Source organism: Chenopodium quinoa, unplaced genomic scaffold, assembly GCF_001683475.1.
Source record: "Chenopodium quinoa cultivar QQ74 unplaced genomic scaffold, ASM168347v1, whole genome shotgun sequence".
NCBI classification, from domain to species: domain Eukaryota; kingdom Viridiplantae; phylum Streptophyta; class Magnoliopsida; order Caryophyllales; family Amaranthaceae; genus Chenopodium; species Chenopodium quinoa.
In genome coordinates, this window is record NW_018744367.1 from 9,129,324 (window position 1) to 9,201,412 (window position 72,089).

The 72,089-nt window shown below is 36.9% G+C and overlaps 3 protein-coding genes across 3 annotated transcripts; 1 reads left to right on the top strand and 2 right to left on the bottom strand.

The window, feature by feature from the left end:
• Positions 1-7,797: 7,797 nt before the first annotated feature.
• Positions 7,798-10,384, bottom strand: LOC110696787 (aquaporin TIP1-3-like). Its single transcript, XM_021874128.1, has 3 exons — positions 10,189-10,384; positions 9,333-9,583; positions 7,798-8,608 (listed from the first exon to the last, which is right to left on the bottom strand). Exons 1-3 carry the CDS (start codon positions 10,319-10,321, stop codon positions 8,231-8,233), a joined length of 762 nt encoding a protein of 253 aa, XP_021729820.1. The 5' UTR covers positions 10,322-10,384; the 3' UTR covers positions 7,798-8,230.
• A 6,536-nt stretch (positions 10,385-16,920) lies between these two features.
• LOC110696647 (photosynthetic NDH subunit of lumenal location 1, chloroplastic-like) lies at positions 16,921-19,391 on the top strand. The gene is made up of 8 exons (XM_021874001.1): positions 16,921-17,116; positions 17,274-17,364; positions 17,986-18,069; positions 18,175-18,248; positions 18,357-18,479; positions 18,577-18,648; positions 18,727-18,823; positions 19,052-19,391. The coding sequence occupies exons 1-8, from the start codon at positions 17,063-17,065 to the stop codon at positions 19,153-19,155; spliced, it is 699 nt and encodes a 232-aa protein (XP_021729693.1). The 5' UTR covers positions 16,921-17,062; the 3' UTR covers positions 19,156-19,391.
• Positions 19,392-19,498: 107 nt separating this feature from the next.
• On the bottom strand, positions 19,499-34,765 carry LOC110696646 (ABC transporter B family member 6-like). Its single transcript, XM_021873999.1, has 11 exons — positions 33,956-34,765; positions 29,705-29,759; positions 29,430-29,605; positions 29,139-29,339; positions 25,158-25,417; positions 24,759-25,069; positions 24,423-24,643; positions 23,934-24,274; positions 22,934-23,733; positions 22,578-22,819; positions 19,499-21,297 (listed from the first exon to the last, which is right to left on the bottom strand). Exons 1-11 carry the CDS (start codon positions 34,337-34,339, stop codon positions 20,068-20,070), a joined length of 4,221 nt encoding a protein of 1,406 aa, XP_021729691.1. The 5' UTR covers positions 34,340-34,765; the 3' UTR covers positions 19,499-20,067.
• Between the last annotated feature and the right edge of the window lie 37,324 nt (positions 34,766-72,089).

Genomic DNA, 72,089 nt, shown 5'->3' on the forward strand with positions numbered 1-72,089 from the left:
TTCTTGCCGCCTGGTACTCGGATTGGAAAGGAAGAGTGTATGAAAGAATTTTGAAAACTGATGGGAAAAACTCCACTCATCCCTATTACGACGGAAAACGAAGCATGCATGGTCATAATATACGATCATAAACAATATAGTGCATTACTCGAAGACAACGTGTGTGCAATGACTCAACATGTGTGATTAGGTGATTTTATTAAGACTCGTGGTATGATCGCATGGCTAGACATGAAGACGTTGTGAAAAACAAAGGACCCAATGACTAAATAGCACGGAAGACTAAAAGACAAACTAACCTGATTAATTTTGTCCAATTTTAATGTTTATGATATTTACTAGGTGAAAATGGTCCATTGGCAATCGTTATTCATAAATAAGATCAACAAGAATCAAATCAAAAAACACATGTTAAGGTTAGCACAAAAAATCACAAGAAACTAGGAAGAGGACTAGAATTCTAGAAGAGTTATGACTCATGGGTATAAAAAAAAATCTATGATCCTATGTTATACAAGTTGACATGGATTAAAGGACTTGGCTAAGACTAGCTTGACACGAAAAAAAAATTAAAAAAAAAAGTTGACGCTAAAAAGACACCTAAACTGGACAGGTTGTAGTAAATCAGTTATAACTTTTTATCTGTGACTCTGATTGGGACAAAACTAACGCCAAATGAAAGATAAAACTCGAGGCTACAGATCCATTGGTTACACGACACGTAACTCTTTCTAGAACTCCGGTTATGAACAAAACAAGTTGACTCTTGTGCAGGATACGAGAATAAAAATCCGGGTTGACTCAAATTTAAAAAAAAAATCTATGACTCGACTCTAAAAAAAAGATAAAAAGGGTTTGATAAGAGAAGAAAAAAAATTAATTAAAAAAAAGTCAATAAAAAAATGCACATATAAGCACATCATCAAGCATGATGCAATGAAGTTCGCAACCTAAAGTCAAGTTCTATGTTCGATTATGGTCAAGCTTATTTGGGTGTCAAAGGGTACCATGGTTAAGAGTTTGGACGCGTTAGCAAGGCAGCCTCCCTTGAGGGTGTATGCCAACGGGCGGCTCCGCGAGTTCGTGATGAAATCGAACTCGACTCCATGGTTTGGGTGGATTTAAAAAACTCGGATGAACCCTTATTGTCATGAACATTTTCGGGTTGATAGAGCATAAATCCCCCGGGCTAGCCACATACGTAGAACACGTACTATTGTGGCAAAATAGGTAACCTAAAAAGTATATGCATATGTAACAATGCCAATTAAATCGCAGGAATACAATTCAAGAATCTTTCAAGTCTCATCTACTCATCTCAATTAAATACCGATCACTCAAATCGATAAGTAACCAAGAATCCTCCCCAGTGGAGTCGCCACATTGTAGGCGTCGTTTGAAGTGCGCCTACGTAAAGAATGCGGTGAATATGCTTGGCACTCATAGGAAGTGGGAATTGACATATACGATTAGGGACAAGGAAAGTAGGGGGTCGCCAACAAGTTTTTGAGGAACTTGTAAACCGTTCACGGATCATAAAAAGGCAACCACGATAAAAGGACAACGAAGACAACAACGATTGACCCGTGAAGGTTACACCCCATTCATAATCCATGAGTTTACTAACTCCATATGATTCGGAACCACGAAAGGAGGATCGGGGATGATGGTACGAAGTGAGTCATGGAGTCACATTCGCCCGTATTGGCCTCTACTCGATTCTTATAGTGAAAAATGATTCCTGCGGTCTCAAAGGCATACAAAAGAAATATTCAATTCGCTCCAAACTATTATTATGCTAAATTAGTTTAATATTAATGCAACACATAATTCTAAAATATTTGTGATCACTTGATTTAACAACAAGATTAAAAATGAACCTAAATCAGTCGTCCAAATTATCTTATTAGGCGTGATTTTCAATTACATATTCCCTTTAAACATGCAATGTGGTGATCATAAAAATAATAGAATAACATCAATATTGGAAGAAATTTAACAATAATTCCAACAATGTAAAATCGTTAGAAAAATAATAGAAATAAAAGGAACATAATTCTTACTTTAATTCTGTTTGCTTGCAACTACAAAATAATAAACGAGTTAGTAACTTCAAGGAAATAATAATTAAATAATAATTAAATTAAATTAAGTAAAGTAGAGTTGATTTGGGGCCTAACCCTCAAACAGTTCTACCTTTCACGCCTTAGCTTAAGGACAGAACCACGAGTAAAGTATGGACTCCTGGGAGTGCTTGGAGAAGGAATATTGAAAGAATAAGGGTAGGCTAGTGTTTAGGCTAGAGCATAGAAGAGAGAAAAAACTAGAGAATTAATTGATGCCCCGTAGTGAAATTCAGAGTGAAATGGAAGTTGAGATGCAAACCCGAATTCAAGCTGACGTGGCCGAAATGGAGAGGAGAGCCGAGGAGGGGTGGAATGAGTTCATGAGTCGATTCTCCAACAACGACACTGTTCCATCTTTCATCCTCAGCGTCGAGACCCCAGGGATGACCCGGGTAGTGGAGGAGCAAGCCAGGGTACCCCGGCAATTGTATAGCATAGCTTTGGTTTATGTAGTATTGACATGTACTTAATTTGAATTTATGTAACATTTGATTATGTTCCCTCTTTTGTAGAAGTTACTTTATATTATGTAGATTTTGGATATGTTCTACTTAAGCATAACTTTTGTGAAAATATATATATTAATATTTTCGTAATTCTATTATGATTTTAATTTTCACAGTTATTAGGTGCAGGAATATAGGTTATTAATGATGCTTTTTTTTTAAAAAAAATACCAGAATTTGTTGAAATGGATAGTTTTTTCGCGACGGAAAAAATAAAGATAAAATCCGTCGGAACAAATTAAACTTTTGCGACGGAAAAAAGGGAGAATAATCTGTCGCAAAGCCATTAGGTTGCGACGGAATTAAATTCCATCGGTAGTTAGCGACGAAAATTTCCGTCGTAAACTAGCGACGGAATTAAATTCCGTCGCAACATATCAGCTTTGCGACGGAATAATTTCGGTCGGAAAATGATTTTTACGACGCATTTTTCCGTCGTTGATGTCCCTTCAGCGACGGATTTTTCCGTCATAATGTTGCAACGAATAATACTAGAAAGTCAAAATAATTTAAGACGGAACGGGATCGGTCGGAAAATCCGTCGTAATACATCTTTCTGACGGAATTTTCCTCGTAAAATCAACTTTTTCCTACGAAAGGTTTTCCGACGGAACGTTACGACGGAAATCCGTCGTAAAGGTGATTTGCGACGGAAATTTGACCATCAGCGACAGAACTTTTCGGTCAAAAACGTTTGACCCAAAACATATATTTTACTTTTATTAAACCTTATAATTAAAATACTTTTACTCTTTAATATATTTAATTTAAATACTTGAGCCCTTAAAATATAATTTATAAATACCTAAATACTTTATAAAAACACGGAGTATTACACCTCCCCTCCTTGCGGTCCCCACCTAACTCTTCTCCTAAATGTGCTACTTGTTGATTTATTAGTATCTTGATAATTAATTTTATTTTTGATTTAAAAATAAAAGAAGTAATCAATTCTCCCACATTGATGGAAGAGCAAATCTCACTCATGCTTTTCCCTATAAATACCCAAGTTTGGGTATTGGGAAAATCACTTGAGTAAGGTGTTGAGAAAGGCATCTCCATTGAGAAAACCTTTGAACACATATAATTACTCAGGTTTAGGTCGGGCTTAGCTAACCTCTAAGCATTGGACCATTGTCGGGGTCGAGTTGCGGGTGAACTTCTGTTGGAGGTATTTGTGCGAGCGAGACTTAGAGCTTTCGAAGTAAGATCTCTTTTAGTGAGCGAAGCACGCGTCAAAGGTATTAATCTTTTTCTTAATTAATTTTGTTTAAGTTAATTATGCTTTGTGGTTATATTAATTGCAAGTGTGGTCTTGGCTCAGGTTTTCTTCCGCGGTGAGTCGGACTCATCGAAACCCAACATAATTTGATCTGAAAACCTTCAATTTAATTGTGTCGTTGATGACATGTTGATGTCTATGTTGTTATTCATACGGTGCTATGTTGGTGTTGTCGTATATGATGGTGGGTGTTGGCGGTGGTAGATAGAAAGAGGGGGAAAGAAGAAGAGAGAAAAAAAATAGGCCAGAAAGAGAAGAGGAAAAGGAAAGAGAACGAGAAGAAGATGAGGAAAGAGAAGGAGAACATTGAGGAGTGACAAGGAGAACGAAGAGCAGAATGAAGAGGAGAGAGAAGAAGGGGAAAGAAAAGGATAAGAGGGAAAGAGAAAAAAAGAGGCGGACAATATAGAGAGGTAACTTAGCATCTTAGGGTTTTCTAAAAGTTTTTTTTTTTTACAAAAAAAATAAAATATTCCATCGGAAAGTTCCGACGGATTCTTATTCCGTCAAAAATGTACTTTCCGAGGGAAAAATCCATTAGAAATTACATAATTTCCGACGGATTTTTATTCCGTAGGAAATTTTCGACGGATTTTTATTCCATCAGAAATTTTCGACGGAATTAATGATTCTGTCGGAAATATTCGATAGAATAAAACACAGTTGGAATTTTTGATTTTTTTGGAGGATTTACGTGTCCGTCGGAACCATTCCGCCGGTAATGGACTGTTGTCTAGTAGTGGCATATCCCACGAGAGTAGGATTTCTATTTCTTGGATAGAATATCCCTAAATCAATTGTTATGCGTATATATATAGCGGAGTAGTTGTTTCACTCCATTCTAGTGTCTGCTTATAGGTTCAATTCAAAGTTGTACCTTGTAACAAGTTCATCGAGAATGCAATGCCTACTTAGTGTTAATGGCCAAGTACATCAAAGAACCTATTGCACTTAGGTATGACACCGGTTACCAAGTACATCTTCACCTTCTTCTTAGCGTCAAAATGAATCAGCTTTGATGTTTAGAGAATGAACAATCATTGGATGAGTGTGCTTTGTCCATGAAGAACCTTTTTAATACTTTTTTATATAGCGTTATTAGATTGATGAATTTAAAAACTATAACACCCCCCATATCCCCTTCTACGGAAATATACATATAAAATACCATAGAAATAGACTTAGACGTATTACCGCCACGTGAAAACGTAAGTCTTACTTAACTACTAAAAATGGTAACGAAAAATAACTGAGTTTTATTTATAGCTATAATAACCATATATAAGATATTGTTTGAAAATACTCCAAATAAAAACTTGTCTGACTCATGAATAAATAAAATTCTAGCTAGGTGATCCCAATCCCAACTCAAGTATGTGCACGATCAACCTCCACACCTGAAATCAAAACTGCTTACCAATAATGGAAAATAAGGAGAACAAAAACAAAAACAAAATGGATTAGCAAAAACGGTAAGCACATATAAGTGCAAGACATGTAAATACTTTTATTAGAAAAACATGCTTTCGAAATAACTACTTCAATTTAGTCCTGCCAAATATCACTTTCCAAAATTAGACTTTCCGAATTTAGAATTACCAAAATTAAACCTTCCAAACACAGTAATGTCCATCAATAATAGAAACTTTCTACGTTAATATGTTTCCAAATTTATTAACTTTCAAATTTTAGACAAATTTCCAAAATCAATTTTCCTCACCTAACTGTGCACACCCCCCCCCCCCAAGCAAGTCAAACTATACTCGAGGAAAGACCCGATCATACAAAGTTCATGGTCCTACTTAACCAGTCCTTGGTAGAAGAAGGATGATAAAATTAAATACTAAGGCCCACAAAGAGCTACAAATTTTAAATTAATTCCTCTAATTCAATAACTTGTAATCAAGTGATTTATAAACAACTTTTATAAAATTAATTAACATTTTTAAAGATCAAGCCTTTAAATCGTAAAATTATATTCTAACTTTTCATGAAAATCATTATTTCAAATTTCTCACACGCAACATTTATTCAAACAATCATTAAAATGAAACATTCGCCAAAACATGCATTCAAAACTTGATTCAAAGACCTATAGCCACCTATACATACCATGATCACGGAAAACAAAGGTACGACTACACTTGATCACGACAGAGAGAATCCTCTTTGCTGACATCAAGTCATGACAACAATGAGGTGGCGGAAGACAACGGTGAGGTGGCTGACGTTAGGGCAGTAGTAGGGTGGCAATTAGCGGCAAAAATGGTGGTGCGGTCTTTTACTTGAAATTAATGACGGCGGAAAAAACGAAAAAGTTATTATAAAAAAGACAAAGGGTTATGATGAAACCAAATGGTGGAGAGGTCTATGGAGCAAGTTACCAAAGTAATAAAGAATGCAAGAGAGAAGAAGACTCGGAAGTTACCAAAAAATGTTAGTTGATTTATTTACTTTTTTTAAAAAAAAAAAAATTATGGTAAGTAATTTCTATTTTGAATCAAATAGTTGTAATATATTTTGGAATAATTATAATATTCACTCTTATTATTAGTTATGTGCTACGAAGTATATTATAAGAGGAAATCCAAGTTACTCAAAGGACACAATCATCATTTCACCTGCCTAAGTAAAGGGCAAAATAGAGGTCATGATTTAATTACTATCTTCATCTTCCCCATCCCAGATTTCCTCCATTTTTGCCTCCTTCATCCTCTATACATAGTCTGTCAACCTCTATCAATGCCTCCTCCATTTCCACCACCTAAGGTGGTTAAAATTGCTGCTCCAAACAAGACACTTCCCCTAAAGGATTTATATGACCTAATTGACACTTTTTATTACTAGGGTTTTGTTTTGTTCCGCCGCAAAGTGTCATTGTGGGCTTGAGAAAGGACGAAGAAGAAGAGGTCAACGGGGGAAGAAGAAGATCGGAGGTCGACGGACTTGAGAAAGGACGAAGGTTGATGGACTTAAGAAAGGACAAAGAAAAGGAGGTGGACAGGCTTGAGAAAGATCAAAGGTCGATGGACTTGACAAAGATCGGAGAAGAGGAGGTCGACGGTGGTTGTTGTGATGTGTTTAGCGAGAGAGATTGTGGATGTGATGATGGTGGTGGCTGTGGTGGTGGTGTATGCCGACAGAGATAGATGAAGAAGAAATGACTGTTAGCTATGGAGTAACCTGGGTGGAGAGAGATGAAGAAGAAATGACTGGCAACTATTTCAAGACCAATATTTACAAGATAGCCATTTGAGTAATAATATTTGTTATTTAAATTGGGTAACCTAGGTACCCTCCTATATTATATTGATCTAGTTGGGCTTTTTTTTTTTTTTTTAAATACCTTTCATTATATTATAAGGTAGGAAATAATAAAAGAAGAAAAAAATGGTGGCACCAGTAATGACATCTAGTTGTCATCATTATATCACAATAGCATGGGGTCAAATTGTTTGACTGAAAATATAGGGATTTTTTTTTTTAAAAAAAAAACGAGGTAATCATGTTTCTTTGAGTATAGAGTTTGTCATAATTCCTATGCTAGTTAGTTAATACTCGAGCTATGCTCAGGTTTTTCAATTAATACATGGTTGGATTATATTTATGCATAACATGAAATGATTTACTTTTAGCCGTCAAAATCTGAAATTATCACTACGTAACAGACCTTTTTTTTTATTCAATCAAATTGAAAACAGGATTATGTATGTTATATCTTCTATCTTATCTTTAATCTTGATAAAATTATTATTTATTTTCTTATGAAAAAAATTACCAAAAAAAAAAAGTTTTTGGAGGGAAAATTTTTAATATGGTGTTGACACGTGTAATCAAATAATTATTTTGATAATTACTTTAGTATAGATATTGAAGGGGAAAATTCATTTCTTTCATATAAATGTTATCCTTTTAAACTAGTGCAACATGATTAAACTGCAACAACTTGATTCATATAGCTTGAACTAACAATAATTCTATTGAAATCACCATAATCCATAGTTATGGAATTACTTTGAATAATTAAGTACAAACATTAGAAGACTGTAGACACCAATGAAATTCACCAACTTCTGACTTGTTGATACCAATCATTACAAATTAAATCAATATAATTTCACACCTGACACACAAATCCAAAAAAAAAAAAAAAAAAAAAAAAAAAAAAATAAAATAAAATTGTGCCTTCTCAGGGCCATTAGCTCGAGTTCATAATGACTTTTGGAACTTCAACCCTAAATTTATTCCCATTTAGAAACTAAGGGCATGCATGTTCGAGAACCTTACTGTGATTCCGAACGAGCCCTAAATTTCACTTAATAATCAGTTGGGAGTGGCTGGTGAGAGTACTCATCATCACCAATGAAAATGTGGTCATAGATAATAGCAGCAAGGGCTGCCCCAATAAATGGGCCGAGCCAGTAAACCCAATGGTGAGTCCAAGTCCAGCTAACAACGGCGGGTCCGAATGTGACTGCTGGGTTCATTGATGCCCCATCAAAAGGTCCACCAGCCAAGATATTGGCCCCAACAATGAGCCCAATTGCAATTGGGGCGATTATGCCCAAATTGCCTTTCTTTGGGTCAACAGCTGTGGCATAGACTGTGTAGACCAGCCCAAATGTCATTACAATCTCGAACACTAATGCATTCCATGAAGAAACCCCTGATGATAGTGCAAATGCTGATACTGCCTGTAACACAAAAAATTACATGCTTTGATTATTAAAGAGGTCAAGTGTAATAAATAATAAGATGCTAGTCATACTACCTAGACAGCCCAGGTATAGGAGGTTTGAACCGTTGATTAGCTTTCCAACTATCAAAAAGTTAGTGGTCGAATCTTTCCAAACTCATTTTACGAATAATTTATTTAATATCCCCCTCTTATAAATTATAATTATATAATAATTGGTTCTGTCCTTACAAAATTTGGAATGATTTATTTAAATTTTCCCCTCTGCCCCTCGGATCATGTCCTCACCCAAAAAAGTATACAGTACATTGTTTTTATGCTGATGGCATTTTATTCCGACCACATATTATATAAACTGCGGAGTATAAACTTTTATAAAAGACTTAAGAATCTAATTAATGAGATGTTTTCGCACTAACTTATCGTGAGTTAATATGTTAAGACATTAAAAACTCTTTTACGCTATGTTTGGATAGAGAGAAATGGAGGGAAAGGAAAGGAAAATGCAAAGTCTCCTTTTCCCTCCCCTCACCTCCCTTTCCCTTCCCTCTTTTTCCTTCCCCTCCCTTAGTCCCTTTCCCTTCACTATTGTTATCCAAACATAGTGTTAAAAAAACTCTCTTTAAAAGGACTACTTTACTCTCTGAATATGTTATTATAAGACCATTTCACAAGTAAATTCATGGTATAAACACAAATCAAATGGTGATGGTAGGAATTACCATGCCGCCGGTGGCGTATTGGATAAGGAAGCAAGCAACAACGGAGCCAAACAATTGACCAATCCAATACAAAATGGCGCGTAACAAAGTAATGTGACCAGCAATGAAGGCACCAAAGGTAACAGCAGGATTAACATGTCCTCCTGATATGTTTGCACCAACTGCGACTGCTACTATCAGTCCGAATGCATGTGCTAATGATGCTGCTATTACCCCTGTCGACGGCATCGTCCCGTTGTCGTTCAGTTTGCCTGAAATCCCAATTCATTATTGTTGTTACAAACCATAGAGAATATATGATTTTTTAATTTTTTTTTTTTCAATCAATAAGAAAAGGAAAGGTTGATTATATTGGCCAAAGAGTAAATAGAAAGTCACATGAATGTAATGTTTATAAGCTTTAGTGATCAAAATTACTTCCTTCGTTTTCTGTGGTTTTTTTGTTTTTTTTTTTTTTTTTTTTTTTGGAAAACATATGACACGGCTAATATTAATAAATAGTCTAATGATAATTAATATTGTTGATTTTTAATGGGTAATAATTATATTTTTTTTACGTGTAATAACTATATTCGATATGGTGCATGTACTCTAATGGATTTAAATGAGATAAGAGTGAGTTGCTTAGGTGGATAGAGCTTCCTTCTGATTTCAGAGGATCCTGATATTGATTTTCATCACTTGCATTCATTTTGACAAAACGAGTGTAATATGGTGCATGTACAACCCATTTGTCACCAGGTCACAAATGAAATGCGTGTTTCATCAATAAAGACTAGCTGAAGACCATCTACAGGTACAAATAATTAATAGTACATGCATGGTCGAATTCTACATATTCTACATTATTACTTACTGAAGGCCATGCCGGAACCTTGTCCGGCGAAGACGAAAATAATCATAGAGAAGAATTCAGCAAGGGCTGCTCTAATTGCATCTGGATTGCTAGCCTCTCCTGGATTTCCTATTGCTATTCTGTATATCGGCATCTTTTTCCCTTTCTTCTTTCAATTAATTGCTAATATTGTAGTATGTTTTTGTTTCTCTTCTTGTGTTATAACATCACAATAAAACACAAGTCTTTTTAACTAGTAACATTACATGAAGAATGCTAAAAATATGGCTTAAGACTAGGGCCTTATTTAATTGTCGTTCTACCATTTGTATGGATGTGATTAATTAGTTAAATCATGAGAATGGTAATTAATCCAAAAGATTAGGGATAACCACTGCTATTTGTGGCAATTTTCATATGGCTTAAAAAATTGATAAAATGTTCAATAATAATCAACAAGCCCTGAAAGAAAGCTTTTAGAATGCTATTAAGGGAAATTTCTTCTACTTTTATTAAGCTGGTAGATAAAACTGAATAATCAGATAATTTATTTGTTTTATGCTGATAACTTTCACACATACTAAAGATTTAGCTCATTTTTTGTAACCATTATATATGTGGTTTTTTTTTTACAAAGGGGACAACAAAAGACTAAAACACAAAAGAAAGCAAATCTCTACGTTTGATTATTGAGAATGTTGATTGACCCTCTGTAATAATTATGTTCGATTACTGAGAATGTTAATTGACCCCCTATTTCTCAAATATTTAGGGAAAGTTCCTCTAATCCCATTTGTATTTATCATTGCAAATGTTTGATCACAAAAAATATACGTAGTATTTAAATTACACATTATCAAAAATTACTAAAATTAAAGTAGATAATGAACTCACCGAAATAAATCATACTAGACCTTTTAGGACTGACTTTTCTTATACAAAGTACTTTTTACCTTTAAACATTAGTAGCTAGATCTTCCACGGCAAGTAGCATTTTTTGTAAAAAAAAAAAAGTCACGGGCAAGTAGCCTGATCTTCCAAAATCTTATACTTCCTTTTTTACTTGACTTATTCTTTTATCACGCTTATCAATGCAAAATTTTAACGATCAATAACTTTAATTTTCTATAATTAAACAATATAAAAGTTATATATTATGATAGTATTTATTAAAACAAATTCAAAAATATCCAACATGAATATGTTTTTCCTTACCTATTTTTCACAAAAGACGGTCAAAGAAGATGTGATATATAGTGTAAAAGTCAAAGCGAGCTGAGTCAAGTAAAAAAGAACGGGGGAAGTAATTATTATTTTATTCACCTTCCACAAACGTTTACAAAAGGTAAATAAGAAATTTATCATCTAGCTAGTTAGGAACAACTTGAGGAAATATTACCTTCTATAAATATACTAGTCCCTAGCGAGTCTTGTACGTGGCTAGTCACAAGTTGTGGTCATATTGAGTTATTAGAGTAATCTTCATTTATATGTATGAGTAACCCCATTTATTCCTAAAAGTAACCATGTCCAAAAAAAAGTACCAAAATTCATTACACGACTAATATGAAGTAATTTATAAAAAAAATTAAACATGTTTGTTCATTCGAGTAACCCTTAATGTTTTGTTTTTAAAAATCCTGTTTTAATTGACTGAACTGAACTTATTGGAGATGAATTGAACTGAACATTTTATGAGACGAGGAAATTAAGAAATGAACTGAACTGAACTGAATTGAACTGAACATATTAGAGTTGAACTGAACTGAACTAAAAATAATTTGAAGAGAACCGACCCTAAGAGGGTAACCCCCTTTTCTCATTTAAGTAACTCACATGCGGCAAGGTAAATTCATTTTTTCCATCACTATAACCCCTATTACTTAATTAATTGTCTTATATATGAAGTGGCCACACCATGTAGCTAGTCACGTATAAAAATTTGAATCCCATATTACCTTTCTCACAACACTTCCATTGATCCAACCCTTGCAACCACGTGAACCACCTTTCCTCATTTTTTTTCTTTTATATGACTTTTATTACCCCCATTGTATTAACCGAATACCATTACTCCCCATAATACTTTAAAATCACTTTAACCTAATTGGGTTTTCAATATGTCGATTTATGCCAAGCCAACTTTGATGATTTGGCCTATGGTCCACATGCCTTGGTGAAAACGTGTCTACCTAATTAAAATTATCTTATAATTGAAAGTAAAATCCACATGTTCTCATTTGAATCTGAAAATAAAATGTCTGCTAACCTCTCAAATCAAGCTCAAATAAACTGTAATGCAGTTCAAAACCTTGTCTTAACAAATACAATCATCTTTTGAGTTATTAGTCCAATTACAAGCTCTACTACACATAAAATATAATAAATGATCAATATTATATGATTAATAACTTGATTTGCCTCTCAATACATATAAAATGTCGCATTTATCAAAATTCAAAGCAAATAATCAATCTTCAATTAAGTTGTTTATCGTCATCAATAAATAAGGAAATTCTTATACACCTAGGTGCAAGGGTGTAATATTGGGATATATTTTAGGAAACAAGATAATTGTGAATATTGTGAGAATATATCCTAGAGAATATTGTGAGCTATTTTAGCTATTTTAGCTATTTTAGGTTATTTGGTCTTGCCCTCTAAGTATACCTAATTGATAAATATATTGTATGTGGCCATTGTGATTAATGAGAATTACACAGAGAATTATACGATCATAGTTTGTCATGATATCAGAGCCTGAGTGAGATCCAAAATTAATTTTTTTTATTTTGTTCGTAACATTCATTGTTCACGTACAATTAAAGTGTGAGTGAGAGTTCACTGCTTTGAGATTTATACATACACAAATTCGTGAGTTACGTGAGTTTGTGGGGGTTTACAAATTTTGTGAGGAATTGTGAGATTGATTCCTTTATTTGTGAGGAATTGGGAGATTAATTCTTTTAGTTGTGAGGACTTGTGAAATTAATTAATTGTGCCAATTACGTGACATTACATTGTGAGTGTGATGGCTGGATGTGGTGAGCAACGTTTTGTGGGCCTTTCTTCCGATCAATATCAGCAGCTTCTTAGTAATCTAAATGGTCTTAAATTCAAGACTAATGGTAACCATGACCCGGGTTGGATCATTGACACCGGGGCATCAAATCAAGTCACTTGCGAGTTATCTTTGTTGACGAATAATTCTAATGTTCAAAATTGTCCGGTGGGATTGCCGGATGGAAAATATGTCAATGCTAACAAAATTGGCTCAGTGACTTTGCAAGGGGACTTGACTATTGAGAATGTCCTTTACATACCGCAATTGAATTGCAATTTAATTTCGGCAACTCAATTATGTGATGACTCAAATTGTGTCATGCAATTTACTAACAACCTTTGTGTTATACAGGACCTAATGACGAGGAAGGTGATTGGAGCAGGTGAACGAGTAGATGGACTTTATTATTTCCAGGGTGCTCCTACGGTAACTTTGAAGATAGATGGGGATCATTTGACAGAGTTGTGGCATAAACGTTTGGGGCATCCTTCGGCAAAGGTACTACAACAACTTCCATTTGTGAGTCGTAGTAGAAATAAATTTAAATCATGTGATGTATGTCCTCGGGCAAAACAACATAGGAGTAGTTTTCCTTTGAGTCAAAATAAAGCTAGTCAGATTTTTGAACTAGTGCATTTAGATTTGTGGAGTCCGTATAAGACTCCATCGTCTTGTGGTGCCCATTATTTTTTAACCATTGTCGATGATTATTCTAGGGGTGTGTGGACTTATTTAATAAGGAATAAAATGGAAGTTGAGTACATGTTTTATAATTTTGTGGCTATTGTGAAACGTCAATTTTCTCAAGAGATTAAAGTGGTTCGTAGTGATAATGGTACGGAATTTAATTCCTTGAAGAACTACTTCTTTGAAAATGGGATATATTTTGAGACTTCGTGTGTAGGCACGCCTCAACAAAATGGGCGTGTTGAGAGAAAACATCAACATATCTTGAATGTGGCTAGAGCTTTAAGGTTCCAAGCAAATTTACCTCTGAAATTTTGGGGGGAGTGTGTGCAAGCGGCATGTCATTTGTTAAATAGAACACCTTCTCGATTGCTTGACTATAAAACCCCAATTGACATGTTATTTGGAAAATCACCTTCATATGAGTATATTCGGGTGTTTGGGTGTTTATGTTACGCTTATAATCAAAGGAGTAAAGGTGACAAGTTTGCAAGTAGGAGTAGAAAATGTGTGTTCATCGGCTATCCTTTCGGGAAAAAGGGGTGGAAGATGTATGATTTGGAGACCCAAGATATATTTGTTTCGAGGGATGTGATTTTTCATGAGGATGCATTTCTATTTATTACACCTAATGTGGATGAGAAGCGTGTGACATACTCCATTCCTTCCGTGGATGAGGGTGTAAGTGATGACGAGTGGACCTTGGAGGATGAAGAGGGGAGTGGTAGAGACGTGAGAAGGGATGAAAATGAGGCAGGGGCAGCAGACCACACCGCAGGCAACTTGCGGCAGGAGGCCACAAGCCGCGACCAGGCTGCGGGAGAGTCTGTCAGGGACTCTGATCAGCCCGCTGGCTCTCCAGCGCCCACTGGTGCAGCTGGGCAGTGCGACAGCTCAGTGCACGAGCCTCAGCAGCAAACTTCCATCCCTCATTCAGAGCAACAAGCTGGGCAGATAGTTCATAGCAGCGACATAGTTGATGTTGGGCAGCCAGTAAGTACTGAGGCCTTGGGTAAAGGCATGAGACCAAAAATTCCTTCCATGAAACTCCGTGACTATGTGACACACACTATCCGAAATAATAGTCCATCTACACCAACTCAGAGTTCACTTGTGACACCATCTCCCTCAGGTACTGTTTACCCTATAACACATTATGTTGATTCTCACCGATAGTCTGTGAAACATAGAAAATATATTGCTGCTATTACAAGAGGAAATGAACCCAAAAGTTTCAGGGACGCCATGAAACATGAGGGTTGGAGAAAGGAAATGGCAGATGAGATACAGGCGCTTGAAGAACAGGGCACTTGGGTGCTAGAAAAATTACCACCTGGTAAAAAGGCTCTCGGGAGCAAGTGGGTGTACAAAGAGAAATACGATGAGCATGGGAATTTGCAGAGATTAAAGGCGAGGCTAGTTATCTTTGGCAATCATCAGGTTGAAGGTCTAGACTACAATGAGACGTTTGCTCCAGTGGCAAAAATGGTGACAGTTCGAACCTTTCTTGCAGTAGCGGCGGTGAAAAATTGGGAAGTCCATCAAATGGACGTTCATAATGCATTTCTTCATGGTGATTTGGAAGAAGAGGTATATATGAAAATTCCTCCTGGTTTTGCGAAAGATAATTCTGACAAAGTTTGCAGGATGAAGAAATCGTTGTACGGGCTTAAACAAGCTCCAAGATGATGGTTTGCAAAGCTTGCTACAGCTTTGAAAAAGTATGGCTTTAAACAGTCATATTATGATTATTCTTTATTTACTCTGACAAAGGGTAAAATGCAGCTCAATGTGTTAGTATATGTCGATGATTTAATTGTTGCAGGCAACGATCAAAATGCTATGCTCAGTTTTAAATCATATCTTGGAAATTGTTTCAAGATGAAAGATCTCGGAGTGTTGAAATATTTTTTGGGGCTAGAGGTAGCCCGGAATAAACAGGGAATTTTTATTTGCCAGAGGAAGTATGCGTTGGATATCAATACTGAGGCAGGTTTACTAGATGCTAAACCTGCAGAGTTCCCTATGGAGCAAAATCACATGTTGGCTTTGGCTCAGGGAGAGTTTTTTCATGATGTAGAGAAAGATCATCGTCTCATAGGCCGACTGATTTAATTGTCTGTTACGAGACCGGATTTAGCATATTCTGTTCATATTTTATCGCAGTTTATGCAAAATCCCAGGATTGATCATTGGGAAGAAACTCTGCAAGTTGTTAGATATTTGAAAAGAGTCCGGGACAGGGAATTTTATTGAGATCTGATAGTGCTTTACAGTTGGAAGGTTGGTGTGATTCAGATTGGGCAGGTTGTCCTCTCTCCAGACGTTCCTTGAGTGGTTGGTTTATGCTTCTTGGTTTGTCCCCAGTGTCATGGAAAACCAAGAAGGACAAACCAAGAAGCAACCTATTGTTGCTCTTTCTTCATCGGAAGCAGAATATCGTTGTATGAATGCAACGACTTGTGAATTAAAGTGGTTGAAACGACTTCTTGGTCACTTAGGTGTTAAACATGAGAATGGGATGCACCTTTACTGTGATAGTCAATCAGTCTTGCCCTCCAAGTATACCTAATTGATAAATATATTGTATGTGGCCATTGTGATTAATGAGAATTACACTGAGAATTATACAATCATAGTTTGTCATGTAATAACCAAGACTAATAGGCTAAATTTGAAATCTAAAAATGAGGAAAACAAAAATCAAATGAGCAAAAAATCTACTTATAGGTGCACCGTGCACCTCACCTGTATCTGCACCCGAATATATATTAAAAGTGATGACCAACAAATACAGCAAGCATTTCTACACTAATGGAATAAGCTGTTACCAAGCAAAAAGTTAAAAAATAAATAAATTCAATAAAAAAAATTAAAATAAAAAATTGAGCTTTTAATCAACAAAAACCTTGGGCACGTGAGTCTCACATGTTACAGACTCTTGTTTATCCACCTTATCTTTTGTTGTTGGACAGTCTTCAGTCTTAAATCAGGACATATTATCCAAATTTTAACACAAAACAAAAGAAATATATGAGAAGGAAAAATGCCCCTCACAAGAAAATTTGTAATTATTGCAAAAATATGAACACTCTTACATGAGAAAAAATACTGCTTCTAATACCTTAAAGATTAGGCAAAGCTATGGCAGCATCATCAATCTCAATGAGCTTGGCTCCTTCTATTCGCCCTAAGCAGGTATCCGATATATTACTCGTCTTATTATGATTAGTAGTTACCTTCGTACCATTTAACTTTAACAGGCAATAATGTGACAACTAAATGCAGACTAAAAAACATTAATCTTTTTGTAAATAATGTTTCTTATGTTCAGTTGCTTTTTGATGTGCCTCAGATTATGAGCATTTCTACAAATTCCGCTACTTCATTACCATCATACAGCAACATAAGATCAAGTTTACAGGATTTCTCCTCTTTAGACAAAAGTAAGTGCCCCAATTCAAATTTCTTACACAATTTTATCTGGTGAAGAATTGCTTTGGATGTTCATTTATCTACATAATTGTGAGCCTGTCCAGAATTATTTGTCATGTTTCTAGTCCCTATTACACTATCAATATGATTTATCATTCTTGACGAAAATAATATAATAGTGTATAATTTTTTCTGTGAATATCTCTACTCATTACCCAACTCATTACAAGCCTAGAATTTAGCCATTACATTACTAAATAACTGAAGTAATGTAACCAACTTAATGATGAATAACTTAATTATGAATTGCTGAAGTAATGTAAACAACTTATTATGAATAACTGAAGTCAAGCATACAAGTAAGCTGCTTCTTGCCATAAGAAAGATTTATATATAAAAAAAAATTTACGGAGTTAGATTGATTTTTCTAACCTACCCAACAAACACTAAGACTCCATTTGTTTTAACGGAAAACATTTTCTAGGAAAAGGAATTTTTTTTTTTATTGTTTTTGGCTTGTAACGAGTGGAAAATAGTTCTCCTTTTTAATGGAATGTGAGCAACATTATATTATCAAGAACAACATTATATTATCAAGAACAAGTCATAACCTTTGGTTCTGAACATATCAGGCTGCTATGAGAGAAGATCGCTACTGATGGCAACTGGCATGCTAGCTCTAAGTTTTATCCCTCCAAGTTCTGCTCTTAGTAAAGGTATCACTATGAATTATATTTTCCGCTGAAAAGTTGTTTGCTTCACCATTAATCGATAAGGAGTCCATAAACTACTCTTCTGATTTAAACTTTTTAGTCTCACAGAAACCTCAGAAGATTACACACCATTTGTTGACAAAGAAGACGGCTATTCTTATGTTTACCCATCTGACTGGAGGGTATCTACCACTTATTGACACGCTTTGCTAAATTCCTTCAACAGAATCACCATATTTCTAACTGAAGTAAACAAGGATCTTTTGATGAACTTTGTTTTTGTTCTTCAGGAATTTGACTTCAGGGCGCATGATTCAGCATTCAAGGACCGGTACTTACAGCTTCAGAATGTGAGGTTGAGCTTCATACCTACTGACAAGAATGATGTCCATGATTTGGGTCCTATGCAAGATGTAAACTCTATCATTAATTCATATACGCCTTCTATTATAAGTTAAATCAATATTTCTGGAGTTTAAAATTCTTTCTTCTTGCTCCTTTGGCTAACAGGTTGTTCAAAATTTGGTGACAAATATACTTGCAGCTCCAAACCAATTGACTTTCATAAAAGAAATTCAGGAGGTAAAGTAACACCAGCATATGAACGTCAAATATCAGTAAAACTTTTGATTGCTGAATGGTTTTGATTGCTGAATGCAGCGTTCAGTGGATGGAAAGAACTACTGGACTTTCGAGTACCAGCTAACATCTCCAAATTTCTCCGTGACCCATTTCACAACTATTGCCATTGCAAACGGTAAGCTATGTTAATAACCAGCAATTCAACTTTTACTTGAACTAATTATGCCAACAATTAGTTTACCAGTAGCAGCTAACAACTTCTAACTTTTGGCAAAAGGACTGCAAATCTTATTTATTCAGACAATAATAGAACGGCATGCAATGCATGTTTCTAGTCACATCATGATTTTAAAAGCCTAATATACCTTCACTGTAATTTACTTAAATTTTGCTTTGTACTCAGGGAGGTACTACACATTAACAGTTAGTGCTAACGAGCGAAGATGGAGAAGAGTCCGAAACAAGCTTAAAGTCGTGGCTGACTCCTTTAAGGTGTTTGAAATCTAGTAGTATATTCATATCATACTACTGTAGAGACTATAATTCAGAAACTCTTGTTCTCTCGTCAAGAACAGATTATAGACTTTAAATCAGTTGTACATGCATAACCGGCAGCAAAAGCAGTTGCCTATACAGCCATACTATGCCATTTGCTGTTACGGTACTTCTGTACCACTGGTATATATAGTATTGAAAATGAACATGAAATTTTGATTCAAAAACAATGCTGCATCAAACAATCAGAAATGATATGATCAACGCAAAAATACACAAGGATGATAGAATGAAAGGTTACGCAGATAAAAGTAGAATTGAGACAAATGACACTCCAAAGCTCAACCTTCAAAAATGATTCAAAACGCAGTATCCTGTATATACTTCATATATTTACAGAAAATTACAACTAATTCTTCACTCCTCAGTCCTCACTACTCAAGGGTTCTATGTTAAAAATTTTACACCAGTAAATAAATTCTTTAAATCAATACAATAGGTGAAAAGAAACCTAGCACAGCAACAAAAAATTAAGAAAAAAATTGATAAGAAAAAAACCACCCAAAAATAATACACTTTCCCCCAATAGAATTGATAAATATTAATAAATGATTCATCCGGACGAAGCAACCCAAGGGCTACTTACAAGCTGCCTCCCAAAAAATGCACTGACCTCCGACAGCCCGTTCCAGAGGCTAATAGAACTCCACACAGCCTAATTAGATCCTATATTCACCAAGTGTAAAGACCTATTACCGTTACCATAGGCAAACCATGAAGCCTCCAACTCTTTCCACTCCCAATCTTGTGAGATTGTGACTAAATTAATAATGAACATTTCCTTAAAGAGTCAACAATATATACTATGGCTGACTGAGATCACCTCGACTGATCCAAAAACAAAGATCAATACCGCAGTCCAATCTAAACTAGTCGATTGTGGCGACGTCCTTTTACAAAATGAGGCTGCATTAAACGAACATACAACCCATTCTTTGCCACCAAAGCATCATGTGCCCCTTCCTCAACTATCCGACCACCATTAAGTACAACAATATTGTCTACATGTCTCATCATTGCAGCTCTATGGGCGATGAGAATGGTTGTTTTATTTCCCATAATTAGCGTATCCAGGGCTTCCTGCACTACTCTACTAGATTCTGACTCAATAGCAGAACTTGCCTCGTCTAACAGCAAGATGGGTGCATTTTTCAATACCACCCTAGCAATAGCTATTCGCTGTTTCTGCCCAGGAGTCAAATCTACACCCCTCATACCGACATGGGTGTCATAGCCATGAGGCAAACTACTAATGAAATGATGAGCATTTGCAATCCTAGCTGCTTCTTTAACTTCAGCTTCACTAGCATTATGCCTTGCATAGATTATATTTTCCCTTACTGTAGTCGAGAAAATTACTGGTTCCTGCTGAACTACACCTAGATGGCTCCTCAACCATCTCAAGTTGAACTGCTTCAGATCTCTCCCATCTAGGAAAACCTGACCAGCAACAGGATCATAAAATCTCTCTATCAGAGAGATTATAGTGCTCTTCCCAGAACCTGATACTCCAACTACAGCAACAGTTTGACCACCCCCAACTTTAAGATTGAAATTGCTGAGCACTAGGACTTCTGGACGTGTTGGATAACAAAAATCAACATTCTTAAATTCTATGCTTCCATAAACATTAGGCGGTTTGAGGGCAGAGGCATCATCTGGTTCAATCTTGGGCACACGATCAATGATTTCAAATACAGAGATGAGAGATTTCCGACGTTTAAGAATGTAGGGAGCTAAACCAAATGGCTCTACCAGAGCAAAGGTGGCAAAGGAGAACACCATGTATTCTTTGAGAGCTGTAGAAAGATCCATGTACTTGTTCTTGACAGATATCCCCGTGTACCACAGAAGAAGAGCATTACAGGCAAATAGAAGAAACTGAGAAAAGCCAAAACCAAAACCAATTGCCATCCCATGAAGAAAGCTCTTCCTGAGTATTTTCTTCAATTGCATTCTGTAGAGCTCCATCACCTTGTTTCCCGCACAAAAAGACACAACAGTATAGATATTTCTGACTGCATCTTCAAGGACTAAAGATGCTTTTCTGTGCATTTCTTGAATTCCCCTAGAAAATCCAGCAAGCCATAATTTCTGCAGAACAAATTTAGGTACTGATCAGACTCTGAAACACCAAACACATCAATAAAAAAACTGATGTCTGCTAAATTAATACTGCAGGATAAGTAAAATCTGTAAAATCTTCAAACTTTGATGTGGAAATCAAGTGGAAACAACCTTTCTGTTATCACATGTAGGGTTCTTCAAATTTTAGAGGCACTGGGATATATGTTGCTATTGTTGTAATTTTAAACTTACCAGAATTGAGAACAAAAATGTTATTGTGCAACATAAACCCGCAAATAAAGAATTTCCTTGATATACAGTCACACTCTTCGCACAAAACTGTGTTCATGGAACAGGCAAACAACTACACACAATTCTTCTCAATCAATCCCTTTGTCCCAAAATACTTGAGCTTGACACATATTAACCACTACATAGTTTTAGGTGGTGATTCAATTATATTATTTGACATGGTATTTAATTGTGTACAAGTTGTTAGTATGTTGGTAGTTCTTTTTAATTTTATTTTATTTTTAATTTATTGAAGTTAATGACCTTACTGTGTTTGTGGGATTTTTTTTCTTTTATTATAATTAGTAGGTAGCAAGGAAAAACAAAAGGCAGTAAGGGACCTCCCTTTCTCTTTAGTATAGTTTGAAACAAACTCCTACGGCAGTGATTATATGACTAAGACAGCAAGTATCCTTAATTAAAAAAATATTTAAAAAAAAAAGGGATAATTTAGGAATTCCATATGAATAAAAGTTATTAACAATGCAAAAATTGTGGGAACTGGGAAATGACCAGATATATAAATGATCTGCTGATTGCCATTATGAACTATCAGCCTCTTTAAGATGAAAACTGTTTTATGAGACTAAATGACCTTAATAATAACCAACACAATAAAGGAAAACAACATTCTTGACGTGTTATCAAGGGCCTGTTAAAAGAGAAAGCCATTCAGTGCACTTATAGTAGGCTTTAGTAGTTCTACAAACTTCCAATAGTCGGATATCCGCTGTAAGCTATTAGCACTGTGTAAACTTATTAATAAGAAAATTGCAGTAAAACCAAAGGTTCACGTGGCTACAGCGCCACACATAGAAATTTGAGAAACAAGAACGTGAATAATTTGCTTATGACAAAATATTGGAAATTAGGATGAGTAATAATACTATGGAACTCTAAATCTAACCACCAAAAAGCCAAACTTGTCTTTCTAAATTCTAACAAAACCACTCCAAAACCTAGATACGAACATGTACTATTTAATTAGATACCAACTCAAAGGGAGCAAGTCAAACCTGCGCAACAGCAGAGATGGTGAGGACTGGAAGTGTTGCTAGAGCCACCAGGGCTAATCGCCATTGTAACAACATTCCAATGAGAACAGCCACTATTACCGCAGCACTATCTTGTATAAAGATAGAAAGACGATTACTAAAGGCAGCACGAACAAATGTTGCATCATTTGCCAATCGCATGGATAAAGTGTCGGCACTATTTTCCTCATCATCAAACCATCCAACTTCATTTCGTAGCATAGCTGTAAAGCCAGTGGACCAAAAGTATTACATAAACAAGATACATGTGGTTTGCTTAATAAGTACCATTTAAAATTAAGATATTGGAAACATAGCTCAAATGTAGAATCAGGTACCTGAAAACATCATCCTCCTGACTCTTTCAGTCATTTTCTCTCCCATAATACCAAAGTAAAAATGCTGCAAGAAGTTGGCAACCACTGTCACAATACCCATGCATGCAATGATCAAGCACCATTTGTCAACCTCGTGCCGTAGATGGTGACCTTCACTAAATCTGTAGTAAGTGGTTACTATCAACGCAATAACATAAGCAAGAAGAGGATTAAAGGAACCAAATATAGCTGCACCGATGCTTCCTAAAACTGCATACAGCCATTCCGCAAGGCTAAGCTCAACTAGCCTCCAAAATGAAGGTGGCTTACGATTTTGTGAATCCTTCTTTTCTTTTACTGTTATTGGCATGTCATCAATTTCACTATTAGGGCGACTAAAGGTTTGTGAATGGGAACGTTCATTTTTGGGATCAGATGTTAAAAGTGGTGAAACAGGGGATTCGGGATCTGATGCATTAGAGGTTTGTCGTCGTGCAGCTTGAACATCAATTTTTGGTAACTCAGGCAGTCTCATTTCAAAACTGTCCTGCCTGGTCATAGATGGTTCCTTCTCTGCTTCATCTAATAAATTGCCATTACCATTTTCCCTTAACTGCTCAGAAGGCGGACTTCGAACATTTGGCGACTCTAGAGAGCTAAAAGCAGCATCTGACATCCGAAAAACATGGCCACCAGAAACTCTCTGGAGAGATGGTGATTTTGCCATTTTAGGAGATGATGATTCTTGAAAGTTGTGGCTTGCAGACAAGTCACCGTCAATCTGGAAAGTTGCTCCCTCCTTGTATTTCCTTACTGGCATCCTGTAAAAGGAAATTTTGGAAGTAAATAATGAAGAATTTTACAATATCCTTAAGTTCCTAGAAGCAAGCAACATAACTTTAATAGTGGTCTATGAACAAGACTTAGGAATGCACATAGCTTAAAATTACTAACAAGACCACCATTAGCAAAAGATTCACCACGTGAAAGAATGTGGAAACAGTTCAAGGGCATGCCATACCTCCTAGGAAGTTTGGCTGCCTCTTCACATTTAAGAAGTTCAGCATAAAGACCATCCAAGTTCAGTAATTCATCATGTGTGCCCATTTCAACAAGTTGGCCCTCTTCCATGACAGCTATGTAATCAGCATTTTTAATTAAACTAAGCCGCCTGGCAATTATTATTGTGGAACGCCCTAGCATAAGAAGATCCAATGCTTCTTGAACAGCTTTTTCAGCTTCAAAATCAAGTCCTCCAGTGACCTCATCAAGGAGAAGAATAGACGGATTAGAGAGCACTGCCCTTGCGATTGAGAGCTTGATCTTCTGCTCTTCTGTCAATGCCAAACCAGCTCGGCCCACCTGGAATAAACAATTAATTGTGAATTGTGATGGAAATGCGCGTGGAGCATGGTTAACACCAAACACAAGGGATCCAAAAATTAACATGTATTACAGAGGCAAACCACATGCTCCAAATCAATACAAATATGTATATCAGAAGTTCTACCTGTGTATCATATCCTTTCTCAAGTGAGCTAATAAATGTATGAGCATGTGCTATTTTAGCAGCTTCTTCAATTTGGTCTGAAGAAACAGATCGCCCATAAGCAATATTGTCTTTGATACTTAAGCTTAGTAAAGCCGGTTCCTGCGTAACTAGACCGATTTGACTTCTTAGCCATTCCAGTTGGAGATTTTTTATATTCTCTCCATCAAGGAGGACTTCCCCTGCATCAATAGAAGGAAAAATATCGTAAATATTGTACTGCATAAAATCACAGCTGGCTACAGTCAGATAGCAAGAACAATATTTTTGACACACTGAAGAAAGAAGTCATGTTACCTAATGTAGGATCATAAAAACACTCCATGAGAGGAATGATACTGCTCTTTCCAGAGCCATTTCTCCCAACAAGCGCAACAGCCTTTTTAGCAGGAACAGTGAGGTAAAACCCACTTAGGATAGGTATCTCAGGACGAGACAGATAGCTGAAATACACATTTCGAAACTCAATATTACCCTGAACAGAAGCTAAAGTGTTGCCATCATGATTTGTAGTAGAGGATGAACGGCTTATCATTTCAAATAGTCTATAAGCAGCAATCCGTCCTTGCTCAAAAGAATAGAAGTTTGTTGCTGCTTGATTCAACCCGCTGAAACAAGGAAAAAAGGTAAATAACTCAATAATAACAAGTTTATGATCAGCTAGATAAAGGATATCAATAAAACAAAGATTCTTACAGGCCACTCAGAATCACAGCAAAGAGTGCTGCAATTATTTCCCCGCCATGAGCTTTTCCATGAGTCACCAAAAATCTTCCTACCCAAAGCTGCAGTGCACAAGAACAAATGGCCAGTCCATATGTAAAGCCAAGCCCCAGCCCTTGCACAAGACTAATTAATATACCATATCTGAGGGTTGCTTGAAGCGATGTTGCATAAGAATACTTAGCCAACGTCTCATTTGTGAATGCATATAGTGTTCTAATGTAAGACACAGCCTGCAAAAGCATTGAGATCATCACAAACACATTTTAAAAAAAAAAAAATTAGCATCAAAAGAAAACTTGGCCAACATCTCATTTGCGAAAGCATCTCATATAGTGTTCTAATGTAAGACAGCATAAAAAGAGTATAGTGTTCTAATGTAAGACAGCATAAAAAAATTAGCATCAAAAGAAAACTTGGCCAACATCTCATATAGTGTTCTAATGTAAGACAGCATGCAAAGTTATCACCACTACATTTAAGAAAAACAAACATCTTAAGAAAATGTCGCATAAAAAGAGCCAAGCTGAGCTGTTTTCAACAGACCACAATAATATACCAGACTTAAAGAGCACTGCTCAACTTTATATCACACGTGCATGCATCAGCCTTAGCATTCAAAGTCTTATGATAAGTGTATTTATTACATTGAAAAGCAGATCATAATGTAAGCAGATTTCCATCAGAGTTGTGGCGTGTAAATATCAAGATAAATCCACACAGATTTGTAGTGCAATTTAAGTATATTTGATCAGACATGTCTATTTCATGAGTAAATGTATGCCAAGTAATAATGGCATATTTTGCCTGAGTAAGTTCATAATTCGGCCCATACTAGAAAAAGGATCATCTTTGGAAATAAAAATTACAGAGTACACACAAGATTCAAATATAGCTATATTTTTACGAAAAAAAAAAAAAAAAAAAAAAAAACAGAAAAGAACTTTCTATAGTGCAAATAGAATCTCGTCCATGTAATATCTTCTTTATACCAAAATCATTCCTGTCAGCCCAAAGTAGAGGCAAAGTTCATTGGTTGGTCATTTCAAAGACCACCAGTCACTGGAAAGCAATAGTTACCCTACTCTCCAAGCCTTTTCTAATGACAAAAATAGCCCTTTGGAACTTAATTCCAATTGCAAACGATTAGACTGGATCTAGGGTGTTGTAATGCCTTTGACAACATTGGAACTCTAGTGGCAACTCCAATTGAACAATAAGATAGTGATGCCAAAGAATGGGGTCAAGCATATACACCAAAAAACAAAAGCTAATTTGCATCTAGTATCTACACTAACTTCAGCAATCTCCTATTTTTAAGTGATAAATTTCTTTACAGTTGGTTACTTGTGTCCAGAGGTGGTTGTAATTTCACAAGTTTTATCTATGATATATCCGTTTCTTGAACTGGTTGCACTCACTTTTTCAAAACCTACAATGCATACCTTTGACCATTTTTATCACTAATTACGTATAAGTAAAAATTATAAATATTAAACAAGACCGACATGGTAATATTTTGATAATTGTATGAATGGCAATATTTGGTCAAAAATTTCAAACTGACGCCAAAAAGTAAAGTGTAAAAATTTTATGACAATACAAATCCTAGCATAATCATGGGTAGTTATGCAGAGCTCAAGGGGGGAACTTGTGCTTCTCTCATTTGAAGTAATCTCTCAAATGAAGTAAACGATTTTCTTATTCAAATTTATTTTCAATTGGAAATTTATTAAGGTATAAGTGGGTTTGTTATAGGTTTGAAAGAATACAGTAATAACCTCTACAAGCAAGATTCATTCAATTTAGTTATTCACATGCATAGTTTTTACTACCAAGGTGTTATCTTTTGTCTAGGTTAGTACTAGTCGTCACGAGGAAAAAGCAAAAAGTATACTGGATCTAGCTATATCCATCAACTCAAATTCAACAGCAAATTTTCTCAAGAAAGGGAACTTCTTAAACGACGATAAGTTAAGGCATTTTTTTAGATGAGCAATGGAAGCATTGAGACTCAAACAAGGAATTAGCCTTTGTCAACCTTACCTAAGCTCTTCAACTGTTAGAGAATTCCAGCAATCAATTAATCAATTGAAGCCTTAATCCCATAAGTGGGGTCAGCTACATGAACCAAAAGTGAATATTCAGCATAGTCATCCACAAAAATCAACCCCCTCAATCCCTTACGATCAAATAACTCATTCTCAAGATAAAATTCCTGCAACTAAAGTAAAACTGAGTCTAGAATGGACTTAAGGAATTTGTTGTTGCCACTATTGAGGTAATAGAAAAAGAAGAGGAACTTGTGAACTACTTGCAATTAACTGAATTTTAGGAGAAAATAGGAGGTTCAATGAAAGAAAGGAAAAGATGGCTCCTGACGTTGAAATCTTATGAAGGTTATGAGGAATTTGAAGAAAAAAAAGGATCAGCAAATGGCAAGAAGAGGCTCCCAAAGTCATAAATAATAAATTTGGTGCAAGAACAACACACCACACCACACCAACAAAAGTTAAGGAGAAAGTTGTAGGAAACCCTTTTATTCAGATCAAAGACAAAGCTTTATGGACATTATTGTGGTTTTAAGTCAGAATCATCCAGGAGTGGAATCCAAACATAATTAGAATGCGATTGTTAGGTCCACTAAAAGATTGTAGTGAAGGTAAGCATAACCATACTCATGGCCAGGATGCAGTTTGTAGCCATGAGTATGGCTTATTCTTGTGATAATTATTTTGCAACTCCTTCAAGGCTTCAAGTGATCTTTCCAATCCTCCAGTTCACCCCAACCATTATTCAATCAACAGAGGTTCGGCCTACAACTTCCTTTCCATGATAACAATTTCTTCTCCAAGATAAGGATAAAGTCGGTGCTTTAGAGATTCCTATATTACTAACAGCTATTTGTTTTGCAGGAATACCATTGGCTCCAATTAAAGATCAACATGCAATGCTAGAGACAGTTGGTACCCTTGCCACAAGAGATTAGATGCCCCTACCCCCATGTTTCATTATTTGGCAATATGGATGAAAAATAGTTTGTAGCTCTCCTACCTCTATTAATTTTCTTTTATTCATTTACCAACATTATGTTACCAGAACACGGGTACAAGTATTCGACATATTCGAATATCTGGTACATCATTTATTCATTTACCAACATTCTATCACTTAAACCTTAGATCTCAAAATTTTCGACTAAATCTCCTTCCCTTTATGTTGGGTTACTTCAATGACTTCTGGTTAGAGTAAGTAGCCATAAACTCGCGTATCCAGACTGTACTTCAAACCTGAACAGTGTACGGTAGCATTTTTGCATGACCGCAGTATAGCTTCTAGTTTATAATTATGTTGTTTTACCAGGTATCTCAGAAAATGAAAAATCCCAACACAGAAGTGAAGGTAATAGGTGAGTGAGTATCCATACAGCTTTGTATACTTATGGTTTTCATTTTGAGTACCACTTACTACCTCTACCTCCATTTCTAAAAGTTATTAATACTTTCCACTCACTCTCTCTTACTATATTCACATATTTCTTACACTCACCCACCTCATTGTACTCTTTCTTCCTTATCTAGTGCATTGTAAGGCCACGCAAAATTTTCCACTCACAATCTTGTATTTTAACTTTTTTCATTACCCTCTTTGGTGTAGATACTTATGACCATGCAAAAAGCAATTCTTACCTTTGATTCGCACTCACAAGGTGTACACCTCCTTTTTCTTCAACAGAACCACCTTCTAAAGATGAATGACTTCCAAATAAACACATGTTGTAGCATACAAGGAGATCAATCAAATTGCGGGGAGAAAAGAAATAACATATTCATGTTGTCTACAGCAAAAGTACAAACCACAACATGAAGAAAAGTTTATTCACATAACTATTTAACTAAAGAATTTCTAGTTTTGCTATTTAAGAGTTGGCTCTAAAAGATGACAAATGTAAACCTGTTCAGCAATGCTCGCTGCTTCAGCATACGCATCCTGGATATTCTCTGCAAGCCTGTGAAGAAATATATTCGAGATTCCTCCCGCAGCAACAATGAATGGCCCAGTTGCTAAAGTTATCAGGGCAATCTGCCAACAGTTGATAAATCCAACAACAAGACCGCTGAAAAATGTTGCCATATTGTGGATATAATTACCAACCTGATGCACAAAAACACATTATTTAGAAAATAAATGAAGATAAATCAAACCACTTAAATCCATTATGATCACGTAAGCAATGAACGGTACCTTTTCACTTAACGCTGATTGAATAAGCAGCACATCGCTCAAGACTTGGCTAACTATGTCTCCATTGTTTCCATATGTATCAAAGAAACTCATATCTTGATTCAATAACACTTGTACATACTTGGACCTGATTACAGCTGTTTGTCGCTCGCCGGTAAGAATCCAACAGGTGACCTCTATAAATGGAATATGTTAGCTTTGATGACTTGAGCACATTAGAATGATCTGGCCTGATGTATAAGATTCACAATAAAATGATCCAGGCTTTAACTTACCAATCCACCCAGCAGCAAACACACCAGCAGCTATATAGACAATTCTTAGAGTGAGCTGCAGCATGAAACAGAAGGATTAATTAGTATGTTCTCTAATTAATATAATTGAACTATCTTCTATAATCAATCTGAACCCAAATTTATCTATGAATTGGCTTACATTGAGAACTTGCTTAAAACCAATCACTTACTTTAATACTTTGTTCATCCTTCTTGTAGGTCATAAGCAAGGTAGGGAAAACTAACACATACCAACTTGCTGGCCAATTAATTGTCCAGCATCACAAGTAAACTGTCACCATACATAATATTAGGTCATGCTCATTTTGTTTCTTATAAAGCTAAAATTCAAATTATGAAACCACAATAAGTAGGTTTCCGGTTGTTTGCTGACAGCTTTCAAAATTAACATGATTATTATAGATAGGACTAACTTTAAGTTCATTGTTTAATCTATATCATGACTTTCAAAATCATAAAACCAAAAACTGAAAACTGGCAGTGATATCAAGCGGTCCATTACATACTAATATTGTTTTACTAAGAAAATGGAAGGAAAAGAAAGAACAAACTCTGCCAAAAAACACACTACAAAATAAATCTAAGGGCAAAATACCTTAGAGACCATGCTTGGAATAAGGAAAGTTTGGAAGAGGTAATAGAACATTGAAGGTTGTGGTGAATTGGTGATTAAAGGAAAAGGCTATATTGGGAGCTGTTATCCTTCATGTTAAGCCCTACAGGAGTAGATAACTATTATCTGGATTAAGAGGTAATCCATTCGTCGTCTCCTTTCCACCATATACCAACAACCACAAATCATTCACCATCTCTTTGTTTTTATCCTGATACCCCCTTAATTGTATACCTCATTCCAAATTGCCAATCTAACCAAACGGAAATATACTCACTGAATGCCATTCACCTATATTTAATCACTTACGTATGGTTTGGCATAAATTTCAAAATTCAACCCAAAACATCAAGTTAAAAACCTAAAACCATCCTTTTTTCCTTTTTTTTTTTTTTTTTTTTGGGGGGGGGGGGGGGGGGGGGGGGGGGGCGCTTAAAAACATCCTTAACCATAAGAGTATATAACACCCTACAGATTTAAGTGCTTTTTAATGTGATGATTGTATACTCCATTCACATGGGCAGTTAGCTGGTTCTAATATAAATAGAACTGGCCCGACAAGAATAAACCTGAATTTACATGTAGACATAGTTCTAATATGGCATATATTCCAAGTAAACACAAAAATATGCGCATAGAATTGGAAGGCTTTAGCAAAAATTGTAATAAAGGATTTTTTTGATATAGTATTCTAATTTTAGGCTGACTATTTTGTATTTTATTTATCTGTTTAATAAGCTGCAATTTTGTTATCCTTCCAACAAGGGGTGCATTTTTATTTGAGGTGGTTGAGATTAGGAGCAGTTTTTTTATACACTGAGGCACTGAGGCGCTAGCGCCTTTTTTTGCTCTAGGCAAGGAGCATTCAAAAAGGCGCACTTGAGGGGCATGAGGCACATCATAGGCACACTTGAGGTAAATATGAGGAGCATAAGTAAAAAAATTTCAATTGTTTTATATTGTGTGCCTCACTTCAAAGAAGTGCACGCCTCACTTCAAACGGTTCAAAGAGGCACACTGAAGCATGCCCAAGGTGTGCCTAGGCGCAATAGGACCTTTATCACCTCATTGTGCCTTTTTTATACATTGATTAAGAGTAAGTGTTTTAACAGTGTTAGAGTCCATGCTTGTGTGTTTTGGACTAAAATAATGCTACACCTATACATTAGACCCCTCGTATATGAATCATTTAGATTTGTGAATTAATGAAACATTTAAAATTTCTTTGCGCATTGTTACACTCTTTGAATTCATGAGTTGAAATGAATTTCTTTGTTGTGTTAGAGTGGGAAACCATGCAAGTACTTGTATTCAGTGAGTGAAACCTGATCAAACAAACTATATCCCAAAATCCTTAACTACAAAACCTATCAGAAACTTAGACTTTCATGTTCATATCCTAACTTTACTGGTAACTTCATAGCCTGGTTTGGCACCATCACTGTACTGCATTTACCAATCACAGTGAATCAGTGCTACTATCCTTTCCTAACTTTAAGACCTAACCAACCCCCTCCCCTGGATCCTTCCTTCCTCAAGAATCAATGAGGCTTAGTCTACTATACTAAAAAAAAGTATCATGACAATGGCCTTCAGTGGTTTCTCCTATAGATTGTCACTGAATGTGACCATGAACTGGTTTTTCTAGTACAAGAATGGCATCATGTAGAGTAGAGAGGTCAAGAGAAGGGAGTAAGAGAACAAAGAGCAAGTTGTGGATCAAATAAAGGGAAGGCAAGGGAAGAGAGGAAATACACAATGGGGACAGCATTAGGAAAGAATCATAACCATTATCCACACATAAATGGCCCTCCCAAGCTGTTGACAGATAACACCACAAAAGGATTCTTCACTAACTCAGCAGCATGAAAAGAAGCCCACAAAACACTTTAGAAAGTTGCAATGTAAAAGTGCATGGAGGAGGAATTTAATTAAAATTTGAAGCAAAATAGAGAGCATTAATTAACTCATAAAATTCCCAGATAAGATAAGCACTTCTTTTTGAGAGCTACTCTGTTGCTCTGTGAACAAAAATTCTACCAATTGAAAATTATGCTAACACAAGTCACCTACTCTTTTATATATAGGAACAAGCAGAGTATCCATTTTATATATCTTTCCAGAAATATGTCAAGATAACATGGTCTTCAAGGAACAAATTGTTAAAAGCATCCAAGACGCTTAGTAATCAATAAAATCAGATTTTCATGATATATGAAACCCCCATCCTCCCTTATCTTCTCCCACCTAACAAGTCACAAGCCACCAACCCTCTCTTCCCTCCTCCATCATAATTGCAGTGTCAATAACCATGGATAGGCTGGTTTCTACACATAATTGACCTAGTGATGCTAAATTGAACTTTTTCTTGGTCAATAGGGTTCATATATTGTGAATTTTGGACAATCTCTATCCTCTCCTGATTATTCGTGAAAAAAGTGGAGAGGAAAGAAAAAAGATTAGAGGAAGATGAGAAATGGTGCAATGTTAAGCCGGATTATTATAATTAGTGATCATGCTGATGCCATGGTGGTACAGATGCCTCTAATCGGGAGGTGGTTGAACTGGTGAAGATACTGGCTTGGACTTGCATCAATTGTACGTAATGGAACTTGATACCTTGGGGGGGGGGGGGGTATTCTTATATTGTCTTGGTTATGCATTACATGGAATTTGACATATTAAGGGGAGGTAGGGATAAAAATTATTCCTTGAGGAAGGGAAAGTATGCACAGAGATGGAAACCCACAAAAAAAAAATGCACCACACACTTGGTAAGAGAGTGAGCAATTTCATTTCTGCACTTCACAAAATGGTGGAACCAATAGGCTTAGTTTTGTTATTATAGCTTTCTGTAAATGTACAAACAGATTATTCAAAGCTACGGCCACACTTCTCTTCTTCACAAAACTGTACAATTTTGATTTCTTGTAAAGGGTGATCATTCTCCTATGGCTATTTTATATCCAAAAATCCATCTTTAGTATCTAATAGAAGAAAAAGGTGAGCAGCATAGGCAAATCATAACCCGAGCCACAATTCCACTAAGGAAAAGTATATAATGGGCAACTAAATAATAACCAATGTGAGGTAACGAAACAGTATAGAAGAACATAAAATGATGAATCAGATCATCATGTAGGCTCGTATAAATCGAGGACAGCTTGTCCTTGTGCTTAACAAAAACAAAAAAAAAACTATGCTTGCACATTCATCTTTGTGAATCGAGAGACAAATCCATCGTCTCTCCCCATGTAACTCCAGCCCAAATAACAGACTAACAAACCAATGTCATCTACCTCACGTCAGACGTTTAAGGCTCATTCCGTCAATTGGCAATTGATACTTTCCTCAATAAACATCATCATAACCTAAAATTAAGGAAAGTAAGCTCTCTACCCACACTCTAGCTAAAAAAATAATTCGAATTCAGAACACAAATGTGATTTTTTTCACACCTCCAAAACAACTCTACAGTTACAATCTCATACATCAATTGTACACCCCAAAACATACCTAAACAAATTTTCATAAAATATAATCAGAAAAAGTAAATAAAAAAATAAAAATAAAAAAAACTTAGGGTTTGAGCAAAAGAAGAAGCAAAGCAAACACACCTCAATAAACCTACTATGCAAATCCTCCTCACTAACAGACTTCAACGAAAGAAGCTGAATAATCTGAGCAAAATAATGCAAATAAACAACCAACGCCGTCCCATGAGCAGCAGCAGCAAGCGAACCAACCGCCATAAGAAACCAATCAAGTCTGTCAGCACAAGCAAACAGCCTCGAAAACGGAACCGCAGCCGGTGGCGGCTCGATCTCATCCTCATTTTCATCCTCCATTTCATCCTCCATCTCCGCCGCCGTCCCCGTACCTTCCGGATTCATATCCATGTACGGAGACGGCGACTCCGGTGGCTCCGATACTTCCGATACCGGCGTTAACGGTTGTATGTGTGGTGGGGACCACCCAAACAACCCCCGTGATATATTCATTATTTTATCTGTCTTCAAAATTCACCTAGATTCTCGCGCTTTTCAAGATATGCTTTGATCGGAAATCACTCCTACTCAACTTTTTTTTCTTCAAATTATTTCCGATTTCAGCTTGATTTTTTGAAAATGGTTCAGAAGTTGAAACTGAGAAAATTAGTGAGGAAATTGAGCAGATCTTTGTTGTTGAAGTTGGATGTTTGAAGTTTGAAGTTTTTCTCTCTCCTGCTGTTACAGACTTACAGTAGTAAAACTCGGGCGAGTTGAGGTGAGTTGAGTAGGTGAGTGAGTGAGTCAAAGTAGGCGGGAGTGGGTTTGACTCGTCGTCGTTGAACCTTCTTTCTCTCTCTAAAAACAAATAAAAAAGAAAAAAGAAAAGAGAAAAAAAAGAAGGAAATGTTTTTAGAGAGAGAATAAAAGAAGAGAGAGGAGAGAGGAGAGAGGAGAGAGGAGAGAGAAAAGGGGGAAGAAAGGAAGAGGTAGGTTAACGGCGACGACGACGTTTTTCAAAATTTGTTTGGAGATTTGTGAAAAAGAAGGCGCTTTCTTCAACGGATTACCAAGGGTATTTTTGGAATTTTCACTAATGGGTCTAATATTTTTAAAAATTTAAAATTTTATTTTATTTGTTTAATTTTTAAAATTTTAAGATTTTATTTTATTACTTTATTTATTATTTGACTGGCTAAATTTTATTTTGATTTACTTTATGGTTTTGGAGATGAAAAAGGGAATGGGAGAGAGGGGTGACATGATTATAAATGGTGGTGGGTACTTTTTGTAGTGATGCCAATTAATTTAGGCTATTTTTATTTATTTTTTGCTCCTTATTTATTTTCTAGTATTTTAAATGATCTTCAGATTGGCTCAAGAAATTATCTTTCTCTTTGATGAGCACACGAATTGTAATGAGGTTGTTTTTGGAGTTATATAAAGTAGAGTGTCTTTAAGGGTAAATACAAGCTAATTTCTAAGATATACAAAATTTGTTAATCACATGTCATTTTTGTAAATAAATCAACAACTTTTTCAATAAAAGCGGGTCTCACAGAGATTAATTAGGGCTTTCTCGTGCATTTAATACGTGGGAATAAAAAAAATTTAACTATTTTATAACTGGTAGTAGCAGGGTTTTCTAATTTTTTGAAAACAAAAAACAAAATAAGAAATAGGTGTTTTCACTTTCGTGTTATCAATTTTCAAAATTATCAAGATTTTAATAAGATTGACCAATTTTCAATTTATTATATTACTGTAGACACCCAAATATGTCTTCCCAAAAACCAAACTCATTGTTGAATACTTTTCACGTCAAAGATTATCGAACGAAGTGAAAGTGTGAAAAATCTAGTGATGCGGTTGTTTTTATTAAATATCTCTCTTTCTTTTTTTCAAAAATTTGCTCTTTATGAAAATAGTCCATGATAAGGGTTCAATAATAATGTAGTTGGATTGGGCTCAAAAAGAGTTTTCCGACAATATATTATAAGCCCAGTTTCAATGAATAATGAGGAAGTTATGGCCAAAATACTAAATTGGGCTCGAAATGAATTTTATATGCGGCCCAATGATCTAGAGGAGGGCCTATTAATTATTGTTCCTAAAGTTATTAGGATTGACTTTAATCTTCTAGAATAATCTAGAAGGTTCTTTTAAATCCTATTAATCTTAATGGAAATAGGATTGATAATTATATATTAAAGAGTTTGATTTGGAATAAAATAAGTGTTTTATTATGATAAACGGATTTTAAAAATTGATTAACGCGGAGTTTAATTACTTAATTATATTAGGAAAAGGATTATGTACAAAAGCGTGTTGTATTTTTTAATCGGCGCCAAACGACAGAGTCTGTTGCCGGACGTGAACCTTGTCGTTTAGCGCTGGATCCTGTCGTTCGCGACAAAAGCTGTTTTATTTCGAGTCGAACTCGATCTCTTTTCAGTCGATTTCAGGACTATTTTTCTATAAATAGGGTCCTCAACCCCCGTTTTCAATCATCGAATCTCTCTTTCTCTCTTTTAAGCATTAGTTTTTTCTTTCTTCCTCTTGCTTTCTAGCTAGCCTTTTTAAAATATACCATACCGCATTCATTATTAGTTCTAGACACACCTAGCCAAGGTCGAAGTTGCATTCGCCCTAGACGTGAAAGGTTGCTAATTTCTGAGGGTTTGGTCCCGAATCCCTATCTCATTTATTTAATTTAATTGTTTGATTTAATATTTTATTGACGGTTTACTAACGCGTGTATTTTGTTAATAGAAAGAGGTACGAGGCATCAAAGTAAGTAATTAGCTTACTCTCTATTCTTTTAGAGAACATGCTTAAATTATATTAATTCCTAATATCATGTTAGGATGTTATTATTGCTTTCTAGTATCATGTTTAGGGTGATTCTTATTATTTCTATCTTGTTAGTATCATGTTAGGGTTAAAGCTTTGATTTTTATTGTTTTGTGACATGCTAGGGTTTGTTATTAATCTTGTTAGTATCATGCCTAGGATCTTGCTATTAATATTGTTAAGCTTTATTATGATGATGATTGTTGGATTTATTAATATATGTTGCTTGATGTATGTATTATTGTTATTGCTTGATAACGCCTTTTCTGCAGGTTTAAAGGGAATTTGTACTTGATATCACGCTTAATAAGATAATTAATAATTTGGTTTAGGCTAATATAATTTTAATTCAAGTGATCGCCTATAATAGATTTATTTTTGCATTAATATTCAACCAACATAGATTAAACAGGTTTAGGGTTAACCTAATGATTGCATGTTATTAGTTAGAAAGCGCACATGAATATGAGAAAAATAAAGTAGAGGCACATTTTTAGGGCGGGTTCAATCTTTAATTTTTTAGGTTGGATTCGTACTTTATCCCCGAATATCCAGTCATGATTCCAGACCATTATGGAGTTAGCGATCTCTAGGATCGTGAAAGCGTGTAACCTTCCCCATGTGAACGGTTTACAAGTTCCTAAAACTTGTTGGCGACTCTTTTTCTCTTGTTTCCTTCCCTTTGGACGCCACCATGTTTAAGTGTATGATCATAGTGGGGTTCAAGTTTTGGATGCTTGAAATATTCCATACAATTACATATATCATATTATTTTGAAAAACAGAAAACCACAATGATATCAAACAAGAGAAGGTATTGCGTCAGTCCGGACTGACGAAATGGAGATATTTGTATCCTCAATTGAGGAGATGATATCCTCTATTGGCTATCCTCTATTGGCTGGATGATATCCTTTACTGGATAAATGATATCCTTTATTGGCTATATGATATCCTTTAATTTATTGGCTAGATGATATTGTAAATCATAAAAATTCAAACCTGCAATATACAAATAAAGAGGCAGAAAAATATACGGGAACAATTATTTTTATTGATAGTTTGTGGATTACAACTCTCGTAGATCTCTTGATTCCTCTCTCCAAAGGGCTAGGGTTTGATATTTGTTTATAGTATGGGGCTTTGTCGGCTTATTCCATACTATGTACCTACAATGTTTGGTAGTAGGGAGGAGATGGGGTCTTTGTGACTTATTCCATCTGAGCCTCCTTAAACCTAGAAACAACGATCTCTTTATATAGAGAGTCGTAGAGTAGCAAACAAGATAGCTATCTAAATATTCTATGAGATCTTGAAGATAAATATCTTTATTTTTTAATATTATCTCTTAATTTACATATATCTGACACCTAATATTTAACAAAATTTCGGTGTCAACAAATGCCCCCTCGAGACCTGTTGTGGAGATTTGACATCGGATGCAACTTGATCTTGAAAATTTCTTGTAGAATTTGAAACCAATAGATGATATCATCCAGCCAATAAAATATTTCATAGACACAATCATAAATGATATCAAATAGCCAATAGAGGATATCATGCAGTTAATAAATGATATCATAGACACAATCATAAACGATATTATATAGCCAATAGAGGATATCATCCAGTCATGATATCATATATTCAATATAAGATACCATCTCGCTAATAGATGATATCATCTAACTTATAAATGATATCAGCCAAGAAATAAATGACATCATCTATTCAATTAACCATGTCATATATTCAATTAATCATACCCCATTTGCATTTTTACCTCCACATATGAAAAGATATCACTTGGCTGCAAATTGAACCTCATCTCCGCCATTAAATCAAACCTCATCTCACCTCAGCCGCAGCTACCACGTGGACAGGAGGAGAACAAGAGGAAGGTGACGAAAGAGAATGAATGCAACAGAGGATGTCCTAGCAATTGAAGCAACCAGCAATTGAAGCAACAAACTCATTTATTTGAAGCAGCGAAGGACGTCGACGGAGAAGTTCGCCATTAACAAAACGAAGGACGTCGACGGCGATCGCATCAACCAGCGAACTCTAACAATTGAAGCAGCGAACTCCAGCAATTAATGCAACAAACTCCAGCAATTGAAGTAGCTATTAAACCATCGAACTCCCCTGCGACCTCAATTAAGGTTAACGTTGGTGGATTCAAATGGAAATTTTTCGAATCTCGTAAATTGCAAACTCCACACCTGCAATCGCACCACCAAATCGCAGGAGGGAGACAGAAAAGGGAAAAGAAGGATAGAGAAAGAGAAAGGGAAGAGAAGTAGGAAAGTCGCGCACCACCAAAACGCTGCCGCACTAAACTATGGGTGGACTGACGAAACTATTGGTCAGGCTTGATTGGCCCAATAGTTTGTGATCAAACAAACCCTTAGAGCACTATCAACAATGAGAAAAAATTGGTTCCTCATTCTCTCTCTACCCACCTTTTCTCTCTTCCAACTCATGAGCATTTTTGTGATCATTTTTTTATCCCACCAATGATAAAAAAAACTCTCTCTACGACATCTTCTGTCTTACTTGTACTAATACCCTCTTATATTTCTCTATACTATATTATTTTTAATTCTTTTTTTTTACTTGCCTTATGGACCCCACATATATATGGTTACTATTCATCTTTAAAAATGCTCATCCGGTGAGCAATTTTCATTTTGCTCATTGATGTAAGTCATTTTTGTTTTAACTTCACCAAAGTTTTGCTCATGAGCATTTTTTTGCTCATTGTTGAGAATGCTGCATTGTTGTGGCTTTCTTTTTTTGGTTTCCAAAATCATATGATAGATGTATTCTAATGAATAAAAATTAAGTCAAATTTATTAAAATCATGATAATTTTGGAAACCTACAACAGAAAAGTGAAAACACCTTTTTTTGTTTCTTGTCAAATAAAAAAAAATATTGTGAAGGGGTGTAACCTTCACCATGTGAACGGTTTACAAGTTCCTTAAACTTTAAACTTGTTGGCAACTCTTTTTGTTGGATTTAATGATTTTGATGATGACACAACCTCACTTACTTACAAACTAATAAGTGCTTGATTGTTTAAGTGTGTACTCAGTTACAAAGACTAGGAGAATGAGGTGTCTTGTAAAAATACCATGAGGAACAAGAAGGCCAGAAGCAGAGCTATCCATATTGAAGAGTTCCCTCACAGGAACTGGCGCTTCAGAAATGAAGACTGGAGAAGAGAAGGTTCCCCTAGGGAACAGAAGCTTCAGAAAAGAAGCCTCATTAGAGAAGAGAAGTTCCTCCCAAGGAACAGAAGCCTCGGAGTAGAAGCTTCATCAGAGAACATGAAGACTAAATATATTTTTATATTTTAGGATTTATGTAAGTATAAGATATTAAATGGCACTCGAAAAATCTGTGTGGAATTGGTCTAAAAAGATAATTGTGCATGCTAGTTTTTAGGGAAACGGTTGCTTTCTAAAACGTTTATCTTTTGAAAGGGATTTTATTTTATTCTGAATTTCGAAAATATCTTGTGCAAAAAGATTTTATTTTATTTTCTTATTTTCAAAAATATCTTATGAAAAAAATAAAATCACCATGTTTTCCAAAACTTACGGCCTACTCTCCCATGTTCTTCTTCAGTCATGGGTTTGCACATTAAGGAGTTGATGGTTCCTTAATTATAGGGACATGATCTTCTTAGTGGGTATGAGTAGTGGCGTAATGGTCTTGCTGCACAAAGAGGATTTTCCAAAGCATTTGTTGATCTATAAATAGCCATTGATTTCTGTTGGAAAAACTCACCCTTGCTCACATAAGTTTTCAAGCTTCAAATCGAGTCAAGTGTCAATTCCACACAAGTTCATTAGAGTGTTCTTAATGTTCTTATACTAGAGTTTGTTTTTCTTTCGAGTTGTAATTTGGGAAATGAAGAAGTTCGAGTGAACTTTTGTGTATGAGAAAGAGAAGTGAGAAAGAGAAGAGAAAGAGAAGAGAAAGAAAAGAGAGAAGAGAGAACAGAGAAGTGAGAAGAGAGAAAGAGAAGAGAAGAGTAACAAGTTGGGTAACTTGTTCCTCAGGGTCTTAAGTTCATAGAGGAACTTGAGTTTGAGTCGTTAGCTTGTAATAGGTTCATTTGCCCTATTATAGTGAAGATTCTTTTCCCAAAATCCCAAGTGGTCATGGTTTTTCTCCTTGTTAGGGCCAAGGAGTTTTCCACGTAAAATCTCTCTTGCATTCTTTAGTTCCTTTAGTTAATCTTTCAGTTCCTTTAGCTAACTTAATTTTAATTCCGCAAAAAGTTTGGCTAATCTCTCATACTACAATTCAACCCCCCTTTCTTGTAGTATTCTTTAAAACAACAATTGGTATCAGAGCCTAACTTCTAGGAAAATCAGGAAACCCTGAAGAAGAAAGGTCTTGGAGAAAATGAATACTCATGAAAAGCTCGAGGAAGGATACTCAACTCAGAGGCCTCCTATGTTCAACGGAAAGTTCTATACCTACTGGAAGAATCGCATGGAGATCTTCATCAAGGCAGAGAACTATCAAGTCTGGAGGGTCATCGAGGTTGGTGATTTCGAAGTCACCAAAACTAATGCACAGAATGAGGTAATCCCTAAGCCTATGTATGAATATGAAAAAGAGGACTTTGATAAAATGGAAATAAATGCTATGGTGAAATTGCTCCACTGTGGACTTGGACCTCATGAACACAATCGTGTTATGGGGTGCAAGAACGCCAAGGAAATCTGGGATTTGCTGCAGATTACTCATGAAGGAACTAATGAGGTTAAACGCTCAAAAATCGATCTACTTATGTCTAAGTATGAACGATTTGAAATGCAGCCTAAGGAAACCATTCAAGAGATGCTAACCCGTTTTACTAACATCATAAATGAGTTGGTTTCCCTTGGTAGACAGATTCCTATAGATGAGCAGGTTAGGAAGGTTCTTAGAAGTCTTCCACAAGATGAGAGATGGAAAGCTAAGGTGACAGCCCTTCAAGAAACGAAGGACTTTACAAAGTTCAATATTGAACAACTAGCAGGTTCTCTCATGACTCATGAGCTACACCTTGGAGTCAACAATGAACCCATGAGGAACAAGGGATTGGCTCTTAAGGCTGATGAGGAGGAAGACTCAGAAGTGGACGAGGATGAGGCTGCCCTAATTGTGCGAAGATTTAAAAAGATGTTCAAGAAAGGCCGAACCTCAAGGAACTTTGGGAAAAAGACCTCAAATACAAAGCCCGACTACAGCTGCCACAAGTGTGGATCCCCATATCACTTTATCAGAGACTGTCCCCTTTAGGAAAATGATAAAGGAAAAGAAAAGGCTAAGGAACAGGGAAGAGAAAAATTCAGCAAAGCCAACTATCAAAAGTCAGACACGAGGAAGGCCATGATAGCAGCCTAGGGAGACTCAGAAAGTGAAGAAGAAGATGATGACCAACCAGAAGAGGAGACGGCCAATCTTTGCTTGATGGCCAAATCAGATGATGAAAAGGCTTACCTTGAGGAACTCCATAAAGAGGTATTTCTTGATCCTAAACAGCTTAAAACTCTCTCTAAAGATGTCTTAATAGATATATGTCTAGAAGAAGAAGAATTCTTTAGAGATACATGTGTAAAGTTGAACAAATGTTAAAAAGCTCTTAAGGTTTGCAAAGAACATGGTACTTGGTTGGAAACAGCCTATGCCAAGTCTCAAAGCAAATTAAGAGAGCTTGATTTTAAATACAAACACATAACTGAGATAGCTGATAGAATTAAGAATGAAAGTATTCTTCTGAATGTTGAATTAACTCAGTATAAGCTCATAAATACTAATATCAGTTCTAGCAGTTCCTCAAGTGATCAGTTACTTAAATTCAATATTGATTTTGAAAATTTGAAAAATGAGCTTTCTATCTTAAAAACTCAAAAAGATCAACTTGATTCGGAACTGAATGCTAGAAAGGATAAAAGTATTGACCCAAAAGTCATACCTAAGTGGATAGCTGAAGCTCAAGGTAAAAGAACTGAAGGCCTTGGATATATGACCAAGAGGAAAGGTAAGCAAAAGAAATATGTTGAGCTTCCTAGCATGAAGGTATGTACTTTTTGTGGTAAGACTGGACATCTCTATGGACAGTGTAGGATAAGAGAAGAAGCTGATAAAAGAAATGTAATACAAGTGTGGGTCAAGAAAACTGATATTGCATCCACGTCTAAGGAACCCAAGGAAACCTAGGTTCCTGATCCTAATGCTTAGTTTTCTTGCAAGTCCTAGTGAGGGGGAACAACTCGTGGTATCTCGACAGCGGTTGCTCAAAACATATGACAGGTGATAAATCAAAATTCCTCTCACTAGAAGACTACCCTAGAGGAACAATAACCTTTGGGGATAATAAGAAGGGCGAGATCATTGGAAAAGGCAAAATTGGTAGATCAAAATCTCATTCCATTGATAATGTGTTCCTGGTCGAGGGCTTAATGCACAATTTGCTCAGTATATCACAATTCTGTGATAAAGGAAATTCTGTAAGTTTTACTTCTGACTCTTGCAACATCATCAACAACAAGTTAGGAAAGGTTGTTCTAGAAGGAACTAGAAGAGGGAACACTTATACAGTTGACCTCAACTTAATCCCAAGGAACAACCTTACATGTCTGAGTGTTGTTGAAGATGATCCCCTGCTATGGCATAAACGTTTTGGACATGCTAGATTTTCATTACTGGACAAGCTAAGGTCAAGGAACTTGGTTGTGGGACTTCCTATTATCAAGTTCCTACAGAACAAAGTTTGTGATGCATGTGTGACAGGCAAGCATGTTCGCTCATCTTTTAAATTGAAGAAAATGGTGAGCACTACAAAGCCTTTGGAATTAATCCATATGGATCAGTGTGGTCCCATGAGAATTCAAAGCAGGAGTGGCAAGAAATATGTTTTGGTTATTGTTGATGATTATTCTAGATTCACTTGGGTTATTTTTCTTGCTAGTAAAGATGAAACTTTTAACGAGTTTGTTGCCTTTGCCAAGAAAATACAGAAAATCAGTGGTCACTCCATAGTCCATCTCAGATCAGATCACGGAACTGAATTTGAGAACTCAAGATTCAATGAGTTTTGCAGGGAAAATGGCATGAGTCATAACTTCTCGGCTCCAAGGACTCCCCAACAGAATGGAGTTGTAGAAAGGAAGAATCGAACCCTTGAGGAAATGGCTAGAACGATGCTGATTGCAAGTGGATTGCCAAGGAACTTCTGGGCTGAAGCCGTGAATACAGCATGTTACAACCTTAACCGGGTAACAAACAGAAGTATCATCAACAAGACTCCCTATGAACTATTCAGGGGTAGAAAGCCAAACATATCTCATCTTAAAGCCTTTGGTTGTAAGTTCTTTGTCATAACAATGGTAAGAAAAACCTAGGGAAATTTGATGAAAGAAGTGAAGAGGCCGTATTTCTAGGATATGCCTCTGATAGCAAAGCTTATAGAGTTTACAATAAAAGCTCAATGTGTGTTGAGTAAAGCATTCATATAATCTTTGATGAAGTTAACCAGTTTGTGAGTGTACAGGAACAAGAAGATGACAATGATTTTGAAATTGGATTGATAAGAGACAGGGATGAAGAAGAGACTCAAAAGCAAACCAAGGAAAAGTAGCCTGCTCCAGAAGAGGAACATCAAGAAAATGGAAAGGTTCCTCAACCAGATGAACAGGTGAATGAGGAACAAGCAGAAGAAGCAGAAGGAACAGAACTAGAAGCTCCTCAAATTGGAGTTCCAGCAAGGGAATTTCAACCTAGGCCATTCAAGTATCAAGGTTCCCATCCAACTGATCTAATTATCAGTGATATAGGAAAAGGAACTCAAACAAGATCACAAATGAGGAACTACTGTGCATTCCATGCATTTCTGTCCATTCTAGAGCCAAGAAATCATCAAGAAGCCTTGGGAGATGCTGATTGGATAGTGGCCATGCAAGAAGAACTCAATGAGTTCGAAAGGAACAAAGTCTGGCACCTTGAGCCAAAGCCTAAGGGAAAGAAAGTAATTGGGCTCAAATGGTTGTTCAGGAACAAGCTTGATGAACATGGCACCATAGTAAGGAACAAGGCTAGATTGGTTGTGAAGGGCTACAACCAACAGGAAGGTATTGATTTCGATGAAACCTTTGCTCCTGTAGCTAGATTAGAAGCTATTAGAATCCTAGTAGCTTTTGCTTCTTTTATGGGTTTCAAACTCTATCAAATGGATGTGAAATGTGCTTTTCTAAATGGTTTCTTAAATGAGGAGGTGTTTGTTGAACAACCTCCAGGTTTCGAAAATCCAAAATTTCCAAATCATGTTTTTAAGCTTGATAAAGCTCTCTATGGGCTCAAACAAGCTCCAAGAGCCTGGTATGAAAGGCTTTCAAAGTTCCTACTGAAATATTATTTCAAAAGAGGAAAAGTATACAAAACTCTTTTTCTTAAATCTCGAGGAACTGATTTGTTAGTTGTGCAGATCTATGTAGATGATATTATATTTGGTGCTACTAACAATGGTTTATGCGAGTATTTTGCTGAGCTAATGGGTGGTGAATTTGAGATGAGCATGATGGGTGAATTAAATTTCTTCCTTGGACTTCAAATAAAGCAAACAGCTGAAGGAATAATGATTCACCAGCAGAAGTATGTAAAGGAACTTCTGAAGAAGTACAACATGGAGAATGCCAAGACAAATCATACACCTATGGGAACAGCAACAAGACTTGATGAGGATTCACAAGGAACAAGTGTGGATCAAACCATTTACAGAGGTATGATTGGTTCATTGCTATATCTAACAGCCAGTAGGCCTGACATTTCTTTTAGTGTTGGATTGTGTGCCAGATTTCAGTCTAATCCTAAAGAATCACATCTAACGGCTGTTAAGAGAATTTTGAGATACCTCAAAGGAACAGATGACCTGTGTCTGTTCTATCCTAGAAGTGATGACTTTATTCTTAGAGGATTCACAGATGCTGACTATGTAGGTGACCTAGTCAATAGGAAAAGCACCTCAGGTATGGTTCAGTTCCTTGGCTCTTGTCTAGTTTCTTGGGGTTCCAAGAAACAAAATATTGTTGCATCATCTACTGCAGAGGCTGAGTATGTAGCAGCAGCTGCTTGTTGCTCTCAAGTCCTCTGGATAAAACAACATTTACGTGACTTTGGTATTAAACTTAATTGCATTACTATCTAATGTGATAACACTAGTGCAATTTGCATATCTAAAGATCCAGTCCATCATTCAAGAGTTAAGCATATTCATATAAGGCATCATTTCCTTAAGGGTAATGTTGAAAAGGGTTTGATTAAATTAGATTTCTGCCAAAATGATAATCAAATGGCAGATATATTAACAAAACCCTTTAATAGAGAAAGGCATGAGAAGATGAGAATGTAACTTGGGATGATTAAGTTATACTGAGAAAAATGCATCAAGTTCCCTCAGGTATGAAACTCAAACTGACATGCTTAATCTGTTGTATACTGTGCACAAGTGTTATATGTTTAATTACATAGTTAAGACAGGTTGTGAGCAGGAGTAATATTTACTAAAGGCATGTAAATTTGAAAGACATAGAATATGGAAAGTCCAAAATTGGTTGCATGAGCCTTGTTGATTTGTTCTGTGTATCAAGTTGTATTTGCAAGTGTTCTTTACTGATAAACTTCAAGAGATAAAATTGTCGTGTTTATCTATTTTTCAAAATTCCAAATTCTTTTTATCTAAACACAAAAATCGGATGAATGCATCTAAATTCATCATTATCTTTTGTTCAAAAAGTAGCCCACTTACACTACTCTCTTGAAACACGGTTTGCATTTCCCTAAGCAATAAATATGAGTGTCAAATCAACTAAATTCACTTCACCTCCCAAGCGACACCTCACTTCACCAATTTACCTCCACCATAAAAGATGTCAGCCTCACACAAATTTACACCACACAAAAATTACCTTCTCTCTCATCACTCCAATCAAAACTACTCTCCAATGTCTACCTCTCCAAAAACCCAAATTGAAGCTGACCTTAACACAAACCCAACTCCAGAAATTACCATGGAAATCCCACCGAAAATTAACCCCATTGATGACCAAGAGCCTCCAAAAGTGGATTCAACTACTGAATCCCAGTCTTCTCAAAAAAGGAAGTCCGATGACATGCAAGAAGAAGAAGAAAGCACTCCGGAACTAGGGGTCAATTACCGAGACAAGCCAGCAGCCATGAAACGGCAAGAGAAGATCAGTGATCACTCTGTGACAGGTTTGGCTATTAATCTTCCTTGGTGTAAGTCTGTTAAATTGTATGACTGCTTGATTTGATTGAAGCTCAAAATTGGGTGAATTTGTTGAGTGAATGCTTTAATCGGAGTATGTATGTTAATGCTATGAGGGATTTTTGCAAAAGTTTCAAATACTCTAAAGGTGTTATTCGCTGCTGTGTGTATGAAAAAGAAATTGAGTTTGATGCGATGTATTTGGCTGAGTTGTTTGATGTTCCTAATACTGGATATGACTTGTATTTTAAGAGTAATGTGATAAGGAACCCTCTTCCTGATGCAAATATTGATGAGATAGTAGAGTTTCTAGGTGGAGACCCGGAGGGAACCTACATAAATCACAATGACCTAACCCCTCTTGATAAAATTCTGCTAAAATTCGTTTTCAATGATATTATCCCTCGAACCCAAAAGAGAGACAGTGCCAACAAGCTTGACTCTGTTCTCATCTACTGCCTAGCCAAAAAGATCCAAATTAACTTTCCCTCTATCATGATTCAACACCTTTCCCACTGTGTTCCAAAAGGATGGAAGGTGGGATATGGTAACCTTCTCACCTATGTCTTTGAAAGCTTTGGCATTTCCTTTGTTGATAAAGAACCCCTGCCCCTCAAAAACACCGAGTACATGCAGCCCATTTTCCTTGAAAACCATAAGATGAAGGTTGTAGATGGATGTTTTGAGGTTGTGCTGGAAGAAAAAGATAAGAGGCCAAAGGAAGTAGGTGCTATAGCTGAGGGGGAAGAAGAGAGAGCTTCTGGGATCATAGAGGGAGTGGTGCAGGACATTCAGGAGGAGGAAGAGGAAAAGGTGGTTGAGGAAGTGACTGAGATAGGGGGAAGGAAGAAAAGGAAGAGATTGAGGTTGATGAAGAAAAAGGAGACCTCTGCCCCCATTTGCATTGATATCTCAGGGGTGCAAGAGGATTTGCAGAAAGTCACAAGCTCTCCTATTTCGGGCAAGTATGCATCTGCAGGTACAAGTTTTGCAGCTTTCAGTTCCCCACCTAAGGTGAAGATGGAGGAACTGAAGAAGAGTGTGCTCACTTTAGATGCTGCTGTGAAGGAACTGGTCAAGAGCTCAGAACAGGGGAGACAGTCCACTGTCAAGAACATAGTGTCTCAAATCAGCAAGAAGCTGGAGGGTCTTGCTGTTGATGATGACCAGAGCACTGCTTCATAACCTACCTTTCTCTGCAACCTTTTTATGTTGATGAAAACTTTTATTTTATCTGCTTTTGGGAACAATTTTTAATTTGGTCTGTAATATTTTGGGCACTTTTTAATTTCTTTTGGCAAACTTGCAAATTTGGCACATTGGTCGATGTTTTAAATCGGTTTTGGATGATTATAATCTATGTTTCTTTTGCCTATATGCTTTCTGAATGTTTTCTCTCTATGCATGCTTCTTGTCTTAACACTAAACCACTAGATGGTGCTGTGTTATGGTATACTATATGCTTGTATGTTAGATATGATAAAAACTATATCCGGAAAAACTGTTTTGCAGCGCCGGACGCCAAACCTAGCGTCTGGCGCCAGACTTGGCGTTTGGCGCTGCACTCAACGTTTGGCGCCACGCGCGTGTTTGACGTTGCGGTCGTGTTTTATTCTTTTTGAAACTCTGATTCATTTTTTATCACATCTGGTTGATTTTCTCTATAAATAACCTCCTTAAACCTCCGTTTTCAATCATCAAATATCATCAATTCTTCTCATCAACTCTCATCAAGAATCTCTTGATTACTATCTCTCTCTCTCTTTTCTAAACTAACCTTTTGCATACAAAATTCCGCATTCACAAGATCTAGACACACCTAACCAAGTTCAAAGTTGCCTTCGCCATAGACGTGAAAGGTTTTAATTTCTGAGGGTTTGGTCCCAAATATCTATTTCAATTATTTAATTAAATTGTTTAATTTTATTATTTTCCTTGAAGTTACTGACGTGTGTATTTTGTTATTAGAAAGAGATAAGAGGCATCCAAGTAAGTACTTTAATGGTTTAATTTATATTATGATATAGAAATCATGCTTAGATTGTTATTTTGATTCCTAGTATCATGTTAGGATGTTTTATTGCTTCCTATTATCATGTTTAGGATAAATAATAAGTTCCTTAAATCAAGTATGATTGTAATACCCCGTATTTTTAATGTATTTTATAAATTATTTATTTCATTACAAAATATATTTTGGGTCAAACTATTTTAATTATTGAATTATAGATAAAGCAAGTATTTATATTTGGGTCAATAAGTATTTAATCCAAACGTAGCCCATCTTTATTTACAAATTTTTCCCTAGAGTCTAGTCTAGGCTGCTTTCCCTACACCCCCTAACTAACTACGTCGTTTTATCCCCTTTCCCCCACCAGTTTTTTTTTTTTTGTTTTTGTTTTGTTTTCTTCTTTACTTTCCATTCAAGCAAGTATATAATGTTCTTGAAGAGATAATATTTCTTTCCTTTTCTCTCTCCTCATTTTACCAATTATAATTTCTCTCTCCTCTTTTAACTGATTTCACTTTCTCTCTCCTACATTTTTTGATTTTTTTTCTTCAAATTTTTCTCTTCTTCCATGGAGATTTTTTATCTCAATTGCATTTGATTATGATTGTGACTCTATTTTCCTCCTTGGTTTACTCGACTCATTTAACAATCAATGTGAATAATTTGTCACTCAATCAATGTGAGAAATTTTGATTATAATGCTTTGATGTCATAGTTTTTGTTGTATTGATTTTAATTTTGATAATGCTCTGGTTTTAGTATTGTTATTGTTGTTATTAGTTGATTCATATATAGTTTTGGTTGTATTATTCTTCTAATTTGATTCTTATTTGTGTTATTGTTTTTATTTTGTAATTTTGATTGTTGTCTTTCCAGTTTAGTGTGTCGTACATGAACATCTATAGTAATTGTAATAATATTACTAACCAATTATTTTTATTAGCTTGTTGTGTCATATAAAATAATCTTAGTTAAAAAAATGATCACTTGTGCAATAGTAAATGTTCATTTATGTTTAATGTATTTTTTTTAGTAAACTATAGATTTATTTTAGTTGTATTTATATATATATATATATATATATATATGTTGTCCATATGAATTTCAATAATTTTCATTCTTTTAAAGATGCTCATATCTATTTTAACTAGTTGATGAACGTATTTTAATATATTTGTTCCCTAAAAAAAATCTTAACATTTGTTATTTTGTTTTGTTGTAATAATGTTCAATTATGCAATCATAAATGTTCATTTATATATATACTTGTGTTTATGGAATTATAAGTTGTACATGTGACGTTTAATGATTATATATCAATATTTATTGTTTTATAAATGATGTTTAGTTATGTAACTATATAGATTATCATTTATATCTTCACATATAGTAATTTAATTGTAAGTGATCAAATGCATTATTATAATTGACCATTACTGCTACTATATATGTTCATTTGCTACATGTTTATTTATTGCAGTGGGAAAAGAGGATGCTATTAATTTTGAAGAAGCAAATCAGTTTGATTTTTGGGGGAAACAATTTCCTTCTGAAGATGACTCTTATGAAATGTTTAACGAGTATGCTTTTATGAAAGGTTTTGGAATTAGAGTTTGGAAGAGTAAGAGGCGAAGGGATGACTCATTTTCTATGAAAGGATTTATTTGTTCTAATGAGGGTTATAAAGATAAAAAGTGTAGCTTAGAAATATTAGGTCCTAAGAGAGACTTAATACAAGAATTGAGTGTTTAGCTTTAACATTCAGGTGTTTTATGAACATATAGTGTCAAATATTCTAATATATATATAGTTAGTGAATTATTGTTCAAAGTCGAATATTGTAAATGTTCAACCACAAATTCAAGTTGTTATGAATATTTAGTTTTTTGTTTATGAACATATATTTTTTTTCCTAATATGAACATTATATATATATATATATATATATATATATATATATATATAAGGATGTGAATCTGTAATAATATATATTTTTGAAAAAAAGAGTTTATTTCCTTATTAAATTCAAATAGAAATTGTATATCACCAAAAATTCAAATACTGGATATTAAAATATACATCACATTAATTCCACACATATTATTATACATAATGAATTCTCGATCCAAAATTGAAAAAATTCAAGCTCGTGTTATTGGTTCGTGTTGCGCGAATCCATGCCTTCTTGATTTATTTATTTTGTCTTCCCTTTTTTTCCTTGCTATTGTGTGGTGCAACTCACTATATCCACAATTCTTTGTTTAACTAATATACAAAAACAAATGAATTATTAGTTAGATTTGAGAAAGAAGAAGTGTTGAATGAATTGAACCAATTTTCATATGAATAACAGTATAACAATTGAAATAAACATATATTAATATAAAATGAACATATATTAGTGTAGAAATGATCATCTATTAATATGGAAATCAACAACTATTAATACATAAATGAACATATTTACATGATTGAATATGAAAATGAACATATATTAATATATAAATGAACATGAATTAGTTTAAAAATGTCTATGGAAGATATCAATCAATGAACATGAAATATATACATAAATAACTTTTGAAGCAATTAATACGTGATTTATCATATATCCATAATAAAAAAGACATATATTGAAACTCAAAACTGATCCGAGCATGATATATTTTAAGAAGATCACCAAAATATAAATACTTATCAAAATTCTAATGATCGTATATTAATATGTGAAAACCATATACATTTATGTGATTGAACATCTACCAAAATACAAATGAACATTCATCAAAATAATATTCCACTATAAACTATGAAAAAGAATGAACATATATTATGACTATGTAGTAATATATAATTGAACATTTATATTAAAGATTTATTTTGTGAATGACTGTTTACTAATATATAAATGAACATTTATCAAAATGGAAATGAACATTAAAAATTAAAAACCCATTACGAACTAATTTATATAATGCTTACTTTTCTCCAAATTCTTTGATGTTCTTCTCTGAAACTATTTCCTTCGTACTGCAAAAAAAAAAAAAGTAATAAAATAAAATACTTCATGTACTCAAAAATCAAAATGCACTTGTTCAGATCACTAGTTTTAAACGAAAATTATTAAAAATTACTTAAATGCAATAGTTCATACTTTTTTTCCATGTTATATGCTTTGATGATATTCCTGGAACACAATTGCAACAAAAATATTATTAAAACTAGAGTTTATATACTCTTTTTCGAACTAAATATGTATACAATCACTTCTTTGAATTTCGACCTTGATTTGTTGAATTCTATAGTAATTGAACAATTCTTTTGATAATTTGTCATAATTTTGTAGAAATTATCGTATTTTTAAGTGCAAAAAATTGGTTTAGAGAGATAAAATGCAGAAAATGGTTAGGAGAGAGAAAGTAAAATGCTGAAAATAGGTTAGGAGAGAGAAAAAAGATATGAGAAAGGTGGTTTGATTTTTTTGTTTTTATGTATATGGGGGGGGGGGGGTAAAATTAATACAGATACTAATTTTAGGGAAGGGGAGTTAAATGATACTCTGCATTTAGGGAGGGGTGTAGGGGAATATGCCTAGACTAGTGTCTAGCCATATATAATTAATCTTTATTATGAACCCAATCATCCTATTTTTACTTTTGGGCCACCTACTTCATCATTTAAGTCTATTATTTTTATGAAGCCCAAACCTACCCTAACCTACTCTACACTATAAATACTCTACTTATCCCCAAAATTTTACCACCCAAAAAGGTCAAATGGTCAAGGTAAGCTATTTTCTTTTTATTCTTTCTTTCTTCTTTTCCTTTTTCCTTTTCTTATTCTTTCTTTTTCTTCTTGCATTTACGTGGGTTTTGGATGACATAAACCCACCCAAATTTTAGCCTTGTTGCTGCCACATCATCACACCGACCACCACCTGCCAGGCTTCGTCGACCACCGCCGGCGACGTGGCTGCCACGCGCCCAGCCGGAGTTCCATCCTCCACTTCTTGCTTTCTCTCTCCTTTTCTATTTTAATGGTGAGTTATAATTATATATGTGGGTTTTTTATTTTAATAGTTCTAAATGTGTTTATTTAGTATAAAAAAACATGTTATAATGATTTAAAACTATAATTTCAGATTTTTATTATTGACATTATTTTCAGATTTAATAAATTATAAAGTTAGGGTTTTTAATTCATTCAAGACTTGATTTTTAGGGTTTTTATGAACAATTGATTTAGGGCTTTTATAGTAATGATGTTTTGAAATATTGGTGATTATAACTACTTATTAGTTTAAATTAATTCCAGATTATTTTGAACACGTAAATTCATGTTTTAATTATTAGATTTCCGTTCGTTAATATTAATCCCGTTTTAATCCCGATGAGGTTCTAAACTCCTCTGATTTTGATAAAGAAGTAGTGTTTTTCGAGTGTGATTAGTTTAAAATGTTGGAATTTTATTTAAAGTACTATAATTGTGATTTTTAATAAAAGGGTGTGATTATCCATTAAAAAGGAGTTTAATTAGGGGTTTTTAAATAATTTTAAGATTATTATAAGTTATTTAAAGTGAGTTTAAGTTGATGGAAATTGTGTATACAAGGGTAATTAATATAGTATTATTGTCCCTTTATGTAGGAGACTTGGTTCGGGAATTGTTGTAGTGTAATCGGCTACTTTAAGGGCTTATTTGAGGTACGTGCGCGTACTTAGCATATTTTGATGATGTAGAATCATGTTAGGTTTGATTTCAATCAATTACAAGTAGTATCATGCTAAGGTTTATGTATGGAATTGAGAATTTATGGTGTTTGTGATTGAATTGTGAAGCATGAATTATTTGTGATGGTTATGGATTTGGAAAATTATATTTTGGAAATGTTGTGTTTGAACCACATTTTTATTTATGGCATGTTAGAAGGCATGATTAATTAAACTACATGTTTAATTATGTTTGGAATATTGAAAAGGAATTTTATTATGGTTCAAATAATTTTTTATTGATGCTTTAAGCATGAGGAAGGAGCTATATAAGTGTTTATGTACACAAGGAATAAATAGTATGTTGGTGCCTTTGTGCACTTAAGGTGTTTTTAACACCGAGAGATAGGATTTTTGGCGCATTATGCGTTTAAGGTGTCTTTGACACTGAGGTAGAATTAAAAAGGGTTCAACAATAAATAATATGTGGTCACTAATTATTCAAGAATTAAATTGGTATGTTTGTTTGATTGTATAATTATTGTTGATTGACTTATTACGCTTTGAGAGTCATCACCAAGTCTAATAATCTGTAAATAACGTAAAGGGAAAGAGATTACGCACCAAAACTCTTGGAACGTATATACCTTGAGTATGAACAATGGGGGGATTTATGGGGTTTTATATTTAACCATAACTTCCAATGGAGTACAGGACGCTGTATATTCCTTTTTTTTATTATTTATTATTATGCGCAGGAATTCTGCCACCTTTGTGTGGTTTTGTCGCTGGTACGGTTAGCTCCCGTGCCAGTTAACCTCAAATTTATTTGGGGGAGGTTAATAGGTGGAAACCTGTTCGATGCGTAATCAATGCAAAATGAATTAATTAGTGTCTAGTCATTGTGTCTTGTTGATTGGTGTGTGTGCTTGTGAACAGGTGCAATGAGGTAAGTGTGTGTTGATAGGTGAAAGCATGTTAGTGTGTTTAAATTACGCTTATGTACTCAACTTTGCTGATTGTGTGTATTTGTGTGTTTTGTCCATGTCTTTATCTTGGCCCTATGATGACCCATTTTTAATGGAGAGTAGTGGAGACAAGTAGAGATAAGCTTTTCAGGTATTGAGGCATATTCATGATGGGGCACGAGTGAAGAGCGAATCATGCTAGTTTATATTAGTTACAATGTGTTTCTACTTTAATTATTTATGCTAATATTTATATGTGAAGCTAACATCAAGTTTGGATTTGGTTTGGTTTTTAATAAGGGCCTTTAATGGTTCCAAGTTGTAGGTTGATTTTCATTTTACTTCGCTCATTTTGGATTTAACTTTACTTTCGTTTGGTTAGCTTTTCAAGTTGGTTTGTTTTGGAAAGGTTTTTAAAACTAGTCTTTCGCTGTGTATCTTTGATATTTGCCTTAACCGTTTTCACGGTAGCGGTAATGTCTTAGATATTCCTATTAAAAGTTTTATACAGGGCAAAACAGGTATTTTAAAATAAAGGAATTTCTAGGGTGTTACAATGATTGTTATGATGCTTCCTATTTTCTTTCCTAATATCATGTTAGTATCATGTTAGGGCTAAAGGTTTGATTTTTAATGTTTAGTGACATGCTAGGGTTTGTTATTAATCTTGTTAGTATCATGCCTAGGATCTTGCTATTATTATGCTTTAACATGATTATTTTAATTATTATCATTATGATTATTATACTTGTTATGATGATTATTTTGTTGATTATTATTATTTTTATTGCTTGATCACACCTTTTATGTATGCTTAAAGGGAATTTGTACTTGTAATCACGATTAATAAGATAATTAATAATCTTGTTAAGGATTAATATGATTATAATTCAAGTGATCGCCAATAATAGTTTTATTTGTGCATTAATATTCAACCAACATAGATTAACAGGTTTAGGGTAAACCTATTGATTGCATGTTAGTAAAAAAAAACGCACATGAATACGATCAGAATAAAGTAGAGGCCTATTATTAGGGCAGGTTCAATCTCTTTTAGGTTGGATTTGTACCTTCATCCCCGAACTACCAGTCATGGTTCAAGACCTATTGGAGTTGACGATCTCCTGGATCGTTAAGGGGTGTAACCTTCACCCTGTGAACGGTTTACAAGTTCTAAAACTTGTTGGCGACTCTTGTGCTCTAGCTTCCTTCCCTTTGGACGCCACCATGCTTAAGTATATGATTACAGTGGGGTTCAAGTTTGGGATAATGCTTGAAATATACCCTACAGTTTTTGGCGACTCCACTGGGGAGGATTTCTATTTTAATTCCTAAAATTTATTTTGGGAATGATTTAGAATGAATGGATGAGACTCGAAAAGTTCTAAGTATTTCATGTGCGTAATTTTGATTAACATTATTTTCATATGCATAAAAAATATCTCATTGGAAATTTAATAACATAGGATTTTTACACGTAGGAAATTTAAGGAATATCTTTCACAACTATGGCCGAAATAATGCCGCGCAAAACTGGAAAATTTTATCGAGCACAAAAAGCTGCTGAGGCATGTAGGAACTAGCGTCAGAAAACATAGTCTAGCGTCGACTGTCGCAAGGCGCCAGAGCCAAATCGCGGAGCCGACCTCTGTTCGCTGGCGCCAAGTTCTTCCAATACCGAGCCAGAAATATGCGTTCTAATTTTGACCAGTATTTAGCACTATTTGCTCGATCCTACTTCCTGATTGAGTTTTTCTCACTTTTCTGAAACCCATATGTGTTCTACATATGGACATAACCCTTTGGGAATTCATGCTCCATCTACCTGATTGAACGCTCTGTGCAACAAAAGGGTACATCTGAGAATGTTGAATTCACCAAACCATGGAAGCGAGTTTTTAACTCGCGGTGTCCCATCCACTCGCGCCAACCCTTCAAAAGGTAAGGCTTCCGCGCGGTGCATCCGGACAATTAACCATGGACCCTCTTTGACTAATCCATATCGCGAACTCTAGAGAAATAGAGCCATGGTTAATTTGCAAACTCATTGCATCATGTCGTGACTACATGACTACTTGTGCATCTCTTACTTGTGCATACTTATTATGTGACTAAACTAACCGTTTGGTTTGACTTGTGTTTGTAAATAAGTCTTAATAAACTAATTAATGACTAAAGGACTTTGCTTAATTAATTAATTAATTAATTAATTTGAGCTAATAAATATGTCTAAAATCGAGTCATAGTCCCTTTAAGTCAACCCGGATTTTTTTATTTCCGTATACTGCACAAACGTCAAATTGTTTTGGTCATAGTTGGAGTTCTAAGAAGAACTACGAGTCTTACAGCCTATGGATCTGTAGCCCCGATTTTTATCTTTAATTTGGCGTTGGTTTCATCCTAATCAGAGTCAAAAATCAAAAGTTATGACTAAAATACCACAGCCTGTCCAGTTTAATGCATATACGTGAGGTCTTAACTTAGTCTTTGTTCGAGTCTAGTCACATAGTGTAGCCCCATGGTCATGACACGAGTCTTAACATGTCACTTGCACTCACAATAAAGAATCCACTAATATGTATATACACCATGACCATGTTTTAGGTTCATGCATGAGTCGGTTTTTTCCGTATTTGAGTTGGGGGTACATTCTATTCCTAATTTTTCATATCTCTCCATCTACATCATCTTTCTCCATGTCACAATATTCATTCTTCTTAACTTCTTCCATCTATGCATGTTGAATAGATTTTGAGTCAAATAATTAACAGTGAATATCCTTAATTTCCCTTTCCACAGTATTTGGTCAAGGAGAGAAGGGCGATTAATCAAGGACAACACCTTTGTTCAAGTCTTACTTTTTGACAAGCCGATTCGCCAAAAAAGGAAAGCTAAAAAGATATTGGCAACTCAAGAAGAAGTCAACGAACTTAGGAATCAATTAACTAATGTAACCGAGGTGTTGAAGACTTTAACCCTTCAAATCAATGATCCTGTGAAGCAATAACAAATGGAGCTCATGCAAGAAAGCTTGAGCAAGCTATCTAGTTACTACAAGTTCCAGGGCATTAGTTCACAAGGGATCTCGGTGGACAAGGAGCTTCTTCCGCAGAAGTTCAATGCCACTGACATCCCTAAATTCAAGGCAACTGATAATCCTTATCTTCACTTAAGAGCCTTTGAAACTATAATGAATATTAAGGGGATTGATAGGAAACTCTTTCATTCCTTGTTTTCTTTATCTCTTGAAACCGTTTGTCAACAATGGTTATTTTCTCTTGATAAAGAAAAAACCTCTACTTGGGATGCTATTGTAAACGCTTTCATTAATAAATATAAGTGTAATATTCAAGTCGAAACCGATTATAGACAACTCGGGATGCTAAGACAAAAAGAGAATGAAGGCTTTACTTCTTTCTTCAATAAGTGGAGGGAAACTTCTGCTAAGATGATTGAGGTTCCCACCGAAAAAGAATCTGTGAGGATGTTTATCAAGAATCTCCAAGAGAAGTATTCGAAGCATTTAAAATATTAACACAATCTGAATACTTTCAAGGCCGTTTATGACATTGGAATTGAAATAAAAGATGACATCGCAAAACAAAAAGCTACTAACAATAGTAACCCCAGTGGCTGGAAAGGAAAGAAGAACAACAATCTTTCTTCTTCCGAAAACACCCACTCTAGTAATAATGTTAGTACCTTTAACCCTAATGGTGTCTTAGCCATGGACAATCAAGGATCTAAAAGGAAACCCAGGACAGAGTTCACACCCATTGGAATGACCTACAATGCTGCTTTTGATCGTCTATATGATCGAGGATTAATCAAACCTATTGTCCCTACCGAGGATCCAACGCCAGAAAATCGATCTTCGAGATGGAATCCCAACTCTTATTGCAAGTACTATCGAGGACGCGGTCATACTACTGATGAATGCTACAGGTTTCAAAATCTCATTCAAGATCTCATAGAAGCAAATAAGATCCCATTGCCTCTAGCTAACGAGAAGACTAGGTGATGATGAAGCAAACAACACAAGACAAGAGGCGAGCTGCAACGACAAGATTTCATGACCTTTTTTTCTATTTCTTTTTCATTTTTTCCTTTCCCCAATAAGTCTAGCATAGACACCTTTCTTTTCCCTTAGATTAATTTTGTAGATTCTTTCTTTTTCTCCTTTTAATAAAATGAGCATTTATTTCCTTGCATATGATCATTGCATTAAAAAAAAATCCATGTCAAACTAAGCACAAGGTATACCAATGATTTGAGGCACCCTTTGTAGCCACATCATATCACCTTTCACCCTTCAAATATGCAATCCTTTTTTGGTAAACCACTTTGAGCCTCGTCTAACGATAGACCCTTCATTTTTCAACCTACATCTACCTAACCTTGGGATGGAATGGTGTGTAACTTATGTAACTTCAAAAAGCTTGAGTGACTTCAAAAGATTAAAATAGCAAAACAGAAAAAATAATAATAATAAATAAAAGTTTACAAAAGGGTAAGTGCTCCAATGTCTTTGATATAAAAATATCTTCGATATGAACATGTCTCAGATTGCGTCTCTTATCGAGTGCTCGACACCGTGCCTGAGAAACATGAATGCCAAGTGAGTGATAGGCCGCATGATCGAGATTGCCCAATGCAAAAAAAAAAAAAAGAAAAAAGAAGAGAGAAAAAATAAATAAAGCAAAAAAAAAAAAAGATAGCTAAACCTCAAGCATAAAAATACAAAGATTCAAATGCAAGGTTGCACACCTTGGGGGCTTATCTAGGGTCTTGAGCCTTTTATTCCCTTCTTCTTCAAACTTTAGCCTAACCACATTACAACCCTTCAAAAGACCTTTTTGAGGTATACACACACTTGTGCGAGGTTCGGCTAGAGCTACGTTCGGCCTGATTCCTAACGGATAGTAGGCAACCTCACACCGAGGTGCAGCTGTAATAAAAATACATTCACATTCACACACTCACACCATGATCATATCTAGGGATCCTCTGTGCTCATCCCTATTCATTTAGAGCTAGACTTGGGGGCTTGATCCCTACATCATTAACTTACCTAGCCTAAGAGTCACCATTATTTGACTCTTCTAAAAATAATATCTTTCCACACACTTAGCCCTTGCAGCCTAACCTTAGTGTCACTTTCACACACTGCACAGATACATGACCAAATAGTCTTCCCCTTAGGAACCCTTTGTCATGAGATCTTAACACGACATTGAAGCACACCTTGTCATATCAAAATATCTCATCACTTGTAATCGTTATCACATCACGAAGTATGAAGTGCTTAGCCTCCGTGCCTAAGTTACCTACATACTTTCATTATTGAGTCAACTAGGATAGTCTAAGATGTTACAATCCTTGTACTATGAGAGATTAACAGATTAAGCTCATTCAACATGCACCTTCAAAAACTTCGCTTCTTTCTTTTTTTTTGTGTCTTTCTTTTTCGGGAGAAAGTCGGTACCCTCCACAAAACTGACGAAAATTTTTGTTTTTCTTTTTCGAGTCATGTACATATAGATTTTCATGAGTCAACACTACGCACACACGAGTCACATCGAGTCGAGTCAACCTCGATTCAGTCAATCATAGTGAGTCAAATTTATACGTTGAGTCATGTCAAGTCAATGAGTCAAGCAACACAAAGTCTTAGGTCAACCCTAATGAAAGATAAGAAAAGTCCTATAGTTAAAGATATAAATGCAGGTGCATCCCAGCAAGCGAGGACATTCCCGGATTTTTTTCGAAAAAAAAAACCGCGAATATGAAACAGGAGATTCCTCCAAGATAAGAGGAGTTACATAGATCAGTATATTAGAGATGAAGAGCTTTAATTTACAAAAGATTTGAGCAGATTTTGTTGAAAGGAAACGACCAAGCTCAAAGTACGGAGCAAAACCAAGCAACAGCGGTAGGAAGAGCAGAATAGAGAAGACCCGACTCCAGCCCCAGACGACAAGGCTGTTGTCTGGCGACAAAGTTCAGCGCCAGGCGCTAGATCCCAACGTCTGGCGATAGAGCCAATTCTTGGCGCCAGCGATATTTCAGCAGCGACAAAGCTCGAAGCCTCTCAGAATGGTTATTTCGACCTCATACAGCAAGTTCGGGGTTCCTTGGTACGCTAGTTAGCCCCTATAAGCAAATTGACATGGTTAGTAGTCGGCTCGGTTACAATCGTAGTAAGTGATTGACCTGACAAAAAAGCGTCTCACTTAGCTTAAGCGCCTAAGCATTGACTCATTACAAACACCAAGGCGTCAGTTCAAAAGCAAGCGCATCACTTATATGACAATTTTTCCAAGATTGGATTGTCATCTCCAACTGAAAAAATTTCCAAAATATGGATTATCGTGCATCTTCTTCATACGACAATTTTTCCAAGATTGGATTGTCATCCCTGACAAAGTTTCCAAGCGTGGATTGTCGTGCTCCTTCTTTGTTTGGCAAGTTTTTCCAAGTTTGGATTGTCATACATTCATGGATCTTTGGCAAGTTTTCCGAGATTGGATTGTCATACACCCAGTTTCCTATGGCAAAATTTCCCAAAGGATTGTCGTAGGTCTCTACTCATCATAAATTTCGGCAAAAGTTCCTCAACGTGGATTGTCATTCATTTCACCAAGTGCTAAATTTTCCCGAAGTGGATTGTCGATCGACTCTTTTTTGGCAAATGTTCCAAGACACGGATTGTCTATTGTGGCAATATTTTCCTAAAAGGATTGTCGCATAGCATTGGCAAATTTCCAAGGTGTATTTCTTTCGAGAGTTATATTCCAAGATGTGGATTGTCGATTGTAGCAAAGTTCTTATGACAGATTGTTACGAAGCATTGGCAACTTTTCCCAAAATTGGATTTTGGCAAATTTTTCGAGATACGGATTGTCGCTTCATCGTAGCAACATTTCCAATGACGGATTGTTACGTAGCATTGACAAAATTGGATTGTCATACATCATATTAGAGTTGTGTTGGCAACTATTCCCAAAGAAAAGAGGATTGTCATCACCCAAAGCATCAACAACAAAATTCAACCAGCACTAAGGATCAACAACCAGTGGTCTTTTTATAGACTATTGTTTAGGGTAAAAATACCCCATATACGTGGACCAGTCCCGTAGCGACACGTGGCCTAGTAAGAGGGTGACACGTGTCACTATGGTAAGATGCCACGCATTCAGGTTAAAAGCACTCAAGAGCACGGGCCAATCCTGTAGCGACACGTGGCCCAATGGGAGGGTGACACGTGTCACTATAGGAAGACGCCACGTGTTTAGGGCAAATAAAACCCCTAAAATCAGCACAAAAGGGGGCCTCATCACATCATGGCCCAAGTCCCGAGATATATCCCTAAAAGCCGCAAAACGGCGCCCTCATGTTACACGTGGCATCACGTGATTGCGCAGCCAATCACGTCACGTAATTTTAGGGTACAAACCCTAAAAAGGGCACAAGTTCCCACCCCTATAAATACCCCAATCATTTATGATGGGAGGGGTGGATTCCGACATTACAAAGAAAAAGAACATTAAATAGCTTCAACTTCTCTCTACTTTCTCTCTCTAGCCTTTTCCGTTTCCGATCACTAACTTGATCGTCGGAGGCGAATATTCCGTGAAAAGGAATATTCGTTTTTTTGCAGGTGTCTCAGTCTCGTTGCCAGGAGAACGCGACCAGTATCCGAGGAACTCCAAAAAGTACCCGAAACATTTGGCGCCGTATGTGGGGATACTCGTCCGTTATGGCAATAGACGGTCAGACACCTAATCCCGGCCCAGGCGAGGACGACCATGTAGAGGATATAATCCCTACAATCCTTACCAGCAATTCGCTAACCGCCTTATTTCAAGAGGCCAATGACCCTCCTATTACTGCAGCCTCTTTGAAGGTCGCGCTCAACAAACTCCGGAAGGAGTTTGAGAGCAACAGAGCCTCTACCTCTAGGCAGCCGCCCAGGAGGGAGGGGGAAAGGGCTCCAAAGAAAGCTCAAAACAAAGCGACAAATGCAACAGACGCTGGGAACACCTCATTTCGTAGGCTGACTGGAAGGTCCCCAAGGGTACCACAGACTAACTTCTCTGATCTGTTGGCGAAAACCCAGTCGGCTAGGGGGCGGAGTAGGCAGCCTCGAAGAGAAGAGCCTGAGCCGTCTAGACCGTGGAAGGATGTAAGGGATTACCTTCGGCATAAGCAGCGGGAACATGCCACTTACTCGGATACGGCCTCAACCCCAACAATGCCGGATGATTTCTAAAATCATTCTTTTTCCCAGCATACCAACACGGCCATCTCCAGCAGAAATCAAGCTATCCGCACTCCAACTCCTATTCTAGTTCAATCAGTTCAATATCAACCACCTTAGGGTTTCAATAGCTTGATGCAGCCGAGTCCCCAAGTCTTTGGACAATATCGGCCATACGGACAGACGTACGGTCAGGCTCCCTACCTGGCTGGACCGTCTGCGCAGTCACAGCCAATTGAATGGCAGATGCGCCTGCTGACCCTAGGAGATAAGCCGCCTCCGTTTTCGCAAGATATTATAACTGCCCCTCAGCCGCCGAAGGTGAAAAAGGTACTCGTGGGAGCTTATGATGGCAATGGGAACCCAGAGGAACACATCAGCTCGTACAGGAACCTGATGTACTTGCAAAGTGTAGATGATGCTACCTGGTGCAAATGTTTCCCGGCCACTTTGAAAGGTGTGGCACAGGATTGGTTCAACAGCCTCCCGGCCGGATGTATCAATTGCTTTACAACTCTTAGTTTGCTGTTTGTGGGAAATTTTTCTTATAACATACCGCCTCGAAAGACAAGCCTTAATTTGGCAATAATTGTTCAAGGGAAAAATGAGGGCGTATGGTTGTACGTCTAGCAATTTAACCAAGAAAAAGCCCAAATTCATAATCTGTCGGATGAAATGGCTTACTCTGAATTTCTCCGGGGATTAAGGCATAATGGTTTTAAATTTGATCTGGTAAGGAAAAAGATTCGGACATACGCAGGTGTTTTGTGGGAAGCCGAAGCTTATATTGAGGCGGGGGACTTTTGTTCGGTAACAAAATCAGAAGTGCCGACCAAGGGGGCTGAGAAGAAACAATCTTCTCAGCAAGACTCAGCCGGCCAAAAGAAAGAAGGAAAAAAGAGAAAAGAAGTCTGGGTGGCCGACGGCCAACCACAGAAATCCAAGAAGGTCAAGACGTACGAGCCCCAGTATAAGTTTAACAAGGACTGTTATTCCATCCTGATGGAAATCAAATATAAGTTTGAGTTTGAAAAGCCCCAGCCGCTGAGAGGCCCAGCTCAGTACAGGAACAAGAACAAGTACTGTCATTACCACAAGGACGTGGGTGATAAGTGACTTTTATGTCACTTTTAGGGTGTTTATTGAGTCGTTTTCCGGCTTATTTTCCAATAATTTAGCCCATTATGTCATTTATTTCTATTTTTTTGCTTATTCTCGTCTTTTATCTTTATTTTGAGTATTTTAGTAGTTTTTAATAGTTTTTAGTTTATTTTCGTACTTTTAGTTAATAATTCCTAGTTTCTCTCATTTTATTTATTTTCTTTTAGTTTTTAGTTTGTTTTATTTTATGTTATTTCATTTTATTTTATTATTTATTTAGTTTTAGCTTTTTATTTTACTTTATTTGTCTTATCTTATTTTATTTAATTTATCTTATTTTTTATTTTATTTTATTTTATTTTATTTTATTTTATTTTATTTCGTGGTAATACCCGCGTGTTTTTGGTTGTAGGTGTTCCGGGTTTCAAGTTCAAATCGGGTTCAAGGTCCGAGGTCCACCGCCAAAACCACCACACCAAACTGCATCCACCTACAACCTCCAACATCACCAAACAACACCAACAACCAACACCTTCAGCCACCCAAACCACCAATCCATACCCAATTCAACCCCGTTACCAACCCACAAACCGCAACAACAGCAGCCCCTGCTCCACCTCAACTCCAATCCACAGCCACGCAAAACCACCAAAATCACCACCAACAGCCTCCAAAACCATGCAATTCTCCCCTGTTCCACCATTTTCACCACACAAAACCGCAACCTCCAACCACCGGCCCTGCTTCCATAAACCGTCACAATCAACCACTTTCAGCCACAACCAAACCAATAACAACAACATCACCACCAATTACCAACCCAGCCGCAACTCATACCATCACCAACCCTCTTCTCCCTCAAAACAACCCAACCAACACCACCAAACCGCCAGCAATTACCACCTTTAACCCGCTCCCACAACAACCAATTAAACCACCAACACCACCTATCAGCCCACCACAACCGCAACGGCACTCCACTCCAACTAAGACCACCATCAGCCACCTCCAATCAACAACAACCACCCAAATCACCACCAAATTACTTACCTCATAGCCGCGCAACTCATACCATCTCAAGCCTCCGCCGCGGCCGCGCAACCCTGTCAGAAAGCGCATAAAATGGAGTCCAAAATCAGAGTCGAGGCAGAAGCTTTGCACGACCTGTGCGCGACCTCTGTGCGGGCGTGCAAATGTGGGTCAATCACGAGCTTTTCACGTGATTTTTAATGAAAATCGGACGGCTGCGATGTGGTGATGCTTGATGATGATTTTCGATGAACGGTGATGATTGTTTGCTGTGATGGTGATGAAATTTCAGAGCAGCCACGAGAAAGGGGGAAAGGGGTAGTCTGATTGTCTCGTGTTTTTGGAGGGGTTTAGTGGGTTTTGGGTTTCTTTTCCCATTTTCATTTTCCTTTTATTTTATTTTATTTTTAGTTTTGTTTTTTTTGGTTTTTAGTTTAGTATTTTAATTGTTTTTAGTTTAGTTTTATTTCTTTTTTAATTTCTTATATATTATTTTAGCTTGTATTATAAATACCCTCTTTGGGTTATTTTCAAGGAATCTATCAATGAATCAACATTTTATTTTAGATAGATTAGATTAGTTTAGCCTTTACTTTTTCTCTGTTAGGGTTAGTTTAGGAGTAGTGTAGAGAGAGAAAGCTTGGATTTCCATGGAGTTTTTGAGAGGTTGAAGAAGCAACTTTGTGGAACTTCTTCTCATCTATTCAATGAGCATTTTCTAACTTTCTCTCATCTTTATTTATTGCTTAATTCTTAGTTTTTGCTTTTTGTTTATTGATTTGAGTAGATTAATTAGTTTATTTGTTTAATCTTGTTTTTATTCTTATTTTACCTTGTTTTCCATGTCTTTCTTCATTATGTTAGCTTAGATTTTGTTCTAGGGAAATGGATGAAGGTTATGTTAATAAATTGAATGATTGATTGTGATTAGTATGGAATTATTTCTTGATTATTGTGTATGGATGATGCTTTTATGGATTAGAATCTTTCTAGCTAATTGATTCTATGTTCTTAATTGTGCCTTCAATCGATTGTGCGAGAGTGAGTTGGTTGAGAGCCCTAATTTCTTCCATACCTTTTCTAGGCTAGTTGCACGAGAGTGAATTAGTTTAGTAGGATAATTAAAATGCTTAATTGTGCGAGAGTGAGTTAAATGTGTTGATTTTTCCTAATCAAGGTCATTTTCATCTAATTGTATGATGTAATTGAATGTATTAATGTAATTGGATTCCGCTTTCCCTAGTTTTAGTTATTTGTTCTTAGTTGTGTTTAGTTGAACCTCTCTCTATCTCACAAGCTTTCCTAGTAGTCTAATTAGCACAAATTGATACACTTAGTCCTTTTGGGTTCGACCCTTTACTTGCCACTAACTAGTTTAGTATAAGTTTAGGTATTATAAATTTCTAATTTGGTTAGGGTTAGTAGTCCCAACGACCTATCTAATCTCGATCACTGGGACATGACACGAACGATTGTATCAATTTGAAGAGATTGTTAGACAAGCTAGCCGAGAAGGGCATGCTGACCTCCTATGTGTTGAAGTCCAAGTTCACCTACACACGGACAGATAACACGTCCGAGAAAAAGAAGAAAAATGATAAACATGATGGGAATAGTACCGATTCGGGCGTTGTGGCCGTGATATCGGGGGGTTTTGCCTTGGGTGGCCCAACCGTGAAGGGAATTAAGCAGAATGCCTGGAATTTGGGGAAAGTAATGCAGGCTGACGCTGTAAAAGCAGAGCCCTTTCCCGAGATAACCGTGTCTGAGGCTGACTAGGGGGAAGTCAAAGCCCTGCACAATGACCAAATGGTGTTCAACATGAAGATAGCCAATTTAAAGGTGGGCCAAATATTGATAGATACCGGCAGCTCATCCAATATCATCAGTTTGACCGCTCTAAAAAATTTAAAGTTCCCAGAAGACGCTCTAAAGGACATCACGCACCCCTTGGTGGGATTTGGGGGAAATATCATTCACCCAGTCGGACAAATAGATCTGCCAGTCCGATTTGGGCAGAAAGGAGAAGGAAGCGGTAGAGGAGGCATTCGTATAGTTAAAAAGTCATCTACATACATTACCTCGACTTGTTAGTCCACTCAAGGATGAGAATTTGTACATCTACCTTGCTATCTCTAAGCATTCTTTAAGTGTCGTCCTGCTTGTTGAAATGGACGACCACCAGATCCCAGTCTACTTTATTAGCTATTTGTTACATAATGCCGAGCTAAGGTACCCCCCTATTGAAAAATTTGGCCTGGCGTTGTACATGGAATCTAAAAAGCTGAGGCCGTATTTCCTAACACACTCAATAGTGGTTTACACTGATCAACCACTTAAAAAAGCCGTTTGCAACCTTAGAAGCTAGTGGCCGCATGCTTAAGTGGCATTAGAGCTAAGGAGTTTGGACATTGTGTTCAAACCCATGAAAGCCATAAAAGGACAGGCCTTTGTTGATTTTTTGGCTGAAATGACTCGGCCGGATTTACAACCGGCCGGAGACTATATTTGGAAGGTGTTTGTAGATGGTAGTGCAACGGCGACCGGTTGTGGTGCTGGAGTCATTTTTCAATCACCCGAGGGGGATAAGTTTGAATATGCTTTGAGATTTCAATTCCAAGCCTCTAATATCGAGGCCGAGTATGAAGCTCTCCTGGCCGGCCTTAGAATGTGTAAGGCGGCAAGAGCAACAAAAGTGGATGTAAGCTCGTACTCTCTGATTGTAGTCGGCCAGGTGAATGGAGATTTTGAGGCAAGGGTGCCGGCTATGATGTAATACTTGAAGCGGCACTGAGGCTGTTCTCCCGATTGAGATGTATGAGCCTACTCTTAGAGTGATGTTATATGATGAAGCGGCCAATTGGGAGGCCATGAAGACCGCCTTAGACTTCCTTCCAGAAGCTAGGGGCAATGCGGCGCTTAGGCACGAAATTTATCGCCTAAGGATGGCAAGGGCATATAATCGCCGAGTGTCATAGCGTCCGCTAAAAATGGGAGATCTGGTCCTAAGGAAAATGGAGGCTGTAGGCCGGGAAAATGAAGATGGAAAGCTGACTCCAAACTGGGAGGGACCGTATAGAGTTAGTGAAGAAGTCCGAGATGGTACTTACCATCTCGAAGCCATGAACGGCCGCCCGATCCCGCGTACATGGAACACTGACAATTTGATAAAATATTATGTTTAAGTCTTTTCTTAGTACTTAGCCAAAAAGATGTGTATATAGCTTGGTCTATTGACCGAGCAATGTAATTAAAGCCGTACGGCCACAACAATGTAATTTTGACAAATTAATGAAAAGTCAAACATTGTTATATTATTTTTCCATTCTACTTATGCTTATTTTCACTCTCATAGTCTAAGCTGAAACGCCGCATGAATACTGTAACTAGGTTGCTTGCAACCCAGCAACCTGGTCACTAGGGAAAAAAAAAAGTAATATGAGTCGACTTTAAGTCGCGAATATACGTCCCTCGTTTAGACGGTCTGGAAAGGTAAGGTATCCAAAGTTACCCCAATTGGGGCAAGGGAATACCTAGGCACTCTATCCCAGCCAAACTTAGAAATTTTAAGTTGAGATAATACTTGAAATTTCTTGAGTATGTCCGAGCGATAATTTCAACGGACAACTCGCATAAAGCCAATCAAACGGCCGAATAATCTGTTGATTTGGCGTATCACCTAGTCCAAGGGCAATCATTACTATGATTGATTAACTTGCTAGTAGTCATACCCTTTAAGGTATAAACCCTATCAAAACAATCAAACCATTCAAAATATGGACTAGGCGAAGGCCGAATAAAGGGGCATACCCCCTCATCGTACGAAGCGATAACGCGTACGAAAATGCAAAAACATGCAAAAAGTATGTAAAATTTGCTAAGTATGAAATAAATGAAAAGAAGGCTTGAATTAATTAAAAACCGCTCAAAGGGCGGAAAAATATCTTACAAAAACCGCTCAAAAAAGGCGGCACTTAAAATATTAAAAAAAATTTTTCAATAAAGGCAGAAAAACAAAAAGCTGATATCATGGGGCGGCTGGGGCTCTAAGAAGTTGGGTCCTGGCCTTGGACGGGCTCTTTAGAGGCAGGAATGGATGCGTCATCAGCAGGCGTTTCCTTGCTCTCCTCCTCGCCTTCATCGCCGTCCGCCACCTCTTCATTGTCCTCATCCTTTGAGGTAGTTGGCGTGACGTCCAGCTCAGGAGAAGGCTGCCCGACCTTCTTAGCCTCTTCCCTAAGGCATACGAAGTTGAGACGTTTGGTGAAGCGCTCTTCGTAAAAGGCTGCCTCGCCCTCGTCCACCATGAGCTCGAACGCCTCTAAGAAGTGGCTCTTCAACCTATCCTCAGCATTCTGCTCAATGCGGACGACCTCGTCTGCGCTAGGGGCCCGAGGTGTTTTTAGCTGTTGGGTTGAGTCCTCAACGGACTTCTTTAGAGTTCCCACCTCTGCCCGGAGAGCGTTTGCCTCATCCAAGGCCTCTTGCAAGTTCTTTTGGGCTAGGGCCACATCGCCCTTAAGCTTTTCTGAGGCCTTGAACCCTTCCTTCCTGCGCTGGTCGTCTAGGACAGCTTGATCCTTCTCTTACCTCATGGTGTCCCTGGCCAAGGTCTCTTGTTCGAGGGCCTGACCCAGCTTCACCAGATATTGCGCTTGTCGCGCTGCCTTATCGGACAACGCGTTGATCTGAGTCTCAAAATATCGGCGCTGGACGACCTTCTCCCCAGTAACAACATCCTGGGCCATCTGAACCTTGTCCCAGGCTCGCTTTAGCTTTTCATTTTCCTTGTCCTCCCATTCGAGGAAGGCGGTCAGCCACAGGAAAAGCTGTGTAAGAAAGAAAATGAGTTAGCAGAGCAAAGAATGAAAAATTGACTAAGTATGAAGGTCGAAAAAGCTACCTCAGCACTGCAGTTGATCATCGGGCCGAGGAAGCCCTCAAGAATTCCCCGCAGCTTGTCTCACTGCTCAGCGGGGATGGCCCTGGCTGTGGCTTCTCTCATGGCCTTCCTGTCACTAAGGGATTGGCCAGGCAGCTTCATCGTCAGCTCCTCAGTAATATCTACACACGGGCGCAAAGAGTTTTAGTTTAAGCCAAGTTAAAAATAAAGAGTGCAAGGTTGTTTAAACTGACCGTTTGAGAAGCTCGGAGCAGAAAAAAGGTTGGAGGTGAATGGAGGAGGCGGTGCAGGCTCGTCACCCTTGTCACCCGTCCGTCCAGGCTAGTCACCAGCCGACTGATTGGCCTCAAGCCAATCAGATTTTGGACTCTTTGGACGGGCGGAGTCACTTCAGGCCTGGTCGATTTTGCCGAGGTCGACTCATCCTTATCGTCCAATTTCTCGGACTTATCATGGATCGGCATGGCGGCCGGATCCACGGACTTGGAGACCCCGCTATCACCCAGCCGGGGTTGTTCTCCTTTAGACTGCTTGGAAACAGTCCGCGACGTAGTCTTTGTTGCAGTTGTGGAAGTGGTCTTAGATGCGACCGTCTTCCTTTGTTTGGACGCCTTCCCGTCCTTGTCGTTTTTTGCAGTCGAGGTCGACTGCTTTCGTTTGGCCCTTGGAGTCGGGGTTGATAGCTGAAGAGAGTATAAAAAGTTAGTAAAATATAAGCAGAGCAATGCATCAGAGTCCGTGTGGAGCCTGGAAGGAGCTCTCTTCTGTTATGCCAACACGGACGAAAGCTTATGTCCGTGATAACTCAGAGAGGAGGGCTTTCTCAACATACCAACACAGACGAAAAAGGAGGCATGAAGGAAGAAAGAAATGTTTTTACCTCCTTAGTTTGCTCGTACAATTTTTGGCGAGCTTTGTAACGAGCCAAGTCGATGTCCGACATATCAACCTCCCCCTTTTGCTCAACGTCCAACATGGCGTACGCTTCCGCTGCAAGATAGAAAAGGAAAAAGAGTTAGAAAAATTTTCATTCAAAATAACAAACGTACAAAGGAAACCTAGACATCCCACCTTGGGGCAAGTTCTTGTATAGGCCGCAGGCCGACATAAATGTTGGATCCCTGAGCCAACTGGCCAAAGGGACCCAGTTCTTAGGGACGACCACCATCTTGCCATCCTTGTTCACCTTCTTGACCCCAAAGTACTCAAGCTGATATGCTTGGCTAGGGTGGACGGGCGGCTTGTATGGCTTGTGAACCCCACGGCCAAGCTGGATTGACTTGGCATTGAATCGGTTCATCCTAAGATTAAACTCCACATCCTTAGTCTTGATGCGGTAGAACCGATTCTTCCAATCTCACCACTTGGAGACACGGTCGACCACCACCATGTAGTCTTTGATGGTACTAAGAATGAACCAACCGTCCGTGTGCTTCTCCAGCTTAGTCATGGAGTGCATCTCACAAAAACCGGAATGTCCGGCTTGAAGCCCTTGCGGATGCACGTCACAAGGTACCCGAACACATTCTGCCAGCTGTTCGGAATCACTTGGAAAAGGGCTATGTTGTACTTGTCTAGAACAGTACGGATGAAGGGGTGAAGAGGGAAGCGAAGCCCAACATCGAAGGCGGCCCTGTAGACGCAGATGGCTTTGCGTCGAGGCCGCTCGTCCTCCATGCGGCCACAGAGTGAGACTTCCATGGCGCAACCAGTTCGAAGCCCTCTCCTAGATGGAGGAACTCCTTGTACTCCTCGAATCCGTCGTTGTGGTAGCCCAAGGCTGTGCTATCCAATGTACATGCGAACGGATCCTTGAAGGTGTCAATGTTGGCGACCGCAGCCTCGGCCGTTTCTTCTCCCTCGGCCGCTTCGCCTTCGGCCTCGACCTCTCCTTCAGCCTCCTCATTTTCTTGGCGAGGGGCGGTGCCAAATTCAGAGGACAACACTCTGTCCAAGTCTGCAGCCTCGGCCGAGCTTTGGCTCCTTGAGAGGTGGCCGCCCCCAGATGAGGGAGCTTCTTCATAAACAAAGGGACTCTTACCCTTGTCTTTAGCAGCGACCGCCCTGGCTTCCGAAGAAGGGTCACTACGAGGGGGTAGGTCGGACGGTTCGTTGATAGAAATTCCAACTCTTGGCCTGTCC

Coding starts and splice junctions, on each gene's coding strand:
- LOC110696787 (XM_021874128.1), bottom strand. CDS start 10,321: ATGCCGATATACAGAATAGCAATAGGAAATCCAGGAGAGGCTAGCAAT. Junction 9,584..10,188: donor AGGTTCCGGCATGGCCTTCA/GTAAGTAATAAT, acceptor TTGGGATTTCAG/GCAAACTGAACGACAACGGG. Junction 8,609..9,332: donor AATACGCCACCGGCGGCATG/GTAATTCCTACC, acceptor TTTGTGTTACAG/GCAGTATCAGCATTTGCACT.
- LOC110696647 (XM_021874001.1), top strand. CDS start 17,063: ATGGCAGCATCATCAATCTCAATGAGCTTGGCTCCTTCTATTCGCCCT. Junction 18,070..18,174: donor AAGTTCTGCTCTTAGTAAAG/GTATCACTATGA, acceptor TTAGTCTCACAG/AAACCTCAGAAGATTACACA. Junction 18,649..18,726: donor TCATAAAAGAAATTCAGGAG/GTAAAGTAACAC, acceptor TGCTGAATGCAG/CGTTCAGTGGATGGAAAGAA.
- LOC110696646 (XM_021873999.1), bottom strand. CDS start 34,339: ATGAATATATCACGGGGGTTGTTTGGGTGGTCCCCACCACACATACAA. Junction 24,275..24,422: donor AGAAAGGATATGATACACAG/GTAGAACTTCTG, acceptor TGTTTATTCCAG/GTGGGCCGAGCTGGTTTGGC. Junction 23,734..23,933: donor GCAGCCAAACTTCCTAGGAG/GTATGGCATGCC, acceptor TTCCTTTTACAG/GATGCCAGTAAGGAAATACA.